Raw genomic sequence first — 70,524 nt, forward strand, 5'->3', positions numbered from 1 at the left:
TAACCGGTAATAATTCCCTCATGTGTGGGGTCTATTTGTCTCCAGAGAAATCACACGTTACATTCCACACATAACATTGTGTAGAAAAGGCGGCGCGAGGTAATTGTGCCAGTATTGAGGGCGAATAATGGCGGAAATGTCACTGACTGAGGAGAAGTCTCCATGTAGCGTCTTCACTACGGATCACGTGACCCCTGACTCCTCCCTCCTGTGACCTCATCACAGGTCCTGTGCGCACAGAGCAGCCATATATGTGGAGTTCGGCTCTGCAGGTGGAGGTATGTGGAGATTCCCCATTACTGAGCGCGGACATTAACCCCTTCTGCACTGAGACGCTTTTGGGGTTGTTGTTGCCACTTTATAAGAATCATAACGTTGTTGTTCTGTTTCCTGTAATAGATACATACGAGCCAACTATGGAGGACAGGAAGTGAGGGAGCGAATTGTTCTCCTAGTACAGGGCCCCTTTCTTGGCCCCACACAGTGTAATGCCCCCATTATGCCCTGTAAGCAGGTTCTGCCCCACACCCAGCTGCCTCGGGCACTTTACCATGAGCTGGTACCTCAGATTCTTCCCCGCACCCCTTTCCTTTGCTTGGCGCCAAATCTGTTTTGCCTTTTGGGCTCTGGCCTTTATAATATCAGTAACTGCGTTATCAAGGTCTCCTGACCAGGTGCACCCTCTAGACTCTTCCCTCCGGAAACCCTCCCTCTTCCCATTGATGTCACATGGTCCCGTCTGGACGGCAGATAGCAGTCTGTACAAATGCAGCACAGCCCTGAGGAGTCAATTTTATGACTCTCCTTTTTACACCCCTTATGTAATATACTAGATTGTAGCCCGATTCTATCGCATCGGGTATTCTAGAATATGCATGTCCCCGTAGTATATGGACAATGATGATTCCAGAATTCGCGGCAGACTGTGCCGTCGCTGATTGGTCGAGGCAACCTTTATGACATCATCGTCGCCATGGCAGCCATTAAGATATCTAAGTCGATACTGTGCCCGTCGCTGAATCAGAAACGTGGGATTTCTACGTCCTTTATGACATCATCGTCGCTGTGCCCGTCGCTGATTGGCCGAGGCCTGGCGGCCTCGACCAATCAGAGACGCGGGATTTCTACGTCGATACCGTGCCCGTCGCTGATTGGTCGAGGCCTGGCTGCCTCGATCAATCAGAGATGCGGGATTTCCAGGACAGACAGAAAGACAGACAGACAGAAAGACAGACAGACGGGAAAACCCTTAGACAATTATATATATATAGATATGATGGCGCTCACAGTATAATGTTTCCCCAGTACTGGCATCTCCCGTAAAAAAGTTATTTTCACACTACCGCCATACCCCCACACAGTATAATGTTCTCATAGTACCGCCATACCCCCACACAGTATAATGTTCTCATAGTACCGCCATACCCCCAGACAGTATAATGTTCTCATAGTACCGCCATACCCCCACACACAGTATAATGTTCTCATAGTACCGCCATAACCCCACACACAGTATAATGTTCTCATAGTACCGCCATACCCCCACACAGTATAATGTTCTCATAGTACCGCCATACCCCCACACACAGTATAATGTTCTCTTAGTACCGCTATACCCCCACACACAGTATAATGTTCTCTTAGTACCGCTATACCCCCACACACAGTATAATCTTCTCATAGTACCGCTATACCCCCACACACAGTATAATCTTCTCTTAGTACCGCCATACCCCCACACACAGTATAATCTTCTCATACTCATAGTACCGCCATACCCCCACACAGTATAATCTCATAGTACCGCCATACCCCCACACACAGTATAATGTTCTCATAGTACTGCCATACCCCCAAACACAGAAAAATGTTCTCACAGTACCGCCATACCCCCACACACAGTATAATATTCTCATAGTACCGCCATACCCCCCCACACAGTATAATGTTCTCACAGTACTGCTATACCCCCACACACAGAATAATGTTCTCACGGTACCGCCATACCTCCACACACAGTATAATATTCTCATAGTACCGCCATACCCCCACACACAGTATAATGTTCTCACAGTACCGCTTTACCCCCACACACAGTATAATATTCTCATAGTACCGACATACCCCCACACACAGTATAATGTTCCTACAGTACCGCCATACCCCCACACACAGTATAATGTTCTCATAGTACCGACATACCCCCACACACAGTATAATGTTCCTACAGTACCGTCATACCCCCACACACAGTATAATCTTCTCATAGTACCGCCATACCGCCACACACAGTATAAAGTTCCCACAATAGTGGCCTCCCACATACACACGATAATGTCCTCACAGTACTGCCATCCCCCCGCTTTCTAATGTTCCCATAGTACTGCCCCCTACATGCACAATATGGTACCATCCACCTCACTGACTACCTCCGACCACCGACAATTAATAAATACTCACTTATCCTCATTCTTGGTGCAGATTCTAATGAACCCAGGATCTATGAGATATTTACCATACGATAGTTGGATAGGCAGGAGTGTATCATCCATAACGGTAGCCCACTTGGTTGCTATGATGCCTAAGAATTGACAGGGCTCGGTGGGGTGTGGTAGTTATTACCCTCTCCTTCCCATCATCACAATTTCAGCGATATCCACTAAAGGGCAAGTGGGAACAGAGATGCTAAGTGTCAGAATTGGTGCATCTTAGAGATGTGCCTTTTCTGGAGCGGCTGAGAGCTGATGTTTTTAGACTGGAGGGGGTGCGGTATCCATGGCCCCTTCCTAGGCTATTAATATGAACCCACAACTGCCTGCATAGCCTTTGCTGGTTATTAAATATAAGGGGACCCTATGTCACTTTTTTTGGTGGGGGGGTCCCTCATTTTAATAGCCACTAAAGACTAAGTATACAGTTGTGAGCTGATATTACTAGCCAGGGAAGCTCCATGGGTATTACCCCCTTCCTAGGCTATAAACAAACTTCTGTGTGTGAATCAGACCTGAGATCAAACGTGATAGAAGATTACAGTGCGGGGAAGATGGGAAACCTTCATATAGACGGCCGGTGGTGATGGAGTCAGTGACCGACTCTGGCCAAATATGTCTCTAGAGCCGTAGTAGAAGATGAAGATGTCGTCCTCATCATGAAGTAGTTATTTCTCATGTCACGTGTAATGAATATCTTCTGCAGTATTGCTAATGCCGATTCCAGGGTCGATGAGAATTAGCGTTATGGAAGATGAGTCTATGAGAAACGTATTCAGCTGCCGACTCCGAGGAAGAAACTGCTTGTTGTCTGTGGCCTAAATATATAGGATTTATTAGTAGATGTAAAGAAGGAAACTAAATACTGCAAAATAATAAATCTCCTCATATGTTTCCCTTATTATCTCCAGTAATTGTATAATTACACAGGATTCTTATGATGTTACATCGGCTCATCTTCTCATTCAGGTCTCTACAATATCGGTGTAACAACTCTGCTGGCATCACGTCATGGCCTCACATCTCTCACACTATCTTACCCACTGCTCCAGGTCATGATATGGTTTCTGTTTCATGCCAGCTCCATGTTCTGTGTCTCTGCTCTCTGCATGCCTCATGGCTATGTGTATAGGGGGCCGGCACCTGAACTCTCTAGTTCTTATGGGAATAAGGTGCATCTGTCTAATCAGTTCCTGACCAATTATCAAGAGGCCTCCTGTATATAGTGCAGCTACACCCTGTGGTCTGGGCCTGTGCAATGTGTTAGCTCAGTTTGTTTCTTGCTTCTGAGTTTGCCAGGTCCTGCTCTGAGTTTCTCCCTCGCTGGAGGCTTTTCTCTGTGCTATTGCCTTGATCTTGTTGTCCGCCCTCCAGGAGGCAGTATATCCTGGTCCCTGTGTCTTTGTCCTTGTGTCTTGTTCCTTTGCCTTGTCTGTACTTAGTCTTATCTCTGTCTCCTTGTCTGTGGCTTCCTTCCCTGCTGTGTCTTTCCTTGTGTTCTCAGTCTGCTTACACTCCGCACTCTTGCGGCTCTGCCTGCTCTGTATCTTGGTAGCTTTACCGCTGCTCCGCACTCCTGCGGTTCTGCTCCATTCTACTCTGCTCCGCTCCCGTTGCTGCAGAAACTATCTTTCTGCAGTTCCTCTCTGCAATTCTTGCGGTTCCACTCTGCTTAGCTTCTGCAGTATCTCTTGCTGCAGCTTCTCTCCACATTCTTTGTGGCTCTGCTCAGCTTTTGTTGCTACGCTATCTCTTGCTGCTTTTCCACTCCTATCTGCAGTCTTGCACTCCTCTCCTGTGTGAACAGGTCCCTACCTGTTTCTTCATACCTCATTCCTTTCTGCTTGTTTCCTTTCCTGCACCTCCTGTGTGAACAGGTCCCTACCTGTTTCTCCATATTTCATATCTGCTCCTGCACCTCCAGTGTGAACAGGTCCCTACCTGTTCCTCCAAACTACATATCTGTACCTGCACCTCCAGTGTGAACAGGCCCCTACCTGTTCCTTCAAATACCACATCAACCAATCCTGTGTTCCTGCCAGTCCTGCGGTTCCTGCCTTCCAGTCCTGTGTTCTCTGCAGTGCCTCCCAATCCTGTGTTCCTGCCAGTCCTGCCGTTCCTGCACTGCCTTCCAGTCCTGTGTTCCTGCTGTCCTAGCCAGTCCTGTGTTCTCTGCCGTGTCTCTGCCAGCCTACTCGTCTGAGTTCCAGCCGTGCTCTTCTGCCAGTCCTGCCTAATGCCCGCACCAATCCTGGTGTTCCTGTCTCCCAAGTGGGATCAGCAACCACAGCCAGACACCACCCTGGAGTAGCACCTGGCAGCTGCCTGCTGCACAAGCCTGACCTCACCATCCGAGGCTCCAGTGAAAACCCAGGCAGCTGTCATAGTCACGCCCCTTCCAGGGTAGTCTGGTTTGTGGCACAGTGGGGCCACAAACCCCCCGAGCTCACGTCCACCAGTCAGGGCGTGAGCGTGACAATCGGATCCTCTCAGTGAAGATCTTCTACAAAAGAACATTTTCCTGATTTACCCATCAAAGATGGATATGGACAAAGACAAGATGGCGGAGAGGATATTACACCTCACCCTAGAGATCCTCTTCCGGCTTACTGGAGAGGTGAGAGGTTCTGATGATGTCACATTACATCATTCTTATCTATGGGAGTAACAGATGGACAGAACTGAAGAGGTGAGGACTCTGGAAATGTCTGTAGTGAGATTTATTAATGTGTCTCTCCATTACCAGGATTACACAGTGGTGAAGAAGACCTCTAGTGATCGCTGTCAGGACCCTGTGTCTGAGGGATGGGGAAGACCCCTGAGCCCAATAACGGGGCCTCCACCTCACCCCCTGATCCATGAGGACATCAATGACCAGAAGATCCTAGAACTCACCTACAAGATGATTGAGCTGCTGACTGGAGAGGTGACACTGCTGGGAATGCTGGGACATTATACAGTAACACTATGAAGGGATCGGGGGATGACGGTATCATTGTATGTGTCAGGTTGCTATAAGGTGTCAGGATGTCGCTGTCTATTTCTCCATGGAGGAGTGGGAGTATTTAGAAGGACACAGAGATCTGTACAAGAACGTCATAATGGAGGTTCCCCAGCCCCTCACATCTCCAGGTAATAGACAGGACTAAATACACACGGCCTATAATTATCTGTATGTAAAGAATGAATTCACTCCCTGTATGTGTTTCCTCCAGATCTATCCAGTAAGAGGACAACACCAGAGAGATGTCCCCATCCTCTTCTTCCACAGGACTGTAACCAAGAAGATCCCAATGCTCCTCAAGATCATCAGGTAGATGGAGAGAAGGTGTCAGGAGATCTCCCCTATGATGTGTAGACGCCGGTGAAGGTCTTGTGCTCAGTCTTGTTTTATCCACCAGTATTATATGTTTTATACTTGTGTAATGAGAACGGTGGAGATGGCAGGATTAGAGCTGATCATAGATGTGACTTCTCCATCTGTCGGTGACTTTTACAATATTTGTTTCAGGGTGAAGATCTGACCCATATTAATACTACAGAGACATATGTGAGGGGGGATGAGCGGTGTAAAGAGGAGATTCCCACATATGGCTTCCCAGGTGAGTAGCAACCACTAAATGCAGAGAAGTCACAGATTCTTCTCAGTCACCGGCTGTGGCTGCTTTATCGGTGGTGTAGTCCGGCCGTATTACCATGATCACCATTTTGCCTCTAGACCACAACATTCTCCTTCTATACACTGATCTGAGAGCCTTCCTGATCATCACTGCGCATGACAGGAAGCCTCTCGGGTCTTAGAGACCCGGATGTCGTCATGATGACATCAGTTCTCCATGGCAGCGATCAGGACCACGCGTTATGCCAGGGGGTCGAGAATCCAAAGGCAGAGGGACTGTCGTCCCATGTAGTGAGGGATCAGTAACCTGTCATAAGTCAATACAGATGAATATGTAATCAGAGCACCACATAAAGCCCCGCCCACAGCCCCGCCCTGAAACACGAGAATCTCATTAGCTGAAAACTACAAATTAAACATCAACCACAAGACGGATTTCATCACCAGGCATCAGTGTAATCAGTATGACGGCACCGACCTGACAGTGTCTGTAGTCTTAAAGCATAATCCTGCTGACAGGTTCCCTTTAAGACATCTCCGCTCTGCACTATTATACACAGTTCTCTTTAAATGTGTAATATTTCTTCTTGAAACTCATCTGACAGAAAATATTGGAGCTTCCGATAGTTTAGATTGTGAAGTCACCGAGCCCCGTGCTCTAATTACCCCAGAGAGGTTTCACCACTAGCTGCTCATTTATTACTGATGGAGACTGTTCAGTTTGAGCATTTCAGTAGATGTTATTGTCTATAGTCAGTTTCTGATTACAGTAGTGTCCAGAATCCTCTGATTTAACCTCTTCCAGTTTTGTGTTCTTAATCAGGCCCCATTTTTACAATCTGACGTGTGTCACTTTATGTGGTGATAACTTTGGAATTATTCACAGAGGATAATAGAAAACAAATGGATCTCACAAACTATTTTCCAACTTCTCACAATACCCTACATGTGATTGTACACTACTCTCTGGGCACATGGCAGTGTTCAGAAGGGAAGGAGCACCATTTAGCTGTTTGAATGCAGATCTAGCTGGAATAGTTTGCAGACACAATGTATTGGGAGCACTGTTCGTGGTCAACTGGCAGCTCAAAAGATCTCCACCATGAACATGCTTGGCACTATCTTCTCTGCTTTCCATATCGCAAAGATTGCCTTGCTCATCACCCTTTAAAATAAACTAAACTACATGTTGATAATCCTCAAAGCTTCAGGGAGAATGTCCTATGGACAGATGAGACAAGAATGGAACTTTTTGGCAAGGCACATCAGCTCTATGTTCACAGATGGAAAAATTAAGCATATCAAGAAAAGAACATCCCTACTGTGAAACATGGAGGAGGCTCTTTTATGTTCTGGGGCTGCTTTGCTGCATCTGGCACAGGGTGTCTAGAATCTGTGCAGGGTACAATGAAATCTCAAGACTATCAAGGGATGCTAGGGAGAAATGTGCTGCCTGATGTCAGAAAGCTTGGTCTCAGTCGCAGGTCATGGGTCTTGCAACAGGATAAGGACCCAAAACACCCAACTAAAAGCACCCAAGAATGGCTAAGAGGGAAACATTGGACTATTCTGAAGTGGCCTTCTGTGAGCCCTGACCTAAATCCTATTGAGCATCTTTAGAAAGAGCTGAAACATGCCATCTGGAAAAGGCAACCTCCAAACACGAGACAACTGGAGCAGTTTGCTCTTGAGGAGTGGCGAAAATATCAGTCGAGAGGTGCAGAAGTCTCATTGACAGTTACAGGAATCGTTTGATTGCAGTGATTGCCTCAAAAGGTTGTGCAGCTAAATATTAACCCTTTCGCTCCAGAGCCTTATTTTACCTTCGTGACCTGGCCAGTTTTTTCAATTCTGACCAGTGTCACTTTATGAGGTCATAACTCTAAAATACTTCAACAAATCCTGGTGATTCTGAGATTATTTTCTTGTGACATATTGTACTTTATGATACTGGTAAAATTTCTTTGATATAACTTGTGTTTATTTGTAAAAAAAAATGGAAATACAGTATGCCGAAAATTTTCAAAATTTTCATTTTTATGCCCTTAAATCAGAGAGTCATATCGCACAAAATAGTTAAAGGGAACCTGTCACCCCCAAAAATCGAAGGTTTGCTAAGCCCACCGGCAAGCGGGGGTTATCTCCAGCATTCTGTAATGCATTCTGTAATGCTGTAGATAAGCCTCCGATGTATCCTGAAAGATGAGAAAAAGAGGTTAGATTATACTCACCCAGGGGCGGTCCCGCTGCGGTCCGGTCCGATGGGCGTCGTGATCTGGTCCAGCGCCTCCCATCTTCTTACGATGATGTCCTCTTCTTGCCTTCAAGCTACGGCTCCGGCGCAGGCGTACTTTGTCTGCCCTGTTGAGGGCAGAGCAAAGTACTGCAGTGCGCAGCCGCCGGGAAACGTCAGAGAGGCCCGGTGACGCCCATCGGACCCGGAACGCACCGGAACGCCCCTGGGTGAGTATAATCTAACCTCTTTTTTTCATCTTTCAGGATACATCTGCGGGTTATCTACAGCATTACAGAATGCATTACAGAATGCCGTAGATAAGCCCTTGATGCCAGTGGGCTTAGCTCACCTTCGATTTTGGGGGTGACAGGTTGCCTTTAATAAATAACATTTCCCACATGTCTAATTTACATCGGCATAATTTTGGAAAAAAAAAATTTTTTGTTTGTTAGGAAGTTATAAGGGTTAAAATTGACCAGTGATTTCTCATTTTTACAACAAAATTGACACAACCATTTTATTAGGGACCACATCACATTTGAAGTGAGTTTGGGGGGTCAATATGACAGAAAATACCCCAAAAGTGATAGAATTCTAAAAACTGCACCCCTCAAGGTGCTCAAAACCACATTCAAGAAGCCTATTAACCCTTCAGGTGCTTCACAGGAATGAATGGAATGTGGAAGGAAAAAATAAATATTTACTTTTCTTTCACAAAAATTTTCCTTTAGAACTAATTTTGTTTTTACTTTCACAAGGGTAACCGGAGAAAATGGTCTATACATTTTGTTGTGCAATTTCTCCTGAATATGCCGATACCCCATATGTGAGGGAATACTACTGTTTGGATGCATGGTAGAGCTTGGAAAGGAAGCAGCGCCATATTGGAGAGCAGATTTTGATGGAATTGTTTGTGGGTGACATGTCACGTGGTCAGAGCCCCTGACCAGGGCTGCCACTAGAAATTTCGGGGCCCACGTACTGGCAAAATTTTCGGGGCCCCCTTGAAACTCCGCCCAGGCTCCACCCCAGCACCGCCTCCAGGCTCCACCCCACGAACTGTCCACAGTACCACCGCTCTCTCTTGGAAAATCTCCACTTCTCACCTATCACACATTGACAGTTCCCATCACCAGATCACACATATAGCTGGCAGCTTTTGTTTTGGCCAAAAGATTTTTTAAGCCGCCACCACAACAAGGTAGACACTTTTGGCCGGGCCCTACTCTACTGTAACCTACTAAATATTTGTTAAAATATGCAATACAATTTAGGTATATTTTTATTTATTTTTCAATTTTTAAAATGACCTATAATACTACATACAAGGAACAAATACCACAGCACTATGACCAGATGATATATTACCACCACAGTGATCGAATAATATAAAATACAAGGAACAAATACCGCTACACCATGACCAGACCACATATTACCACCAATGACTGAATAATAATAATAATAATAATAATCTTTATTTATATAGCGCCAACATATTCCGCAGCGCTTTACAGTTTAACAGTTTCAAACACAAAAGTCATAAGTAACAACGTTAACAATACAATAATTAAAGCAAAATAAGACGACCCTGCTCGTGAGAGCTTACAATCTACAATGAGGTGGGGGAGATACAAAGCACAGGTGTGTATTTACAATGATGTATTTACAATGATGGTCCAGCCATCTTCAGGGGGTGGGGAATAGATGGGGATAGTGAATGGGCTACACACACACAAACATAACTTTGATTAGTGAATGTGATAGGCCGTTCTGAACAAATGTGTTTTGAGCGAGCGCCTAAAACTATGCAAATTATGGATGGTCCTAATATCTTGGGGTAGAATACTACAATACTGATCAGTAATAAAAAAAAAAACCACAATACTATCACCATCAGTGCCATTATACACAGGAGATCTGTAATTAGTAAGCAGTGTCTGTGTACAGGTAATACAGTGATCACCGGTGACATTACACACAGGAGCTCTGTATATAATGTATAGGTAATACAGTGATCACTGGTGACATTGTACACAGTACCTCTGTATATAGTATACAGTGTATAGTGTCAGTGTATAGGTAACACTGACTCACCAGTGACGTCTCTAGGTGAAGTCCTTCATCTTTCATCCAGCACAGACCGCCATCACTTCATCCAGCCAGGACTCGTCTCTGCAGGAAATAAAACAGTTATCTCGAGTTCCGCTTGTAGAACACATTACTTAATTTTCCCAACTTCTACATTACACCACATGAAGAAGGCAACATAGTATCACTCTACACAGTAACAGGACCGCCCCCCCCATTTAAAACAGTATACTCAAAAAATAAAATAAATACATCACTGCAATAATAATATCCCTTAATTAGCCCCTATGGTAATATTCGCCATCCTAGCCCCCGTGTGTCTCATTCCAGGCTCCAGCCATATGTTCTCCCATCCTGCCCTCATGAGTATCCATTCTGCCCCATATGATCTCCCCATCCTGCCCCATCTGTCTCCATCGTATCCATCCTGCCCCATCTGTCTCCAATCTTGCCCCATCTGTCTCCATTCTGCCCCATCTGTTTCCAATCCTGCCCCATTTATGTCCAGCACTCTGCCCCATCTCTGTCCAGCACTCTGCCCCATCTCTGTCCAGCACTCTGCCCCATCTCTGTCCAGCACTCTGCCCCATCTCTGTCCAGCACTCTGCCCCATCTCTGTCCAGCACTCTGCCCCATCTCTGTCCAGCACTCTGCCCCATCTCTGTCCAGCACTCTGCCTCCCATGTGTCCAGCTTTCTGCCCCCCATGTGTCCAGCTTTCTGCCCCCCCCTGTGTCCAGCTTTCTGCCCCCCTGTGTCCAGCTTTCTGCCCCCCCCTCCTGTGTCCAGCTTTCTGCCCCCCCTGTGTCCAGCTTTCTGCCCCCCCTGTGTCCAGCTTTCTGCCCCCCCCGTGTCCAGCTTTCTGCCCCCTCTGTGTCCAGCTTTCTGCCCCCCCCTGTGTCCAGCTTTACTGCCCCCTCTGTGTCCAGCTTTACTGCCCCCTCTGTGTCCAGCCTTCTGTCCCCCCTGTGTCCAGCTTTACTGCCCCCCTGTGTCCAGCCTTCTGCCCCCCCTGTGTCCAGCTTTACTGCCCCCTCTGTGTCCAGCCTTCTGCCCCCCCTGTGTCCAGCTTTACTGCCCCCGTGTCCAGCGGCCTTCTGCCCCCCTGTGTCCAGCTTTACTGCCACCTCTGTGTCCAGCTTTACTGCCCCCTCTGTGTCCAGCCTTCTGCCCCCCTGTGTCCAGCTTTACTGCCCCCCTGTGTCCAGCCTTCTGCCCCCCCTGTGTACAGCTTTACTGCCCCCTGTGTCCAGCGGCCTTCTGCCCCCCCTGTGTCCAGCTTTACTGCCCCCTCTGTGTCCAGCTTTACTGCCCCCTCTGTGTCCAGCCTTCTGCCCCCCTGTGTCCAGCTTTACTGCCCCCTGTGTCCAGCTTTACTGCCCCCCTGTGTCCAGCGGCCTTCTGCCCCCTCTGTGTCCAGCTTTACTGCCCCCTCTGTGTCCAGCTTTACTGCCCCCCTGTGTCCAGCCTTCTGCCCCCTCTGTGTCCAGCCTTCTGCCCCCCCTGTGTCCAGCTTTACTGCCCCCCTGTGTCCAGCCTTCTGCCCCCCCCGTGTCCAGCTTTACTGTCCCCCTGTGTCCAGCGGCCTTCTGCCCCCTCTGTGTCCAGCTTTACTGCCCCCTCTGTGTCCAGCCTTCTGTCGAACCCTCCCCCCCCCCCCGGATCGCCGCTCTCAATAGAAAAAAAAAAAAGTTCTGCTTACCTGCCGCGCTCCTGATCTCTCCACGCAGCTGCACTGTGCACTCGCCGGCGACTGACAATGACGTCAGATGCCGGCGACCTGCACGCTGCGGCTGGCGGCTGTTAACTATTGACGTGCGGGCGCGGGCCCGCATGTCCATAGCGTACTGCTGTAGCGCCGGCTGCCGCTAAGGGCTCGGTTCAGCCTGCGGCTGCCGGTAGGGGCCCGGTGAGCAGGTAAGAGGGGGCCCGATGCGGGCCCCCTCTGCTCACCTGGCCCCATACGCCAGTCACGGCTGTAATGCCCTGATGGTGGCCCTGCCCCTGACATGGCTAAATAGTGGAAACCCCCAACAAGTGACCCCATTTTGCAAACTAGACCCCTTAGGGAACTTATCCAGATGTGTGGTGAGCACTTTGAAAACCCAAGTCCTTCACACAAGTTAATTAGGTAGAGTCGTGAAAATACAAAATCATATTTTTTCTACAAAAAATGATCTATTCACCCTCAATTTTTTTCCCAAAGGGTAACAGGAGAAATTGGACCCCAAAAGTTGTTGAGCAGTTTGTCCTGAGTATGCTGACATACCATATGTGGGGGTAAACCACTGTTTTGGTGCATGGCAGAGCTCGGAAGGGAAGGAGTGCCATATTGGAGAGCAGATTTTGCTGCAATTGTTTGTGGGTGACATGTCACATTGTCAGAGCCCCTGAGGTGCCAGAACAGTACAAGCCCCCAAAAGTGACTGCATTTTACACAATACATCCCTGAATGAATTCTTCTAGTGGTGCAGTGAGCATACTGACACCACAGCTGTTCCATAGAAAATTATACCATTGGACAGTGAAGAAAAAATAGTTACATTTTTACCACTAAAATGTTGTTTTAACCCCAGATTTTACATTGGAAAGTAGGTAGATAGGTAAATGGTCACTACACCCATAGATGAATTCGCAGAGGGGTGTCATTTCCCAAATGGGGTCACTTCAGGGGGGATTCTGCTGTTATGGCACTTTGGAGAGCCGCTAAGTGCCAGAACAACAGAATCCCCCTGAAGTGACCCCATTTTGGAAATAACTCCCCTCTGGTTATTCATCTATGGATATAGTGACCATTTTCACTATACGGATGATTTCCAGAAACACGTAGTGGAAGTTTTGGAGCAAACATGTCATTGTAGTGCCCAATATATTGTGCCCAGCTTGTGTCTCTGGAGACATCCCCTCACCTACCCCCGGAAATTGTTAAGCCAGCTCTACTCAGATGTGTCTGTCACTAAATAAACCAAATGCTTGAATGTCAAAACAGTTTAAAAACATGGTTCTGTGTGGAAGATTATAAATCAGTCATGGAGGCATAAGGCTGGCAATGATGATTATTGTGGGCAATAATAGCGGGTATCATGCCTCATTTCTCTCTTGGAACATACACGACATCTTCTCTGGGGGTTCTTTCTTGTTTCAGTTGCTGGAATGAGGGCAATAAAATGTCGCTCAGTGAGTCTTCAGGCATCTTCAGATTCTAATGGATTGGCGAGGACAACATTTTCAAAAACAAGATTTTCAATGAGATACCAAGAGGTTGCAGTCCAATAAGCTTTATTGCAAAATCTTCATTAAAAGCATGGACAACCGACAATAGAAAAATGGCATTAATAGCAGGGGTCCCTGACACCGGTTTATGTATTTCAGGGCCAAATATGCCCTTATTCATAACCTAGTGTTATACCAGTGAGTCAGGGCTTATATATAAAAAGCCCCATCACATGGTTCAGTTATTTCACACCCACAACATTAAAACTCTTTTCACCAGTACAAAAATACAAACTTAAACCCAACAATCTGCTGCTGTCATTATGTCACGGGGCTACCGCGACAGAGAGGTTCCAGAGAACCGCAGCGCTTTGGGCCTCGTTCACAAACAGCTCACCTGTATTCTGACCTGGCTGCTTTGTGCCAGCAGTGCAGAAGTTAACCTTGTTGCTGAGAGCTGGGTCTCTCAGCTGAAGTGGATTTTGTAATCTTATCCTCTATATAGACCCAGTCCTGACTTCAGCTATTGTCAGTGATCAGTTCTACTGCCTGGCTTGGAGGTTGAAGGAGCGTAGTGTTGGAGTTGGATGTTTATTTACAGAGATCGATGTTTGCTGTTTTAGTTGCATGTAAAACCTGTTTTTCCCTTCACCATGACAGCACTGCATGTGAGAGGTGGCATCCGCCCCCAGGAACAGGAAACCTGTAGCAGAGATAAAAGAGTGGGGCGGCCCTTCTCTCCTCGGTTTGGTTTCCTGTTCCTGCAGGTGGACGCCTGTTGCAGAGCTCCTACCTCCGGAGGGATCTCCCTCTGATGATTCCGGTCCGGAGGCCGAGGTCCGCGGGGGGGCCAGCCATACTCGGCGGCATCGCGTGCGGTGCTGTCCGGGTGAAGAGGCTGGCGTAGTCGTAGTCCCTTGCTGGACTCCCCGGCGACCGCTCTGTGCAGGAGGCTGGTCCGGGGTTTGGGGGCGTGTCCTTCACCGACGCTGGCGCCGAGGTGAAGGATGACGACTTCCGGTCGCAGGAAGGTGACGTCACACGCTGAGGGAGCCGGTGTGCTGGACACTTCTGGGCGGAAGTTGATCCAGAGGCGCGCACCCCGCTCCTGATTTAAAATACAGCAACCAAGGAGATCGCTGGTCCTTCACAGCAAGCAAACTGCCTGCTAAGATGACCGAGCCAGCGATGGATCCGGATACGCCATTGATGCCTGCGAGGATTTCCGAGGAGGCACAAGCCACTGCGGTATCCAGGGTCCTGGAGGGGTGAGTGCCTTTGTAAGGCAAAAAACCACATATACTGATACACTAATACACTACATGTTTTTTAGGGGAGGAAAGCCACATCCAAGCAAAAAAATAGGGTCTGTGCCCTATGCAAAGACTCACTCCCTAATTTATACAAGAAGAAAATCTGCCAGCCTTGTATTGACAAAACAGTTGCGGAAGAATCTTCTTCCCTATTACAGAATATCAAGTCAATAATACGAGAAGAAGTCAAATCGACAGTAAAGGAGCAGCTGAAACAACATACAGTAAAGGGAACCCCACCTCCCCCTCCCCCAACAAGTGAACAAGGGTCGGCCGTAGAATCGGGGGACGAACCAGGCATATTAACCCCCTCTGATGCCTCAGACCTAGACTCCTCGGAGTATGGCCACCCTTATTTCCAGTCAGAAGAGATTGGGAAATTACTCAAACTCGTTAGAGCAACTATGGGGGTAGAAACTCCTAAAGAGCCGCGGTCAATCCAGGACACAATGTTCAGTAACTTGGAGGGGAAGAAGCGTAAATTTTTTCCTTTCCATGAAAATATAGTAAATTTAATTTAAAGGGAGTGGAAAAAGCCCAACAAAAAATTTCCATCCCTCAGGCCTTGAAACGCTAGTACCCCATTGATGAGGAAATATGTGAAAAATGGGAAAAGGCTCCCAAACTAGACGCGGCCATCGCCAGGACCTCTAAAGGGGTAGCGTTACCATTTGAGGACATGGGAGCCTTAAAGGATCCCTTAGACAAGAAAGCAGATGCCTTTCTAAAATCAGCTTGGGAAGCGGCGACATGGTCATTTAAACCTGGCGTTGCTGCCACTTGCACGGCACGTGCTATGGTCAAGTGGTTAGAGGAGCTAAGTGACCAGGTCAAAAACAAATGCCCGAGAGAGAGACTATTAGAAGCTTTACCCTCTCTACAGGGCGCCACAAGATTCCTGGCAGACGCTTCAATTGATTCTGTCAGAGGTGCCGCACGTGCATGTGCTCTATCTAACTCAGGTCGTAGAGCATTATGGCTAAAAAATTGGACGGCTAACTTCCAATCGAAGGTCAAACTTTGTGGGTTGCCCTGTGAAGGTCAATATCTTTTTGGTAAGGCTCTGGACGAGATCCTTGAAAAGGCGTCAGACAAGAAGAAACGGTTTCCACCTCCTTCTTTTCCTAGGCGCCGTTGGGAAACCTCTCGTTTGTCCTTTCGTGGATCTGGATATAGAGGGACCCGCGGCCGATCAGATGACAGGTCTAGTCGTGGCAGACCCTGGAAAGATCGAAAAGAAAGGGGATTCCTTTTCAATAAGCCTCCCCCCAAATATGATCCAAAAAAATAAATGACGTCAAAATCCCAGTGGGCGGAAGACTCCGATGGTTTGTCCGCCACTGGGCAGAATTGCCGGCATCTCAATGGATAATCAACTTGTTGTCAGAAGGGTTAAAGCTCAAGTTCTCCAGCCTCCCACCAAATCGTGTAAAAATGACCCAAGTGTCGGGAAAAAATCAGGCCACACTAGAAAAAGTTCTCCTCCTCATACAAAAGGAAGTATTAATAAGAGTTCCTCATCAAGAGATAGGGAAAGGGTTCTACAGCACCCTGTTTCTAACACCAAAACCAGATGGCTCACAGAGAGTAATATTCAATCTGAAAGCGCTAAACCAGTATATTCAGATAGAAAGATTCAAAATGGAGACCCTGAAGACAGCGGTAAAAGTACTCGACCCAAACTGTTACATGGCAGTCATCGATCTTACAGATGCGTACTATCATGTACCAATCGCAGTCCAGCACCAACAGTACCTGAGGCTACTGGTAAATCTTGCGAACACCCCCACCCATCTACAATATCAATGTCTCCCCTTCGGGGTGGCCATAGCGCCCCGTGTGTTAGGAGTCGAGTTTCCTCTGCTGCACAGGAGGAATCTCGATCCGTGTCTGCTGCGGTCTCCCATTCTGCATCGGCCGCAGTGGGGTCTGCTCAGTGGAGGCGTCGCTCCCAGCGTCTTGCTGGGACTGATTCTGTGCAGAGGGTTACTACTGCCTTTTCTGGCTCTCCTGTTGTACCCTGCACTGATCTGCGGCGAGCAGGCTTCTCTGGGACTAAGTCCTTATTTTCACACACTGAGCATGCCCAGGGCAAGATCTCCCGTTGGAGATCAAGGGTCACATGCTCAGGTACTGCAGCACATTCCATTGGTCCTCCAGGAAGGTCCTGAAAGGGCAAAACTTCGGTAGCAGCTTCCTGTGCTGCAACTATATAAACTGCGCATGACCGCACGGCCATGCCCTAGTATTGTCTTGATAATATGTGTGTGTGTTGTGAGTGAAAGTCGCTCTTTAAAATACCCTCCCTATTGGATGACTGTTTGCGGAAGGTGTATGTTTGCTATCTAGCGCCCGACTTATCCAACAGCACGTTACACACATAACAGCGTCTAGTTGCTGTGACCGCCTGTACGGCGCCGTGCGCTTCCTCTGCGCTTTCCTTACCCAAGCCTGGGTGGTTAGTGGCGTCCATCAGTGCGGCACTGCATGCACTCTCGTGCCTTTATATACTATTTAATAGTTTCCTTACACACCCAGTTGCGGTGTTGTGCCAGCAAGTGGTCTAATCGGACTTCAATCCTGTGTTGGGGTTGTGTTCGCTGACGTCTTGCTCGCGCTCTATGTGCGGTACCGCGGTCCTGTGACTCAACAGGATCGCTTCCTTCACGCAGGGTGAAGTTAACCCGTGCATGTATACTTATAGTACCACCATATTGTCCGTCTTACTAGCAGCAGGGTTTTTACCTGCACGGTGGACCTCGGACTGCGAACGCACCTAGTTTCATATCATCTATACTTGGTGCGTTCCGCCAGTCCTTAACACCGTGTATTTACAAAAATCATCTCCGAAGTGGCGTCCTTCATCAGGAAAGAAGACATAATGCTGGTACCTTATTTGGATGATTTTTTGGTGATAGAAAACAACAAAGAAAATTGCGAGAAAACAGTTGCAAGAGTACTAGAGGTACTAACCAGGTTAGGATGGATTATAAATCTGAAAAAGTCAAGACTTGTCCCAACACAAACTCAAGAGTTCCTCGGGATCCTATTGGATTCGGTCAAACAGGAGTGTGTCCTCCCACAGAGGAAAATTCAAATTATTCAACAGAAAATACAACTGTTCCAGCTACAACAGACCATCTCACTACGGAATGCAATGTCGCTCTTAGGAACTCTAACAGCAACAATTCCAGCAACACGGTGGGCACAAAGCCATACACGGGAGTTACAATGGCAGATACTGTCCGAACAAATGAGGAATCCATACAATCTGAACCGAAAAATCTGTCTATCTCCAAAGGTTCAGAACTCACTAGAATGGTGGCTAAAAGTAAAAAATTTAAGCAACGCAGTGCCATGGTCAGTGCAGAACCCGGTAGTCCTTACTACCGATGCAAGTCCGTGGGGATGGGGAGCACATTTGGAGGATCAGGTCCTACAGGGACAATGGGAGGCCTCAATGATAGTAGCGTCCTCCAATCTAAAGGAATTGTCGGCAGTAAGACAAGCACATCTTCACATAGGAGAAGGGATTCGGGGGAGACATGTAGTGGTGTTGTCCGACAACAACACAACAATAGCCTATATCAATCATCAAGGGGGCACAAGATCCCCTTCCCTTATGGCGGAAGCCAAAGAGCTTTTCATATGGGCCGAGAACAATCTTCTGTCCTTAACCGGAACGTACTTAAAGGGATCAGAAAATCAAGTAGCCAACTTCTTAAGTCGTCACATATTGCATCAGGGAGAATGGTCCCTGAACTAGGGAATATTTGGGAAAATCTGTGCCTGTTGGGGCGTTCCAGAAATAGACTTATTTGCCACAAGAGAAAATCGAAAGGTGGCGAAGTTTTATTCTCTGAACCCGAGAGAACACCCGGAGGGAGTGGATGCGCTTCTATACAAATGGAACTTCCATCTAGCGTACGCATTTCCCCCGATACCATTAATCCCGACAGTCATCAAGAAAATTCAGGAAGTCAAGGCACGAGTTATCCTCATAGCTCCCTTTTGGCCCAAAAGGGCATGGTTCACAGGACTCAGACACATGTCTATCTCGGACCCGTGGATCCTCCCGGATGCTTCGGACCTCCTACACCAGGGACCAGTTCAACATCCCCAAGTACACGGGCTACACCTCACCACCTGGAACTTGAGAGGGGGCTTCTGTTAGCAAAGGGATTCTCAAACCCTTTAGTGACCACTTTGCTCTCTAGCAGAAAGAAGGTCACTTCAGAAAAATATCATCAAATTTGGCAGAAATTTCTGGAATTCTCAGGGCGTCCATTGTCCGAGACAAGCCAAAAAGTCCCGGTAAGAGAAATTCTAGAATTTCTCCAAAAAGGGTTAGAGAGGGGGGCTATCTACTAGCACCTTAAAGGTGCAAGTCTCTGCCCTGGGTGCTCTGTTTGATCAAAAACTTGCCGACCACCCTTGGGTCTATAGGTTCATCCGAGCCTCCTTTACATCTAGACCCTCAAAATTATTACCTAAGGTGGCTCCCTGGGATCTAAATTTAGTTTTAAATGCTCTAACCGTGTCCCCCTTTGAGCCTCTTGATTCGATTTCAATAAAGTCCTTAACCCTTAAATGGTCCTCCTGGTTGCCCTAACTTCAGCCTGTCGTACGTGCGAGCTGCAAGCTATGTCGGTAAATCCCCCTTACACTACCTTCCATGATGACAAAGTGGTTATCAAAACCGACCCGGCCTTCCTTCCAAAGGTCAACTCAAAATTTCATAGGGACCAGGAAATTATTCTACCCTCATTCTGTCCTCAACCAAATTCCCAGGGAGGACAAACCTTCCATTGTCTCGATGTCAGACATTGCCTGCTTCAATACATAGAAGCCACAAAATCTTAGCGTCAGTCATCAGCCCTTTTTGTCGCCTTCCAGGGGACAAACAGGGGAAAAAAGGCCTCAAAGGCAACTATTGCACGGTGGTTACGTTCGGCTATCTCACTTTCATATTCCTCTTCTGGTCAAGTTCCCCCACTGGGTGTTACGGCCCACTCCACGCGCGCTATTGCCACATCCTGGGCGGAAAGGGCGAACGCCTCGGTGGAACATATTTGTAAAGCGGCAGTATGGTCTTCACCCTCTACCTTTTTCCGACATTATAGACTAGACTTAGGTCTATCAGACTTGTCTTTTGGGAAAAAAGTATTATCTGCTGTTGTCCCACCCTAGGAGTCTTCTATTTCTTCATCTCACATGCAGTGCTGTCATGGTGAAGTGAAAAAATGATAATTACTTACGGGTAATTTGATTTTCCAGAATCATGACAGCACCGCGCTAATTCCCGCCCTATCTTGGTGATGGTTGTGTGATTCACAAAAAAAAAAAAAAAAGGGGATATATATAAGTAGATGTTTATATGTAGACAAAGAAATATATGTATATATAAAAACTAATAAAGAGCTATACAATGTAAATATAATACATGAGTGTATACTAACAAAGCGGTCATCTTCCATACTCTGAAACAAACTGAGGAGAGAAGGGCCGCCCCACTCTTTTATCTCTGCTACAGGTTTCCTGTTCCTGGGGGCGGATGCCATCTCTCACATGCGGTGCTGTCATGGTTCTGGAAAATCAAATTACCCGTAAGTAATTATCATTTTTCCTTCCTAGTTTATTCCTTCTCTTCCCTTCTCTGTGTTTCCTCTGTGGTTGTGTGAGCATTTGGTGAGTTTGAGACTTTTAGTTACCTTGTCTGTATACCCTGTTAGTTGTTGTATTTATACACTGGTGCAGTCCACCTCCTTTGGGGGAGAGGAGGCCCCTTATAGGGCCTGCACAGGAGACAGGGATACATTGGCGGCTCGGGCCTCCTAACCATCATAGGTACCCCGAGATAAGGGAAAGCCTGGGCCCCATTATAGTGGCAGGGACAGGAGTGGGTCCCAGTACGCCGTCCTGCCCCTTTATCGTCGCTTACGGTGTGACACATTATACACAGTCAAGAGTTCAGTGAACAATATTAATAACACAATATTCTACCTGCGCTTATTTACACTGGTGGGACGGGCGGTCTCCATCATCAGGATCCAATGGGTTTCTCGGCTAAGAAGTTTTTGTCACCAAGCTCCGCCCCTTCTGGGCTTGCTGACACTTCACATTCTGAAAAACTGGAAACCGCTCAGATCACCGCCGTGCACCTGATAAAATGTTTGGATACATTAGAGGGATGAGGTCTCTGGTCACTGATCCCTGAGGGGCTCACTGAGGCTGCCAGAGGTCTCGTGTTGTGCAGCCGATGTAGGAGAGATCACAGGAAACCATGGATGTGACACATGTACTACTGCAAGTCATAAAGTCACCAATAACCATTGTTTCAGGCCTCACTTAATAAATTGCTTGGTATTTCCTGCATATTTACATGCTTCACATTTGCCCCCACAGCTGAAGAAACGTTTAGTAGACAACCAGGACGTTCTACTAGGACCATCCATTACCAGACTAGGAAGGTGGGAGCTCTCCTTAATAAACCCCCTCCTGAAGAATACTCTCCAGAGCAGGATCGCTTCTGAGCATTGGCACTGACGTTTCCGAGATTCCCAAATGTATGAGTTATCTGAACGATAATAACTATAACCATTTTTACCCACACCCATAATAAAACTAGCATCAGTTTTTCTGGATCTATTGATCTCTGAGTGACAGGAACAGGCTCAGATTGGACCGCAGGGGAATCCCCCGGTGGACCCCTGTGCAGATCTGGACCACCAGCCCCAATGTATGGACAGTGCTTGGAATAATTCAGTTGATTCACTCTACAGAAAAAAAGCAGCACCTCATCATTTATTAACCCAACTGCCCAGTTTATTATTAAATAGAGATATAGGTACATTTAGGAACAAGGGTAGTGTAATATTTGAATATTTGTAAGCAGGTGAAAAGTGGGCCCCCCAAAATCAATGTTACTGGTGGGCCCTCGGCACTCCAGTCTGACGCTGGACAGGAATAAGGTAAAAACTACCTACTTCTTTCCGCAAGGAAACTATGGGCAACACCAATCTGAGAGCTGATTCCTGTCACCCCAGACATGTGAGGGTTAATATCCCTAGGAGAGAATTATATAGATCTAAAAGAATCCGCAGCGACCATGAATCCTACATGAAAAAGAGAGTAGACATCTGTGCACGCTGGAGGGAAAGAGGTCATCAGAATTGGGCTTTGGAAAAAATCCCCAGAACTGACCTGGTAAAATTCCATAAAAAAGATCAAAAACCCACATTTGTCACCACCTATAGCAGAGAGGACACCCAGATAAAGATGATTCTCACTAAACACTCGCCAATGCTCAGAAGCGATCCTGCTCTGGAGAGTATTCTTCAGGAGGGGGTTTATTAAGGAGAGCTCCCACCTTCCTAGTCTGGTGATGGATGGTCCTGGTAGAACGTCCAGAGGGGGGGCTGTATGGGGCGCAGCTGAAAGGAAGCCCCCACATGACTGCGTTGCCATGGGGAGCAGTGCAGTAGGTTTTTGAAATAAAAGAAAGGGGTCCCGGGATTGGTAGAGTAGGATTGGGGGGCGGAGATTTTATGCAAAGGGGAGGTGGGGGCTTGGGAAAATGCGGGAAAAGGGGATCAGTTACTATTAGACGGGTGAAGTGAGTGGACCTGCTGCCACAGCTACTCACCATGTCTACCGTGGACAGCTTGGTCGCTCAGCTTCGCAGGGAGGCTAGATCCAGGAGGGCCGGATGGCTGGAGGAGCAGCTCACCGGGCTGCTCGGCGATGGTGGGAGCCAGGACAGCGGGAGCCGGGGCAGCAGGACCAGGCAGACGAGGCCGCCCGAGAGGCTGTCCCCCAACATAACACCGCGCGGCAGGCGCAGGCCGCGGAGCCCATCCCGGGACCCTGCGGGGGCTGGGGGACGCGGCGGATCCACCTTGCCCGCCCCCCCCCTCCGGCAGGAATCCATCAGGCGGCCCTGCCGGCGCGAGGCGGCGTGGTGCTGGGAGAGCGGTGCAGGCACGGCAGGACGCCGGCGCTGCACAGGATGTCAGGGCCGCACTTCCGGTGCGGCCTAGCAGAGGGCGCGGGGGCGCCGCAGCACTGGAACCTGCAGCTTCTACCCGCCGGGGAGCATCTCCTGCGGTGGCGGCAGCACAAGCGACGGGGCGAGGGAGGAGCCCAGCAGCGGCGGCATCATACACGAGGCAGGAGCCGGGGAAGACTGCGGCGGGTGCACCTGGATCCCATCCGTCCGGTGCACCTGGCTCGGGGACCGGACGGCAGAGCAGGATGTCGGGCAGGCCAGTGGCCGTATCGCGGCAGGGAGCGGGTCGCGGTGTCCAGAGGAGACAGTCCGGCTGCAGGAAACAGAGGACCCACGGAGGCTGATAGATCCAGATCCAGCAGGAGGTCGAGGGACCGGTCGCCTTCACCAGTCTCGGTCCCCCCTGGTGACGTGGAGGCCAGGGGCGCGGGCCTGGGGCAGATGAGTGGCAGCGACGATTCCGGGAACGAACATCGCGACGAAAGGGACCAGCAGGATTCAGGAAGCACGGCTGGTGGGGACACAGCACCTGCACAGCCCCGTGAGTATATGTCCAGTCTTTTTCCAGTGCCGGGTGTTTCGGGTTTAGTTGAGCGAGGTGGGGGCAGTAGTGAGGTTCCGGGTGTTAGAGAGCTTTTGGCGGGTATGTCGCAGATTTGCGTAGATTGGATGGTGGCGGGGGTAATGCGGTTGCTGATAGTGTGGGATCGTCGCCCGCTGGGGCTTGGGTGTCAGTTGCTGGTGGTGGAGCAGGGGGTTCCAGTGAGATTGCGAGCTCTGGTAGCGGGCCGCCTTCTTCTGCGGCTGGGGTGTCGGTGTCAGTGCAAACGGAAACAGGGAAAGGTGATACCGTTAAGTTAGATGATAGGGCAAAAGGCGAGGTCTATGTGTGTTTTGAGGGCCCGCTGGGGGCCCATTTGAAGAAGGAGGTGAAGGAAAAGATTTGGAAAGACGAATACGTAGAGATTTTCTCTCTCCTTCCTTTAGAAAAATTTAATTTGGATAAAGGAAAGAAAGACGACAGCAAAAAGGAGGAGGAAGAAAAGAGGCGTTGGCGCCTTATTCCTCAGACGTTCGTTAACTGGCAGCAGGCCTTTGCCATTCTAGCGAGTGTTATAGGGGAGAAATTCCCCGAGAATTGCTCAGGCCTGTTTTGTTATTTGGATGCTATTGGAGAAGCACATCGTACCTACGGGGGCTGCGATACGATGAACAGTTCAGGCAGCGAAAAGCGGTGAGGCCCGAGATAAGGTGGGATCAAAAGGACATTGGATTGTGGTTGAAGGTGATGGCTCCGGTGCGATATGGGCAGTCCTTTCAAGGGGGTGGGAGGGTAGCAGTCAGCAGTCAGGACAAGGCGGAGGACATGGGTCACAGGGGGCAAAGGAAAAAACGGGGACATGCTGGCAGTTTAACGAGGGCCAGTGTAAGTATGGCGCCACCTGTAAATGTAAACACGTGTGCTCCCACTGTAACAGGGCCTCTCACGGGGCCGCTAAGTGTTTCAAGAAATCACGGGGTAAGCCATCAGCGGGTGGCGGTCAAGGGGGTGACTCCGGTGAGGCTTCAAAAGATGGCCCCCTATCTAAATAGATACCCGGATGGTCAAAAGGCGGAGGTTATTAGGGATGGTTTTCTTGAAGGGTTTAAGATCCCTCACCCGACGCATGTTGTCCCTTTTTCTACAAAAAACTTGAGATCGGCTAGGTTGCATTCGGAGGTTGTTTCGGCTAAGTTGGCAAAAGAAGTTGAATTGGGAAGAATGGCGGGGCCTTTTAGTTCGTTGCCCATGGCTGACGTAATTGTTTCCCCACTTGGGGTGGTGCCCAAGAAGGAGCCGAACAAGTTCCGGCTAATTCAGCACCTGTCATATCTCAAAGGATCCTCAGTTAATGATGGGATTGCGGAGGAGTTGTGCTCCGCTGTTTACATCTCGTTTGATGCGGCTGTTCAGTGGGTGCGAAAGTACGGGCCTGGGGCCTTGTTGGCAAAAACGGACATTGAGTCGGCCTTTAGGCTTTTGCCGGTGCACCCGCAGAGCATTCCTCTGTTAGGTTGTTGGTGGGAGGGTGGTTTTTACTTGGATAGGTGTTTGCCTATGGGATGTTCGATTTCTTGTGCATTGTTTGAGACTTTCAGTACCTTTTTGGAATGGGTAGTGAGAGACGTTTCGGCTGTTCCTTCGGTCATTCACTACTTGGATGACTTTTTGTTTGTTGGTCCACCGGATTCTGCGGTGTGTGGTCATCTACTTGCTACCATGGAATGGGTGGCCGGACAGTTTGGTGTTCCTTTGGCACAGGATAAAACGGAGGGCCCCTGCAAGGTCTTGAGTTTTTTAGGGATTCTCATTGATTCTGAAAAAATGGAGTGTAGGTTGCCGGATGATAAGTTGATGTTGCTTAAGCAAGAGGTGAGTAGGATCGGAAAATTATGGAAGGCATCTTTGAAGGAGTTGCAGTCGTTGCTGGGCCACCTGAATTTTGCTTGCCATATTATGCCAATGGGCAGGATATTTTGACGCAGATTGTCCAGGGCGACGGCTGGAGTCCGGTCGGCTCATCATTTTATCCGTTTGGGTAGAGAACATAAGGACGACCTTCTTGTTTGGGAACGTTTTTTGGAAGGCTATAACGGCAGGTCGCTTATTCAGCGGGAGGATCTGAATGCTTTTGACTGCGAGATCTACACAGACGCAGTGGGTGGAGTTGGTTATGGGGCCTACTGTGGAGGAAAATGGAGTGTGGGGGTGTGGCCTGAGGATTGGCGAAAGAAGGGGCTTACCAAGAATTTGGCATTGTTAGAGCTGTTCCCTATTGTGGTGTTGGTGTTTATTTGGGGCGACAATTTTCAGGACCGGCGAGTACGTTTTCATTGTGATAACTCAAGCGTGGTGTCCGTGATTAACAGCCTATCTTCTTCCTCCCCCCCAGTAATCAGGCTGGTCAGGGAATTGGTGTTGAGATGCTTGGAGTTGAATGCATGGATTTCGGCGGTGCACATGCCTGGAGTTCAAAACAATATAGCTGACGCTTTGTCTCGTTTGCAGTGGGACCGATTCCGGGAATTGGCTCCAGATTCGGAGGCGGCAGGAGCAGCATGTCCTTTGCATCTGTGGCAGGTGGTTACGGAAGGGGAGGCCGATTGATCCAAGCTTCAGTGTCAAACAGGACATGGTCAGATTATGCGGCGTCATGGGCCATGTGGGAAAGTTGGTTGTCCCAATGCGGCTCGGCTGAGTCAGATAGCGATAGGACAATGGCGTTATTGGCACTGATAGGTAAGGTGGTGTAGTGGGGTTGGTCCGTGTCTAGGCTAAACAAGTTTATAGCAGGTTTGGCTTTCGGTTTTCAGCTGCAAGGATTGAGGGACGTTACAAAGGACTTTGTGATACGGCAGGAGTTGAAGGGTTTTCGCAAGGGTAATTCGACTTTTGATAAGCGTAGGCCCATTTCTTTTGGGATGTTGCAGCGGTTAGGTGAGGCCTTGGGTGTCATTTGTTCATCTCAGTTCGAGGTTGTACTGTTTCGGTTGGCCTTTTCTTTAGCATTTTTTGGTACTTTGCGTCTGGGAGAATTGGTTTCCCCGAGCAAGGACAGGTCGGGTGGTCTTTTGGCGGAAGATGTGGTTTTTTGGGATGGGAGAATTGCTTTTTGGATAAGGCGTTCAAAGACGGATCAGCTAGGGAGGGGAAAGAAGGTAGTGTTAGGAAGGGTGGTTGGTAGCGGGATGTGTCCGCAACACTGTTTGGAAGCATATTGGAATATGTCCTCGGTCAGGTCAGGCCCTTTGTTGCAACACCAAGAAGGGGATTTCCTGTCACGTTTCCAGTTTGCAGCCATTTTGAAGAAAGGCTTGGGTTTACTGGGCGTTAACCCGGAAAATTTCAGTTCGCACTCTTTTAGGATTGGGGCTGCGTCCGAGGCCGATGGTTTGGGCCTGGGGCCGGATGTGATCAAGAAAATAGGCAGATGGAGTTCTAATCGTTACCTGTCTTATGTGCGGCATTAAGTCTGCAAGGCTGGGGGGACGAGTGTTTTTGCGTATTGTTAATTGTGGTTATGTTTTCCAGGTCGTACCCCCTTCTTGGCGTGGATTGTTGGACACTCTTTTGTTTACTGGGGTGCCCTCCGGGCTGATGCTCGGGCGAATGGTAGGCAACTGGGTTTCGGTCGGGAGGCAGTGATCATCCGTTGGATGGGTCTTCGTGGTATGTTGTGGCGTAGCTTCTTGCCGGAATTCTCCCGCGCCGCCCGTTTGGATCGCCCCCCGGACATCTTGGTGGTTCACCTGGGAGGTAACGATTTAGGGGCAAAACCAGTGAGGGAACTGATTCGGGATATCCGTTTCGACTTGTTAAGACTGTGGGTATCTTTTCCCGGTATACTGACGGTGTGGTCGGACATTGTGCCACGGAGGACGTGGCGGGAGGCCCGTTCCCATAAAGGGATTAACAGAGCCAGGGTGAAATTGAATAGGATGGTGGCGAGTTTTGTGTCCCGGAACGGGGGTATTGCCGTGAGACATTTTGAGCTAGAGGCCGGGGTCGGTAATTTCTGGAGGGATGATGGAGTGCATCTTAACGAGATCGGTATGGACTTATGGGCGCTCGGTCTACAGGAAGGAGTAGAAAGAGCTTTGGCGATGGTGGGGCACTCACGAGCCTGAGGTGGTCAGGGCTGTTCGTGTGTGGCGGGGGGTGGGGTTCTTGGAGTTGGTGATGATGCTTATAGGGTTGATCTGGCTTTTGTTACAGGCTCTGGACGGGGTGTTTTACCTCGGGAGCTTTGTGGTTGGTTTGCCCGAAATGGGTTACATGGTGCCCTCGAGCTGGTGGTTAGGCTGAGGGTAAATATGTGTTTTTGGTTAAAGTTTTGGGTAGGCTCTCTGCCTATTATGAGCCAGATTTTTTAGCTCCAAGAGCCCCCCCCCCTCGAGGTTTTTTACATTTACAATGTTTACATGTTGTTATTTATGTATTTGTTTGTAAATAAAAATTGCCGCTGTGGCCAAATTATCCAAAAAGAAATTAACGTGGTGGTGTGTTTTTCTTGGGTAGTAAACGGAAGGGTTTAAGAGGGAGCAGGGTAGTTGGGGGTTGGGGGATGCCTTACAGAAAGTATCCTTTATTGGCCATACGCGGTCAAGAGGGGGGGCTGTATGGGGCGCAGCTGAAAGGAAGCCCCCACATGACTGCGTTGCCATAGGGAGCAGTGCAGTAGGTTTTTGAAATAAAAGAAAGGGGTCCCGGGATTGGTAGAGTAGGATTGGGGGGCGGAGATTTTATGCAAAGGGAAGGTGGGGGCTTGGGAAAATGCGGGAAAAGGGGATCAGTTACTATTAGACGGGCGAAGTGAGTCCCTCCCACCCTCCCTGTTTGGTGGTATTATGAGGCAATGTATTCTTAGTTGAGGTCTGTGGATTGGCTTAATTCTTATTTTGTATATAAAAAAAAAATTATTTTTTTCTGTTCAACTCATTGAGGGTAAAGAATTTTGTATTATCGTCACAGTGGCGTTGGCGGGGGTGGGGTTCTTGGAGTTGGTGATGATGCTTATAGGGTTGATCTGGCTTTTGTTATGGGCTCTGGACGGGGTGTTTACCTCGGGAGCTTTGTGGTTGGTTTGCCCGAAATGGGTTACATGGTGCCCTCGAGCTGGTGGTTACGGCTGAGGGTAAATACGTGTTTTTGGTTAAAGTTTTGGGTAGGCTCTCTGCCTATTATGAGCCAGATTTTTTAGCTCCAAGAGCGCCCCCCTCGAGGTTTTTTACATTTACAATGTTTACATGTTGTTATTTATGTATTTGTTTGTTAATAAAAATGGCCGCTCTGGCCAAATTATCCAAAAAGAAATTAAAGTGGTGGTGTGTTTTTCTTGGGTAGTAAACGGAAGGGTTTAAGAGGGAGCAGGGTAGTGGGGGGTTGGGGGATGCCTTACGGAAAGTATCCTTTATTGGCCATACGCGGTCATGGCTGTCTACTAAAGGTTTCTTCAGCTGCGGGGGCAGATGTGAAGCATGTAAATATGCAGGAAATACCAAGCAATTTATTAAGTGAGGCCTGAAACCATGGTTATTGGTGACTTTATGACTTGCAGTAGTACATGAGTCACATACATGGTTACCTGCAGTATCTGTGATCGCTCCTATATCGGGGGCACAACACGAGACCTCCGGCAGCCTCAGTGAGCCCCTCAGGGATCAGTGACCAGAGACCTAATCCCTCTAATGTATCCAGACATTTTATCAGGTGCACGGCGGTGATCTGAGCGGTTTCCAGCTTTTCGGAATGGAAACGGTCAGCAAGCCCAGAAGGGGCGGCGCTTGGCGACAAAAACTCCTTAGCCGAGAAACCCATTGGATCCTGATGATGGAGACCGCCCGTCCCACCGGTGTAAATAAGCGCAGATAGAATATTGTGTTATTAATATTGATCACTGAACTCTTGACTGTGTATAATGACAGCAGCATATTGTTGGGTTTAAGTTTGTATTTTTGTACTGGTGAAAGAGTGTTAATGTTGTGGGTGTGAAATAACTGAACCATGTGATGGGGCGTTTTATATAAACCCTGACTCACTGGTATAACACTAGGTTATGACTAAGGGGCATATTTGGCCCTGAAATGCGTAAAGCGGTGTCTGGGACCCCTGCTATTTATGCCATTTATGCCATTTTTCTATTCTCGGTTGTCCATGCTTTTAATGAAGATTTTGCAGTAAAGCTTCTTGTAGTGCAACCTCTTGGTGCTGGATTTTTTACTACTTGTTGGATTTTCCTGGGATGGCAGCCATGCACAGAGTGGACAGGTGAGCTGAAAAAAGACTTTTTTATTTACTTAACCCTCAACTGGTGAGGTGGGGTTTGCCACAGCCCAGGGAATTTTCGTTCGGCTGCCATTCATTGAAAAATGCTGTTATGACGATACATGTCTCATTAGCTTCCATCCATTTCCTTGTCAACAGGATGTCGTCAAGGCCTCTTTTGGCCACGCATAACAGAGCTAGCTGTCGCTAAGTGCTGTCTTGGCCTTGCTGAACCCCACATCACCACTCATGTACCGTATATACTCGAGCATAAGCCGAGACCCCTAATTTTGCCACAAAAAACTGGGAAAACTTAATGAATTGAGTATAAGCCTAGGGTGGAAAATGCAGCAGCTACTGGTAAATTTAAAAAATAAAAATAGATACCAATAAAAGTAAAATTATTTGAGACATCAGTAGGTTAAGTGTTTTTGAATATCCATATTGAATCAGGAGCCCCATATAATGCTCCATAAAGTTTATGATGGGCCTCATAAGATGCTCCATACAAAATACGCCCCATAGAATGCTCCATATTAAAATATGCCCCATATAATGCTGCACAAAGGTTAATAATGGCCCCATAAGATGTTCCATACATTATGCCCCATAAAATGCTCCATAGATTATGCCCCATAAGATGCTCCAAAGATTATGCCCCATAAGAAACTCCACATCACCAGTTGCGTGACAAAAACCCCACCTCACCAGTTGAGGGTTAACAATTTCAATGACCTTTTCCTGATAATCAAGGGAAGTATCTGCATTTCCGGCTTCTTTGTATAACACAAAAGAATTATATGAGGCCACCTGAAACAAACAAATGACTAACTTTTTATACCAGGTATATGATTTTCTTGATACCTGGAATGGCTGTAGAACCTGGTCTGCAAGGTCCACACCCCCATATATTTGTTGTAGTCAATGACAGACACAGGTTTAGGAGTAGTAGATCCCTGTTGGTCTGTAGTGGCCCTTGTGGCATCTGTGTGGATCGAGCTCAGGATAAAAATATCTTTTTCACACAGCTTTCCATTGTGTAAAGCCCCTGACTGCCCCTTTCAGATCTTTTTTTTGACCAATGATTGTGGAATCCCCTGACGTTTTTTGCAAATGGTCCCACAAGGCCCCATGTTATGTTCAACCAGACTTTTAAATAGGGGTTTGCTGGTGTAGTAGTTGTCAAAATACAGATTGTAGCCTTTTTGTAAAAATGGAGTTATCAGCTCCCAAACGATTTATCCAGATGTCCCCAGATAAGTAGGACATCCTGGTGGGTTTAGTTGGCTATCTTTCCCTTAAATGCGAAAAGCTGATGTGTATCCGGTTGAACTCTCGCACATTTTATAGAGCTTTATTCCGAACCTTGCCCTCTTAGAAGGAATAAATTGCTTGAGGTGCAGTCTTCCTTTGAATTTTACAAGGAACTCATAAATGGAAATGTTTTCTGTTGGGGTGTAGAGCTTTAAGAACTTTTCTGTCAAGTTTTCGATGATGGGTCTGATTTTGAATAGTCTGTCATGTTCTGGGGCATTTCTGGGCAGGCATTGACTATTGTTGTTAAAATGCCAAAATCTTATGAGCATTTCATAACGAGTCCTAGCAAGAACGGCAGAAAACATTGGGGTGGCTTGAACAGGGCGGTTTGACCAATAGGACCTAATGGTCATTTTTTTTTAACAAGCCCCATAGCGAATGTAAGTCCTAAATATTTTTTCATTTCTAGGACATTAGTTGGTGTCCATAAATTTGACCTAGCATGATAGGATTGTTGATTCTGGCTGATGAATTGGGACACATATAAATTTGTTTGTAGGATAATATGCTCTAGCAAGTTATCTGTCATAAACAGATTAAAAAAATGAATAGGTCCAAAATTTTCCACCTCCACATTTATACCAGGAATGGCATTAACATTATGGATGACTGGAGTAGCCAAATCCGAAGCCTCCCATCTGGGAAATGCTACATCAAGAGGCAAAGCCCCTTGGACATTGGTGTGCACCAATTCACGAGCACTAGGGACAGCGCTAGTACTGGGCATTGTTCCCTGAGTTGGAGAAATTTCTCCAGAAGTGCTATTTGTCCTTCTTGTTGTACTGGTCCATGTGTGTGAGGATGGACCAGAATCACTGCTCATTTCTGATCTATCACTGTCACTGCTACTAAAGCCCTCGAAATCCACATCGCCGTCTGGCACTGCACTTTCTTCACTGTCAGAACATAAAAGTGCATAAGCCTCCTCTGCACTATAATACTGACGGCCCATTTTATTCGTTTTTATTTTTTCTGGAAATTGAAAACTCTGATGTGACGTGACCAAATTATTGGGGAGACAATTGAGAAAAGACTAATTCTTTAGCCTAAACCTAACTTTAGAACAAACCCTAACTTTAGCCTAAAAGTAACCCTAACAGTAACCCTAACTTTAGCCTAACAGTAACCTTAACTTTACCCCCAACACTAACCCTAGATATAGCACTAACCCCAACCTGCCTTATCTGTTTTTTTTACTTTATAACAAGATCGCTGACTGACTCAGCTGTTGCCAGCAGCACTTGTAACACTGTTTCTCCTCTAATCTCTCACTGACAGGAGATCTGAGGAGTAACAGCGTTTTTATGAGGCAGATCGCCCGGGGAAAGTTCATTGCTACAACCAACTGTCCTAGTCATTTGTCTCATTGGCTGGTGTGATGCTGATGTCATCAGGACCTGAACCAGTCAGGTCTCGATGAGGTCGGGGGTCACAGTAAGCTTTGTGCGCCGACCGTAGGCAAACGTTGGTGCTGCACAAAGCCCTGCTAGCGCCGATATTTATCTACTGTTGGCGATCACGAAGCGCTTGAGTTAAGGGTACCATCATTTCTGTCCAGGCCTATTTCATGAGTTGTATTTTTAATTTTTTTTAATTTTGTGTAAGCATGGTTGAAAAGCAATGTCTGACTTACATTTGTTCATTTTCATAGATTAAAATTTTTTATTCATTATTACTTTTGTCAGATTCAAGTTATTTCTGTGACCATTGTGGGTTTCTTCTGTCATTAAACGACGGGTACCAACAATTTAGACCACGTGTGCAGGAGGAATGAATATTTTGACTCCATATCCACTTTCTGGAAATTAGCACGAAGTGGATGTTGGAGAGTGAAAATTACACACCTGCCATTTTATTACCCAGATTGCTCAGATTGTGCTCCAGGAGACACACATCACAAATTAAGTGGAGTCTTCTCACTAGAATATTGGTAAATACAGGGATCCTAAATGTTGTTTGAGCACACTGCAAGACTCAGAAGTGAGAGCGGATTTTACTGGATTGGTTTATAGAAACTCTGTTACTTTTCAACAGCCTTTGAGCCACTAATAGTGTGGGAACCTATGTTTTTCCATTGACAGATTATGGACCTGACTGTGGACTTGTTTTTTGTGAGATGAGAATTCGTATTATTTTCGCCTACATAACATTGATTGGTTTCTTTTTATTCGATATTTGGGAGGCAGAATGAACAAACAGTTGAACGCCACACACTACTGGTTCATCCAACAAGGTTTTCTATTAGATTGTGAACTGTCATTGTCTTGGTAAATAAAGTTTTTTTTACATAGCTTGCCATTTTATGGACAGTTTAAGTATAAATGTTCAAAAATGTAAAACTCAAGGATATTCTATTTAAAAAAATTGTTTTTTATCTTAGCAGATGACTGTACCAGGAGATCAGAGGGACAGCCGACATCTTCAATTTTTAAATCTGATGATCTTCAGATCCTACAAGATACAACTGAAGTGAATGCCATTACTCCAGATATATCATCATCCCTTCACAGCAAAGATCTGTCATCTGATCCTATGAAACAGGTCCCATCTTCTGATTCAGTACTGACTACTAAGGAAAATCAAAGTCACAAAAAAGGCATTAAAAAACAAACTGTTCCTAAAGCAAAGAAGCCTTTTTCATGTTTAGAATGTGGAAAATGTTTTAACAAGAAATGGAATTTTGTTAGACACCAAATAACTCACACAGGGGAAAAGCCTTTTTCCTGTTCAGAATGTGGGAAATGTTTTAACCAGAAAGGGAGTCTTGTTACACACCAAATAACTCACACAGGGGAGAAGCCTTTTTCATGTTTAGAATGTGGGAAATGTTTTACATGCAAAAAGCATCTTGTTAGACACCAAATAACTCACACAGGGGAGAAGCCTTTTTCATGTTCAGAATGTGGGAAATGTTTTAAATGGAAATCAGATTTGGTTCATCACCATAGAACTCACACAGGGGAGAAGCCTTTTTCATGTTCTGAATGTGGAAATTTTTTTAAATGTAAATCAGATTTGGTTCATCACAATAGAACTCACACAGGGGAGAAGCCTTTTTCCTGTTCAGAATGTGGGAAATGTTTTAAAGGGAAATTGTTTCTTGTTAGTCACCAGAGAACTCACACAGGGGAGAAGCCTTTTTCCTGTTCAGAATGTGGGAAATGTTTTAACCAGAAAGGGAGTCTTGTTAGACACCAAAGAACTCACACAGGAGAGAGGCCTTTTCCATGTTCAGAATGTGGGAAATGTTTTACCGACCATGGGAATCGTGATGAACACCAAAGATCTCACAACACAGGAGAGAAGCCTTTTTCATGTTCAGAATGTGGGAAATGTTTTAACAACAAATTACATTTTGTTAGACACCAAAGAACTCACACAGGAGAGAAGCCTTTTTTGTGTTCAGAATGTGGGAAATATTTTGCCTACAAAGGGAGTCTTGTTAGTCACCAGAGAACTCACACAGGGGAGAAGCCTTTTTCATGTTCAGAATGTGGGAAATGTTTTAACAACAAATTAAATTTTGTTAGGCACCAAATAACTCACACAGGGGAGAAGCGTTTTTCATGTTCAGAATGTGGGAAATATTTTGCCTACAAAGGGAGTCTTGTTGGTCACCAGAGAACTCATACAGGCGAGAAACCTTTTTCATGTTCAGAATGTGGGAAATGTTTTAAATGGAAAGTGCTTCTTGTTAGACATCAGAGCAGTCACACAGGGGAGAAGCCTTTTACATTTTCTTAATGTGAGAAATACTTTACTTGGAAATCAACTGTTAATAAACATCAGAGACGTCACATAGTGGAGAAGCCTTTTTATGTTCATAATGTTGGAATAGTTTTAACCAAAATTGGGTCTTCTCAAATGGGTTGTCTCTTGTCATTCCTCATGTTTGCTGACAAAAAAAAAGGATGCAACTGAATTTTATTCATTCAAAATGTAAAACTATACCCATAATTCACCCCCTGAAGGTTATTCAGTAGGTGACTAATAGAAAAAACATGTACCCTACAGTTCAGTATAGGGTCATTCCATATCAAGTGATCCAAATATGAATATTTTTTTTACCTCACGTCTTTAGATTTTTTTTTTATTTTTTGTTTTTATGAAGTACACCTTTAGTTTATTACAAATGAAAAGTTTTGAATTTTTTTCTTCATCGGTTAATTTTTTACAGATTTTTAACGTTTCAAAAAAGCACGGATTTTGGCCTGGTATAGCTTTACATTTTTTATCATATCTCGGGCTAGAATTAAGATAAAGAGGTGGAAGAAGCATCATTTTTCTCAGAACGGTACCGGCTTTAATTTCATATGTAACAAGACTATGTTTCTTTATATTTTGTTTTGGAGAAATCAAATTCAAAAACTTGATGCGCAATTGTGAAAAAAACATATGTTTTAAAATTGTGAAAAAATGCATGTGTGTTACTTGTGTTCTTGTTTATATTTGTACAGGGATTCAACTTGGGACCTCTCAGATTCTTTTTTTTTTTTTAAAGCCTTGAATCATCTGATTTTAGGTTTGTGAGTTTCTTCCTTTTTTCTTTTCAAATTACAAATTATTGCACTCAACATTTATAGGCAACAATAAAGAAACACAAAAAAACAAATACCGAAGTGCCAGAATAAATACATCTTATTCATCATAACACAACTTGTTCAGTGCATTCAGGTTGAAAATGCTGAGCAAGAAAAAAGAAACAAGGTGATCATAGCCTCAAGTGTGGTTTTCTAAATACAGTCTGATCCCAATTATATGTTAAAAACCAGATTAAAAGAACCAATATTTTTACGACCTATTTATACATGGAACAATGTTTTTTCTATTATATCACTAAACCTGTCATTCATGAAGTGTTTATGAATAGTACAGTAGTTAAATCCTTGTTCTATAAAATATGAACTAATCAAACAATTAACCCCTTCATGACCCAGCCTATTTTGACCTTAAAGACCTTGCCGTTTTTTGCAATTCTGACCAGTGTCCCTTTATGAGGTAATAACTCAGGAACGCTTCAACGGATCCTAGCGGTTCTGAGACTGTTTTTTCGTGACATATTGGGCTTCATGTTAGTGGTAAATTTAGGTCAATAAATTCTGCGTTTATTTGTGATAAAAACGGAAATTTGGCGAAAATTTTGAAAATTTCGCAATTTTCACATATTGAATTTTTATTCTGTTAAACCAGAGAGATATGTGACACAAAATAGTTAATAAATAACATTTCCCACATGTTTACTTTACATCAGCACAATTTTGGAAACAAAATTTTTTTTTGTTAGGAAGTTATAAGGGTTAAAATTTGACCAGCGATTTGTCATTTTTACAACGAAATTTACAAAACCATTTTTTTTAGGGACCACCTCACATTTGAAGTCAGTTTGAGGGGTCTATATGGCTGAAAATACCCAAAAGTGACACCATTCTAAAAACTGCACCCCTCAAGGTACTCAAAACCACATTCAAGAAGTTTATTAACCCTTCAGGTGCTTCACAGCAGCAGAAGCAACATGGAAGGAAAAAATGAACATTTAACTTTTTAGTCACAAAAATTATCTTTTAGCAACAATTTTTTTATTTTCCCAATGGTAAAAGGAGAAACTGAACCACGAAAGTTGTTGTCCAATTTGTCCTGAGTACGCTGATACCTCATATGTGGGGGTAAACCACTGTTTGGGCGCACGGCAGGGCTTGGAAGGGAAGGAGCGCCATTTGACTTTTTGAATCAAAAATTGGCTCCACTCTTTAGCGGACACCATGTCACGTTTGGAGAGCCCCCGTGTGCCTAAAAATTGGAGCTCCCCCACAAGTGACCCCATTTTGGAAACTAGATGCCCCAAGGAACTTATCTAGATGCATAGTGAGCACTTTGAACCCCCAGGTGCTTCACAAATTAATCCGTAAAAATGAAAAAGTACTTTTTTTTTCACAAAAAAATTCTTTTAGCCTCAATTTTTTCATTTTCACATGGGCAACAGGATAAAATGGATCCTAAAATGTGTTGGGCAATTTCTCCTGAGTACACCAATACCTCACATGTGGGGGTAAACCACTGTTTGGGCACATGGTAAGGCTCGGAAGGGAAGGAGCGCCATTTGACTTTTTGAATGAAAAATTATTTCCATTGTTAGCGGACACCATGTCGCGTTTGGAGAGCTCCTGTGTGCCTAAACATTGGCGCTCCCCCACAAGTGACCCCATTTTGGAAACTAGACCCCCCAAGGAACTTATTTAGATGCCTAGTGAGCACTTTAAACCCTCAGGTGCTTCACAAATTGATCTGTAAAAATGAAAAAGTACTTTTTTTTCACAAAAAAATTCTTTTCGCCTCAATTTTTTCATTTTCACATGGGCAGTAGGGTAAAATGGATCATAAAATTTGTTGGGCAATTTCTCCCGAGTACGTCGATACCTCATATGTGGGGGTAAACCACTGTTTGGGCACTCGGCAGGGCTCGGAAGGGAAGGCGCGCCATTTGACTTTTTGAATGGAAAATTAGCTCCAATTGTTAGCGGACACCATGTCGCGTTTGGAGAGCCCCTGTGTGCCTAAACATTGGAGCTCCCCCACAAGTGACCCCATTTTGGAAACTAGACCCCCCAAGGAACTTATCTAGATGCATATTGAGCACTTTAAACCCCCAGGTGCTTCACAGAAGTTTATAACGCAGAGCCATGAAAATAAAAAATAATTTCTCTTTCCTCAAAAATGATTTTTTAGCCTGGAATTTCCTATTTTGCCAAGGATAATAGGAGAAATTGGACCCCAAATATTGTTGTCCTGTTTGTCCTGAGTACGCAGATACCCAATATGTGGGGGTAAACCACTGTTTGGGCGCACGGCAGGGCTCGGAAGGGATGGCACGCCATTTGGCTTTTTAAATGGAAAATTAGCTCCAATCATTAGCGGACACCATGTCACGTTTGGAGAGCCCCTGTGTGCCTAAACATTGGAGATCCCCCAGAAATGAAACCATTTTGGAAACTAGACCCCCAAAGGAACTAATCTAGATGTGTGGTGAGGACTTTGAACCCCCAAGTGCTTCACAGAAGTTTATAACGCAGAGCCATGAAAAAAAAAAAAAAATTATTTTCTCAAAAATGATCTTTTAGCCTGCAATTTTTCATTTTCCCAAGGGTAACAGGAGAAATTTGACCCCAAAAGTTGTTGTCCAGTTTCTCCTGAGTACGATGATACCCCATATGTGGGGGTAAATCACTGTTTGGGCACATGCCGGGGCTCGGAAGTGAAGTAGTGACGTTTTGAAATGCAGACTTTGATGGAATGCTCTGTGGGCGTCACGTTGCGGTTGCAGAGCCCCTGATGTGGCTTAACAGTAGAAACCCCCCACAAGTGACCCCATTTTGGAAACTAGACCCCCAAAGGAACTTATCTAGATGTGTGGTGAGCACTTTGAACCACCAAGTGCTTCATAGAAGTTTATAATGCAGAGCCGTGAAAATAATAAATACGTTTTCTTTCCTCAAAAATAATTATTTAGCCCAGAATTTTTTATTTTCCCAAGGGTAACAGGAGAAATTTGACCCCAAAAGTTGTTGTCCAGTTTCTCCTGAGTACGCTGATACCCCATATGTGGGGGTAAACCACTGTTTGGGCACATGCCGAGGCTCGGAAGTGAAGTAGTGACGTTTTGAAATGCAGACTTTGATGGAATGCTCTGTGGGCGTCACGTTGCGTTTGCAGAGCCCCTGATGTGGCTTACCAGTAGAAACCCCCCACAAGTGACCGCATTTTGGAAACTAGACCCCGAAAGGAACTTATCTAGATGTGTGGTGAGCACTTTGAACCCCCAAGCGCTTCATAGAAGTTTATAATGCAGAGCCGTGAAAATAATAAATACGTTTTCTTTCCTCAAAAATAATTATTTAGCCCAGAATTTTTTAATTTTCCCAAGGGTAACAGGAGAAATTTGACCCCAATATTTGTTGTCCAGTCTCTCCTGAGTACGGTGATACCCCATATGTGGGGGTAAACTACTGTTTGGGCACATGCCGGGGCTTGGAATTGAAGTAGTGACGTTTTGAAATGCAGACTTTGATGGAATGCTCTGCGGGCATCACGTTGCGTTTGCAGAGCCCCTGATGTGCCTAAACAGTAGAAACCCCCCACAAGTGACCCCATTTTTGAAACTAGACCCCGAAAGGAACTTATCTAGATGTGTGGTGAGCACTTTGAACCCCCAAGTGCTTCATAGAAGTTTATAATGCAGAGCCGTGAAAATAATAAATACGTTTTCTTTCCTCAAAAATAATTATTTAGCCCAGAATTTTTTATTTTCCCAAGGGTTACAGGAGAAATTGGACCCCAAAAGTTGTTGTCCAGTTTCTCCTGAGTACGCTGATACCCCATGAGTGGGGGTAAACCACTGTTTGGGCACACGTCGGGGCTCAGAAGGGAAGTAGTGACTTTTGAAATGCAGACTTTGATGGAATGGTCTGCGGGTGTCACGTTGCGTTTGCAGAGCCCCTGGTGTGCCTAAACAGTAGAAACCCCCACAAGTGACCCCATTTTAGAAATTAGACCCCCCAAGGAACTTATCTAGATATGTGGTGAGCACTTTGAACCCCCAAGTGCTTCACAGACGTTTACAACGCAGAGCCGTGAAAATAAAAAATCATTTTTCTTTCCTCAAAAATTATGTTTTAGCAAGCATTTTTTTTTGATTCACAAGGGTAACAGGAGAAATTGGACCCCAGTAATTGTTGCACAGTTTGTCCTGAGTATGCTGGTACCCCATATGTGGGGGTAAACCACTGTTTGGGCACACGTCAGGGCTCGGAAGTGAGGGAGCACCATTTGACTTTTTGAATACGAGATTGGCTGGAATCAATGGTGGCGCCATGTTGCGTTTGGAGACCCCTGATGTGCCTAAACAGTGGTAACCCCTCAATTCTACCTCCAACACTAACCCCAACACACCCCTAACCCTAATCCCAACTGTAGCCATAACCCTAAACACAACCCTAACCGCAACACACCCCTAACCACAACCCTAACCCCAACACACCCCTAACCATAACCACAACCCTAATTCCAACCCTAACCCTAAGGCTACGTGCCCATGTTGCGGATTCGTGTGAGATATTTTCGCACCATTTTTGAAAAATCCGCGGGTAAAAGGCACTGCGTTTTACCTGCGGATTTTCCGCGGATTTCCAGTGTTTTTTGTGCGGATTTCACCTGCGGATTCCTATTGAGGAACAGGTGTAAAACGCTGCGGAATCCGCACAAAGAATTGACATGCTGCGGAAAATACAACGCAGCGTTTCCGCGCGGTATTTTCCGCACCATGGGCACAGCGGATTTGGTTTTTCATATGTTTACATGGTACTGTAAACCTGATTGAACACTGCTGCGGATCCGCAGCCAAATCCGCACCGTGTGCACATAGCCTAATTCTAAAGGTATGTGCACACGCTGCGGAAAACGCTGCGGATCCGCAGCAGTTTCCCATGAGTTTACAGTTCAATGTAAACCTACGGGAAACAAAAATCGCTGTGCCCATGCTGCGGAAAAACTGCACGGAAACGCAGCGGTTTACATTCCGCAGCATGTCACTTCTTTGTGCGGATTCCGCAGCGGTTGTACAACTGCTCAAATAGAAAATCGCAGTTGTAAAACCGCAGTGAAATGCGCAGAAAAACCGCGGTAAATCCGCCATAAATCCGCAGCGGTTTAGCACTGCGGATTTATCAAATCCGCAGCGGAAAAATCTGCAGAGGACCAGAATACGTGTGCACATACCGAAACCCTAACCCTACCCCTAACCCTAACCCTACCCCTAGCCCTAACCCTAACCCTAACCCTAACCCTACCCCTACCCCTAGCCCTAACCCTAACCCTACCCCTAACCCTACCCCTAACCCTAACCCTATTCTAACATTAGTGGAAAAAAAAAATTTCTTTATTTTTTTATTGTCCCTACCTATGGGGGTGACAAAGGGGGGGGGTCATTTATTATTTTTTTTATTTTGATCACTGAGATATAATCTATCTCAGTGATCAAAATGCACTTTGGAACGAATCTGCCGGCCGGCAGATTTGGCGGGCGCACTGCGCATGCGCCCGCCATTTTGGAAGATGGCGGCGCCCAGGGAGAAGACGGATGGGACCCCGGCTGGATCGGTAAGTATGATGGGGTGGGGGGGGAACACGGGGGGGGTGATCGGAGCACGGGGGGGGGGAATCGGAGCGCGGGAGGGGTGGAACGGAGCACGGGGGGCGTGGAACGGAGCACGGGGGGGCTGGAATGGAGCACGGGGGGGTGGAACGGAGCACCGGGGGGGGGTGGATCGGAGTGCAGGGGGGGTGATTGGAGCACGGGGGGGTGATTGGAGCACGGGGGGAGCGGACAAGAGCACGGGGGGGAGCGGAGCACTGGACGGAGGGGAGCCGGAGCAGTGTAGCGGCCAGATCGGAGGGCTGGGGGGGCGATCGGTGGGGTGGGGTGGGGGCACACTAGTATTTCCAGCCATGGCCGATGATATTTCAGCATCGGCCATGGCTGGATTGTAATATTTCACCCGTTATAATGGGTGAAATATTACAAATCGCTCTGATTGGCAGTTTCACTTTCAACAGCCAATCAGAGCGATCGTAGCCACGAGGGGGTGAAGCCACCCCCCCTGGGCTAAACTACCACTCCCCCTGTCCCTGCAGATCGGGTGAAATGGGAGTTAACCCTTTCACCCGATCTGCAGGGACGCGATCTTTCCATGACGCCGCATAGGCGTCATGGGTCGGAATGGCACCGACTTTCATGACGCCTACGTGGCGTCATGGGTCGGGAAGGGGTTAATAGTAGGTTTTTACACTGGCCTGTTATCATCAATGTGTCCTTTCTAGCGGGTGAAATGTAATCTTGTCCATAAGCTCTTACTAGCAATGGCCGTTTCCTTTTGTGTCAGAGTATGCACGGCCGGTCATGGTGTTTGGCTCCACCTGAGTTATATCGGATTTTTGTTAACTTTTACAATGTCTGATTTTCTTGGATACACAAAGGACGGCACTGGACCAGAAGGTGCAAAAAGCCACTTCTACTTCTTCATTTTCACAATCTTTGGAGAGTCCAGTAGCCGCCAGCGCCGATCATATTCACAGGTCACATCACCAGTTGTGTCATCCATTGCCGATCTACCACGTCATGGACTTCACTGTCTTTATTTCCACTACATGGGATGACAGTCCGGTATTGCTGAGTCCCTGTGATGGGTTCTGCTTCCTGTAACCGAGGTTTTCACAAACTCTCCTCCTCTTCATAGTCCTGGTTTGTACAATACATGAACTGAATGCTAAGTATATTTTTCTCCCTCCATTTGAGGAGTTTCCTGGGTGTTAAGAGTTGGTGTGAATACAGCCTGTGGAGGCTCGAGCTGCCGGCCGGTCATCTGCTCAGCAGTCACTGTCTACCCCTGGTCATTCTCAGCCCTAACAAAGCTTTCTCCTCTGCCCCCTCCTGCTTCTAAGCTGTAACATAATAAAATAATACAGTAATATCTAACAATCATGGATTATTTATTAAATCTAGACCCCACACTGTTAGACCACAGGCTGAACAGATCTGAATGCGAGATTTTCGAACACTGTAATAGTTTTATTTTTTAAAATATGATCCCATCACGATCCTATATTGAATTTTGGTACAGATGTGGATAGGAGCATGGCAGGCACATGTGCAGTTTTTGACATTTTGAAATTAAACGTTTTTTTTTCAGAAATGCGTTTTAAAATTTTGCCTTTCCGTTTACATGGGAAAAATATTAACAATACTCTTGTGACATATCTGGTGAAAGCCTGTACAGTTCTGAGAAGAATGGTGTTTATTTTATTTCTCTATCTTTTTCTAGCCTAAGTTATGAGGAGAAATGTAAAGGCAGGCAACACCGAAATTCGCACTTTTTCCGAACTTTGAAAATCAATTAAAAAAAAAAATCTAGAATTTTTTTTCTTCACATTTTGCATAACAAAATCTCAAAAGAATTAAAAATATAGAGGTAAAAATCATTGGTTCACTTGACATGGAATGACCCTATATAGGGTGAGGTGACGTATGCACCTTCACTCTCCAAGCCTCTCATTTCTACTGGTTTCATCGTCCTCACCAAAGGCGACTCATCAGGAAACTATTTAATATTGACCTATATTCAAACAATACTAGACAGAAAAAAAACTAAAGTCATGTATCATGCTACCCGAAACAGTCAGAAAACCAGCCACATATTGGCAGATCCCAGACCTCAAACTATATACTTCATAAATTTATACGCCACCCCAGTGTCAGGAATAGATAGTATGTGAAAATACAGTATAATTCTTGTGTTTTTCTCCTATAGAAACTGCCCTAGTTTTGTATTGTAACAGCTGTTAATTAGTAGTGCAAACAAATTGTCCTAGACCCCGCTCAGGGTAGGTTAGTATAATGGTTGTCTTTTTTTAATGTTTTCTGATGGGGCCAATCATACCAGAATAGGGATGGTGCCCTGCATACTAGGATAGAAATGAGGGGGCCATGTGTATCAGGATATGGATGAGGAATCCATGCATACCAGGCTAGGGATGAGGGGACCATATATGTTGGGGCTGGCGGAACTCACCGAGTATAGGAAGGAAACAACAAGGTGCGTTCGCAGCCCAGGGTCCACCGTGCAGAGATATCTGCTGCAAAGTAATTGGCGGCACTATATGGCGGTATAAGCGAACTCTGTTACTTTACAGAATCGCAAAGATATGAAAATGCTGTGCTGTTGGAATAAGTTTAAATGCAACAACTCCATTCCTGTTGTAGTCTGCATTGAATGTCTATGAGTGTTCATTTGTCAGCTATGCTGTGATTGTTAAAGTTTGTACAAAAAGGTCAGAGGACTCTCACTGATTGCATCATTCTGCTGCTGTTTCCTTCACAGAGAGACATGTGTTACATGGACTAGATTATATCGGTAGTTACTGTCAAAGCTTTCTTATTTTGTTCCAGTTCAAGCTGCATATATTAAACACAGTTTGCCTTACGTTGGATTCTGCTGCTTATATGAAGTAACACGCGCTGCTGTGGTAATACTCCGGCTAACAGGTTATGGGCCCAGCCACCGGAAAGTAAATGGTAAAAAGCCCAGTCACCGGAATAAGCAGCGAGCCAAGCGCAGACAGCACAGAGGAACCCCCGGAATACAAGGACACCGGAACGCAAAGGTACCGCAGTGTACAGAGCACCGGACAGCGCAGCTTAAAGGGCCAGTAACAAAAAAAAAAAAAAGGTACAAGAGACAAGAATGTCTACAGAAAGGAATGCAGTGAAGTACACAGTGCCAAGTCTCACAAATCACAATTACAGCTCCTGGAAATTCAAGGTAAAGATGTTACTTATAAGAGAGGGTACATGGAAATGTATTGAACAGCCTGTGCCTGACCCAGTACCGGGTGATTGGCTAGAGACTGATCAGAAAGCACAAAGCACTATTTCCCTCAGCATAGATGATAACCAGATTGTACATGTATGCAAATGTGATACTGCAAAGAAAATGTGGGAAGAATTACAGAAAGTGCATGAAAGGTCAAATCTCAGCAATAAGCTATATCTTATGAGAAAGCTGTATCAGTCTAAATTAAGTGATGGCCAGCATATGCAGGACTATATCAGAAACACCCTAGAGATTGTGGAGCGCCTAAGGGGTATTGGTGAAGAAATTAAAGATTTTCATGTTGCTGCATTACTATTAAGTGGTCTTCCAGAAAGTTATGACACGCTTGTGACTGCATTAGATGCCAGACCAGATGATGAACTCACACTAGAATATGTGAAAGGGAAACTTGCAGATGAATACAAGAGAAAGTCAGAGACTATTAGCAATAATATATGCAAAGCAGAAGCAGCATTAAAGACACAGTACTTTTCTAAAGCTCAGAGTCATTTAAAGGAAACTCGTGAATGTTTTGTCTGTAAAAAGCCTGGTCACCTTAAAGCAGACTGCAGAGTGTGGAAAGCAAGAATGAATCAGTTTAAAAAGCAGGACAGTCATCAAAAGGTTAAAACAGCTGTAAAGAAGGAAGATGCATGTATTGCGACTGCATTTGGGGTCAGCACAAGCCCATATGCAAACCATGTTTGGTGTATTGACTCTGGAGCGACTGCTCACATGACACGTGATAAAGATTTCTTCATTAATCTAGATGAAAGCAAGTCTGAAAAGGTAATTTTAGCTAATGGTCACTATATGACATCAGAAGGAATAGGAGATGGTTATCTCCATTGTCAAGTTCAATCCTCAGCACAAGTCAGAAAAATCCCAGTTAAAGACGTGCTGTATGTTCCCAAACTTGAAAGTAACCTTTTATCTGTAAAGAAGCTTGCACAACAGGGAAATATAGTTACATTTAAGGATGACAGATGCATCATTTCAAAGAAGGGTCATACCCTTGCCGAAGGAAAAATCAAAGATGAACTTTATCAGCTGAAATGCAATGAAACTGTTTACAGTGCTAGACAAGATTTTCATAAGGACTGTATTCATGTGTGGCACAGACGCCTAGGCCACAGAGATCCAGAAGCAGTAAAGAAACTAGCTCAACTTGCAAATGGTATTGCAATCAACCAGTGTAATCAAACAATGAAGTGCACAAGTTGCCTAAAAGGGAAAATGTCCAGAAAATCGTTTCCTAAAGTAAGCACTACTAAATCTGCACAGATACTGGATTTGATACATACAGATGTGTGTGGTCCAATGAGTGTTCTTACTCCCAGCAAGAAGAGATATTTTCTCACATTCATTGATGATTATTCCAGATATACTGTTACTTACCTACTTCAAAGTAAAGATGAAGTTCCACAGAAACTTGAAGAATATCTTGCTGCAGTTCTTAACAAATTTGGAAGAATACCAAAGGTACTGCGAGCAGATAATGGAACTGAATATACAAGTGGTAAAGTGCAAACCATCCTGAAAAAGAATGGAATCGTGTTCCAGACAACCGTTCCATACAACCCAGAGCAGAATGGCACAGCAGAGAGAAAGAACCGAACTCTTTGTGAAAGTGGAAGAAGTATGCTATTTGATGGAAACCTACCTACAACATATTGGGGAGAAGCCATCATGACTGCTACCTATCTTCAAAATCGACTGCCAAGTAAAGCTACAAGTAAAACTCCATATGAGCTATGGAACTGTGAGAAGCCCAACCTGAAGCATCTCAGGATATTCGGAAGCAAAACTTTTGTGCATGTTCCCAAAGAAAAACGTTCTAAGTGGGAATCTCATGCAAAGGAAGGAGTTCTTGTGGGGTACAGTGAAACTCAGAAAGGATACAGAATCCTGCACCCACAGACCAACACAGTAACAATCAGCAGAGATGTAGTGATTGATGAAAACTCAGTATCGCTCAAATTTCATGAGGTTACGCAAATAATTCAACCTAAGGAACAAGAATTTCAGTCAGTGATTCCAGACATTGAAGAGAATCTCAAAGAAAATACTGAAGTCTGGATATGCTCTGAAAGTACTGAAAAAGAAACAGAAGAACCAAGCCAACCTCAGGAGATCAGAAGATCAGGAAGATCAAATAAAGGAATTCCAGCTAAACGCCTTTCTTATATGGTCAGATCAATTCCAGAAGAAGAGCCACAGTCATGGCAGGAAATGCAAAAACTGCCTATTCATAAGAAGCAAAAATGGATAAAAGCTGCTGATGAAGAAATGGAATCCCTTCATAAGCTCAAAACATGGGAGCTCACAGAGCTACCTCAAGGCAAGAAAGCAATTGGATGTAAGTGGGTCTTTAAGAACAAATATGACTCCGAAGGTAATGTTCACCGTTTTAAAGCAAGATTGGTCGCAAAAGGATATTCACAAAAATATGGTGAAGATTATGATGCTACTTTTGCTCCAGTTGCCAAGCAAACTACATTCAGAACTTTATTATCCATAGCTGCTGTTCAGCAGATGAAAGTAAGACATTTTGACATCAAAACAGCCTTTCTACATGGAGACATTGAAGAAGAGCTGTACATGACTCAACCAGAAGGCTATGTTAAAAGGGGTAAAGAGAACCTTGTTTGCAGAATGCAAAAATCTCTCTACGGCCTTAAGCAATCAGCAAGAGCATGGAACACTAAGATGAACAAAGTGTTAATCGACGAAGGATTTAAAAGGTCTCAAGCGGATCCATGTTTGTATACAAAAGGTGTATCACAAGATTGGATGTATGTTATTCTATATGTGGATGATGTAATAATAGCGCATCAAGAAGAGAGAGAAATTTCAAAACTAGGTCAAATTCTGAACAAGCATTTCGAGACCAAGGACCTTGGAGATGTGACATACTATTTGGGAATCCAAATCCAGAGAGAGGAAGATGGAAGTTTTCTTCTTAATCAAAATTCTAAAATCTCCACAGTTCTAAACCAGTTTGGAATGTCAGAAGCCAAAGGCATATCAACTCCAATGGATCCATCTTACCTAAAATTGGAAGGAGAAGAAGATCTGCTACCCACAAATGACAGTTACAGACAAGCAGTGGGGGCACTTCTATACATAGCAACCACAACCCGTCCAGATATCTCAGCCACAGTGGGAATTCTCTGCCGACGTGTAAGCAAGCCACGCCAAAGAGATTGGAATGCAATTAAGAGACTTCTTCAGTATCTTAAGGCAACCCAAGAGTTAAGTCTAAAGATTTCTGCATCAGGAGATCTAATTCTCAGAGGATATGTAGATGCAGATTGGGCTGGAGACTCAAGTGATCGAAGATCAACAAGTGGTTACTTGTTCAAGTTAGGACACACTTCAATCTCATGGTCCAGTAGAAAACAAGTGTCAGTTGCATTGTCTTCTACAGAAGCAGAATATACATCAGCTGCTCATGCAAGTCAAGAGTTAATTTGGTTGAAGCAACTTTTGGAAGAATTCGGCAAACCACTAGCTGAACCAACTGTTATCTATGAGGACAACCAAGGATGTATCAAGCTCGCCAGCAGTGAAAGGATAAGTGCAAGAACAAAGCACATTGATGTTAAACATCATCACTTGCGTGACTTAGTAGAGCGTGAAGTTCTAAAGTTTGTTTACTGTGAATCTGACAAGATGTTAGCAGATGTTTTGACAAAGCCATTGTCAAGAGCCAAGTTTGAAGAATTCAGAACTGCAATGGGACTAACAGGATAAGCAGTTGTTGAGTGGGGGTGTTGGAATAAGTTTAAATGCAACAACTCCATTCCTGTTGTAGTCTGCATTGAATGTCTATGAGTGTTCATTTGTCAGCTATGCTGTGATTGTTAAAGTTTGTACAAAAAGGTCAGAGGACTCTCACTGATTGCATCATTCTGCTGCTGTTTCCTTCACAGAGAGACATGTGTTACATGGACTAGATTATATCGGTAGTTACTGTCAAAGCTTTCTTATTTTGTTCCAGTTCAAGCTGCATATATTAAACACAGTTTGCCTTACGTTGGATTCTGCTGCTTATATGAAGTAACACGCGCTGCTGTGGTAATACTCCGGCTAACATGTGCCCTGTTAACGTCACAGATGATCACAGCTACCTAACTGAGCAAAGCAAAGAGTGGTCATGCAATCAGCATAGCACACAAGCAACTCCTCACCAGAGGTGCCTGTATTCTAGGGGCTTATTTCAGCCAACCCTGACCACATGCTGACATGACCACCAAGTAGCAAAGCTCATAACATAGGTTGATACTAGCGCATGGCCGTGCGGCCATGCAAACCTTTTATAGCTACAGCAGACAAGGAACTTCCTAGTGGTCCAATAGGAGCTGCTACAGGGCCTGAGCAGGGAGACCCCCGACCTCCAATGAGAGGTTCTCCCATGTGCATGCTCAGTGTGTGCAAAGCAGGACTCGCCGCTGACCAGTGCTGACTATAAAAGCAGAGCCTGGGAAGGCAGCAGTAACCCTTTGCACAATATTAGGCTGAGCGAGAAGCTGGGACCGACGTCTCCGCTGAGCAGGCTCCACTGCAGCTGATTCAGAATGGGAGACCGTAGCAAACATGGCTTGAGATTCCCCCTATGTAACGGCGGGAACTTGACTCCTAACAATATATACCAGGATAGGGGATATTAAGTACAGAATTGACCACATGTTTTGCTTCTATTTTTTTGGTCTAATTTCCTCCTCTAAAACCTAGGTGCATCTTATAGTCCCAAAAATACAGTATATATATCTTTTTTTATTTTTTTCTCAGTGAACTCATTCCTCATGTTTGGCCTCATTAAAATAAAAACACTCATACTCCTCTGGCGTGCCAGCTCCACTTCAGCGGTGTCGAGACTCGCTGTCCCGGAGCTTATGTGAGGTTGTTACATCATACGAGCCCTGCACCCGATCAGCGGCAGCTTCACTGTTCCTTCCTTCGGACATATTGAACATGAACAGGAAGCCAGGGCCGTGGCTGCTCTCTGACTGCTTCATGATGCTTAATTTGTCCGAAGGTGGGGACAGTGACGTCAGCGCTGATTGGGCAAGTCACGTGCTCACATGACGCAAAAACCTCAAAAGAAACCCAAGAACACAAGCGCCAACACCAGTGAAACGGTGCCACCATGGGATGTTTTCTATGAGGATTTTTTTTCTCTATCGCCTCATTGGGGGACACAGGATCCATGGGTGTATGCTGCTGCCACTAGGAGGCTGACACTATGCACAAAAAAGTTAGCTCCTCCTCTGCAGTGTACACCCCACTGACTGGCATTATGAACTTCCGTTTAGCTTAGTGTCAGTAGGAGGTGGACACAGATCTTTTATTAGACCCATATCTACCTCAATGTGAGTTTTATCTTCCAGGTTTTCCTGAGGGATACAGTGTGAATAGTCGCAACTGTAATCCCACAATATGGACTATGAGTACGGCGTATACTGCCACCCCATATCCTCATAGATCCGACAGCAGGACCAAGACCTCTAGCACACAAGTGTGCTCAGAAGCCCGGTCCTAGCTCCGTCCCCCACCCACTTGCCCACCAGAGCCTGTCGGTTGGAGGAGACGAGGACATCCATCACCAGCTCCATGGACGTCTGACACCTTTCTCGGTTTAAAGTTGGTAACGGACGGAGTGGAAGTTTTGAGGTATTTCCCCCACCAGTCCCAGATAGGAAATCAAAGGGCGCAGTTTTAAAAAAAAAAAAGATCCCTCTGGGCTTTTTTATTTACTAAAGGCTGCAGTTTTACCAGGATACCTTTACCTGGTCATTGCTCCTATTGTTGGGTCCCACGGGGCAGGGATCATTGCTGCAATGCAGTGGTCTTGCTGGCAGCCTCGCTTCCCCTTCTTGTTCTGGGGGGCTGCTCTGTCATTCTGGTCCGGCGCGGCGACTTTTTCAGCAGCCGTGCTGCCTTATATTCTGGTGGCCGCTCTGTCTCCTGCTTCCTTCTACCGACGGGCATGTTCCTCTGTTTTCTGGCGCGGCGGCCTCTACAGGCAGCCACGCTGCTTCCTTCCTACGGCGGGCACGTTCCTGTTTTCCGGCGCGGTGGCCTTGCCAGCAGCCACCCTGCTTCCTTCCTGCCGGCTGCACTGCTCGTTCAGCGCAGAGGCCCTCTCCGGCGCTCGCCGGCCTCTAAATTAGGCCCCGACTTCTTCCCAGGTCTACTTCTGTTCGTGACTCCGCCCTCTTTCCCCCTTTCTCTCGGGCAGGCTTTCTCCCACCGTCTTTGAGCCCGCCCACCGGCGCCATCTTTGAGCTCCTGAACAGGGGATTCAGCTCCACCCACCACTCCCTTGCCACGGCAATACTTTTTCGGCGCCATGAACACTCCGCCCACCACCAAGTAGCGCGTCTTACTGGCATCCTCCTGCGTCCCTTCAGGCCCGCACCATGCTCCGTCACGAGTGTGCCCCAGTAGCCTTCCCTGACTGCGTTCCTGAGGATCATCAACCAAGCCGTGCAGCCTTCCTTCTGGACACCGATTAGTCTGCCGTGAGTAGCTCTGCAATTGCAGACTAACACTCTCCTCTGCCCTTCTGTCCCCTAACTTTCTGGCATTCGTCAGGGACCCGTTCGTCATGTCTAATTCTAAGGGAGGTCGCTCTCGCCCTCCCACTTCTTCCTCTACTTCCTCTGCCTTAGTCAACACTTTGCGTGTTCGTCTTGTAACTGCAAACTTCCCTCAGGTCAGTCCTCTCCCCTCTGTCAGGCCTGCAGCAAACCCATTATGCCCACCGCCCAGGATCCTCCGGCTGTTCTGCCTGAGAGTGGCGTCCCCACCCCAGGCTGGGCCTCTTCTCTGTCACATTCGGTAGCGGATCTCACACGGGTGTCACAGACCTTTGTGTCCGTGCTCGATTGGCTGCCCCTGCAGACTTCCACAGCAGCCAGAGTGTCGCAGGAAGCTCCGTCCGAGACTTCCAATATAGGCCGCAAAAGATCCAGACAGGAACGCCGGTCTGAGTCCTCTTCCCGTTTCATCTCACCCCACGGTCCTTCTCTGAGGTCGGATTCCCCCCAGTCCTCCTCCCCTGAGTCAGGCGAGGCGTTCTCAGATGTGCCTTCGGAGGATATATCGGAGCTGGACCCCAACCAAATCTCTAGCATCAGAGATATGGTTCAGAACCTCATTGGAGCGATAAATCAGACCTGTGGCATCAAAGACTCCTCTATGGAACCCGCAGATCAGGCGGTTTCGTTTAGACTGTCTAAACCACCTTCCAAGTTTTTCGCTCATCACCCTAAATTCGAGGAGATCCTGACCAGAAAAAGATAGAATCCGACCAGACGCTTTCAGAGAGGAAAGCACCTTGGCATTTTATATCCTTTTTCTGCGGAGCTCACCGCTAATTGGACTGCCTCTCCTTCTGTGGATCCTCCAGTTTCAAGGCAGTCCACCAAGACGGTCCTTCCGCTATCCGGCGGAGCATCTCTGAAAGACTCTAACGATAGTCATAGAATCCTTTGCGAAGTCAGCCTTTTTAGCGGCTGCGTCTGCTCTTTGCCCGGCCTTTGCTTCCACTTGGGTTTCAAAATCCATATTCAAATGGGCCAAACAATTCCGTCGGGGCATCCTGGACGGGGCCCCACCTGGACAGCTCGCGGAGCTTGCCAACCAGATTTCTCATGCGGGTGAATACTTTGTCTCCGCTTCCCTGGATGCTGCGTCTTGTGCGGCTCAGGCATCCAGCAATGCTGTTGCCATCCGTCGGACCATTTGGCTCAAGGCCTGGCAGGCGGATTTGTCTTCTAAAAAGTCCCTTACCAGCCTGCCTTTTCAGGGTTCACGTCTCTTTGGTTCCAAGCTGTACCAAATCATTAAGGACGCCACTGGGGACACAAGTTCCCTTCTTCCCCAGTCTAAACCTCGATACCCTCCTCCTAGGTGGCAATTTCAGTCCTTTCGGCCCTTTCGGCGTTTCACGGCGTCAGATTCCTTTTCCCAGGAGGCCCAGGCACGTCAAGAGAAGAAGGTATCCTTTAGACCTACTCCTTCCTGGCGTTCACGCTACTCCCAAGGTAGATCCTCCAGGTCTAGGACCGGAACGTCCACCCCAGCATGACTCTCGACAAGAGCCCAGCCCACTTCCCAGGCTGGGTGGCCATTTCCTCTTCTTCAGAGACGTCTGGATCTCCTCAGTAGAGGACATATGGGTCAGGAAAGTTGTATCCTCGGGATACAAAATAGAGTTTGTTTCACGGCCCCGGGATCATTTTTTTGAATCCCGATCTCCAAGAGACCCCGCTCTAGTTCCCGGTTTCTTTGCAGCCATCGCGTCTCTCCTCAAATCCGGGGTAATCGTTCCTGTCCCAGAAAAAGAACGGTTCACAGGGCTCTATTCGAACCTTTTTGTAGTACCGAAAAAGGATGGCAAGGTTCGTCCCATTCTGGATCTCAAATTGCTGAACAAGAGGGTTCGCCTGAGACACTTCAGCATGAAATCCCTTCGTTCAGTAATTGCTTCCATGGAGGCTCAGGAGTTTCTGTGCTCCATAGACATCCAGAACGCCTACCTCCATGTCCCAATATTCCCGGGACATCACCGATTCCTGCGTTTTGCAGTACTTCAGGAGCATTTTCAGTTCGTTGCCCTGCCGTTCGGTCTCGCAACCGCTCCCAGGGTTTTCACGAAGATCATGGCAGCGCTGATAGCCATCTTGAGGGTCAGGGGCCTGATACTTTTTCCGTACCTCGACGACATCCTCATCAAGGCTCCGTCTTTTTCTCAGGCTCACGAAAGTCTGTCCATCGTCCTCGACACTCTAGCCCATTTCAGGTGGCTGGTCAACAGGTAGAAATCATGTCTCATTCCTTCTCAGCGCCGAGTTTTTCTGGGCATGCTCTTCGACACTCGTCAGACCAAAGTCTTCCTTCCCAAAGACAAGAGATCCATCCTTGTCGGCTGCATTTGACACAGTGGACCATTCACTATTATTACAGACCCTTTCATCCCTTGGCATCACAGACTTGGCCCTATCCTGGATCTCATCATACCTAACAGACCGGACATTCAGCATCTCGCACTCACACACCACCTCCTCACCTCACCCCCTATCTGTCAGAGTCCCACAAGGTTCAGTCCTTGGGCCCCTGCTCTTCTCCATTTACACCTTTGGCCTGGGACAGCTCATAGAATCTTATGGCTTTCAGTATCACCTCTATGCTGATGACACACAGATCTACATCTCTGGACCAGATATCACCTCCCTACTAACCAGAATCTCTCAATGTCTGTCCACTATTTCATCCTTCTTCTCCGCTAGATTTCTGAAACTTAACATGGACAAAACAGAATTCATCATCTTTCCCCCATCTCACGCGACCCCCCCAACGAACCTATCCATTACAGTAAATGGCTGCCCACTCTCCCCAGTCCCACAAAGCTCGCTGCCTCGGGGTAATCCTTGTTGCTGATCTCTCCTTCAAACCACATATCCAAGCCCTTTCCACTTCCTGCCGACTTCAACTCAAAAATATTTCACAAATCCGTACATTCCTCAACCAAGAATCTGCAAAAACCCTAGTCCATGCCCTCATCATTTCTCGCCTTGACTACTGCAATCTCCTGCTCTGTGGCCTCCCCTCTAATACTCTCGCACCCCTCCAATCTATTCTAAACTCTGCTGCCCGACTAATCCACCTGTCCCCCCGCTATTCCCCGGCCTCTCCCCTCTGTCAATCACTTCACTGGCTCCCCATTGCCCAGAGACTCCACTACAAAACCCTAACCATGACATACAAAGCCATCCACAACCTGTCTCCTCCATACATCTGTGACCTCGTCTCCCGGTACTTACCTACACGCAACCTCCGATCCTCACAAGATCTCCTTCTCTACTCCCCTCTTATCTCCTCTTCCCACAATCGTATACAAGATTTCTGTCGCGTATCACCCCTACTCTGGAACCCTCTACCACAACACATCAGACTCTCGCCTACCATAGAAACCCTCAAAAAGAACCCCGAGACCCACCTCTTCCGGCAAGCCTACAACCTGCAGTAACCACCGATCGACCAAACCGCTGCATGACCAGCTCTACCCTTGCCTACTGTATTCTCACCCATCCCTTGTAGATTGTGAGCCTTCGCGGGCAGGGTCCTCTCTCCTCCTGTACCAGTTATAACTTGTATTGTTCAAGATTATTGAACTTGTTTTTATTATGTATACCCCTCCTCACATGTAATGCGCCATGGAACAAATGGCACTATAACAATAAATAATAATAATAATAATAATAATCCTTCAGCGGGAAGTTTGCTTACTCCAGGGTCCTCGGCTTCCCTCCTTCTGATCAGCCATGAAGGTTCTGGGGCGGATGGTTGCAACATTGGAAGCGATTCCCTTCACCCAATTTCACTCACAACCTCTTCAGCAGGCCATTCTGTCACAGTGGGACAGGTATGTCTTCTTCCTGGATCGTCCGGTTCGGCTTTCTCCCCGGGTCAAATGGTCCCTCAACTGGTGGCTGACGTCACCTCTCATCTCCCAGGGCAGGTCCTTCCAGTTCACTGGCAGGTGGTAATGACGGATGCCAGCCTGCCCAGCTGGGGTGCGGTGTTTCGTCATCTGACTGTTCAGGGTCGTTGGTCGGCACAGGAGTCCTCTCTGCCAATCAATGTCCTCGAGATTTGGGCCATCTTTCTATCCCTTCTTCACTGGGAAAGGATTCTCAGGGGTTTGCCAATTTGAATCCAGATGGACAATGCCACAGCAGTGGCATATGTCAACCATCAGGGGGGACTCGGAGTTCTCTGGCCTCGGCCAAGGTATCCAAGATCCTCCTTTGGGCAGAGGCAACGGTCCTGGTGATATCAGCAGTGCATATCCCCGGCGTGGACAATTGGGCCGCCGACTTCCTCAGCCGCGAGGGTCTTGCGGCAGGGGAATGGTCCTTGCATCAGGAGGTCTTCCATCAGATTTGTCTTCGATGGGGGGCTCCGGACGTGGACCTCACGGCGTCCCGAATCAACAGGAAGGTCCCACGGTTTGTCTCCAGGTCTCGCGATCCTCTCGCAGTGGGCATCGACGCTCTGGCCATTCCTTGGTCGCAGTTCGTGCTCCCCTGTCTGTTTTTACCCCTGCCCTTGCTTTCCAAGCTGTTGAAAAAGATCAAGGGGGAAGGGGTGCAGGTCATTCTGGTGGCCTCGGATTGGCCCAGGAGATCTTGGTTTGCAGAGATCGTCAATCTTCTCGCGGACACCCCCTGGCGGCTTCCAGACAGACCCGATCTGCTGTCTCAGGGTCCGATCTGCCATCCGAATTCTCGGTTGCTCAGTTTAACGGCGTGGCTGTTAAGACCGCAGTTATAAGAGCACCCGGCCTTTTGGATCGGGTGATTCACACTATGATCCAGGCTAGGAAGCCTTTGTTTTCCTGGATCTCCTATTGTAGAAACCACGTTTCACCTATGTCCTTTTCCCTTCCTTCCATTTTGACCTTCCTTCAGACAGGACTGGATTCGGGCCTCGCTCTTAGTACACTAAAGGGCCAGATTTTTGCGCTCTCCATCCTTTTTCAGAAGACGCTATCTTCTCGGCCACAGGTCAAGACCTTCCTTCAGGGTGTAGCCCATGCTCTCCCTCCGTACAGGGCTCCTGTGGATTCATGGGATTTGAGTCTTGTGCTGGAGGTTCTGAGGGGGTTCCCCCTTTGAGCCTCTCAGTGAGGTTTCCCTGCCAGTTCTATCCTGGAAGGTAATATGCCAAAACATGATATCCATCCACAGACAGCTGTTTCGGGGTATTTGCAACAGATACAACAGAGGCAACAGATGAACCAATTTTTGTAGATGGCTCCAGATTCTATTCAGATGGGCACGATTATTCAGGATATGCCATGTTTTATCCCAAAAGGGGATCGGTTGTAAAACACAAATTACCGTGTCATTTTTTCAGCTCAAAGGGCAGAGCTAGAAGCCGTAAAAATGGTACTACAGCTGAACGAAGCTGATGATCAATGTCCCATTGTAATCTACAGTGATAGCTCCTATGTTGTTAGATCACTGACATATTATTTGCCAGTTTGGGGAAAAGAGGCTATGTAGATTCTTCCAATAAGACTCTTGTACATAGTGACACACTGAAAACAATTTTTGCTATTGTCAAAGTCCCTGCCCATAAAAAATCTGATGATGAGTTATCTGTTGGAAATGCCACTGCAGACAGGTTAGCCAAAGCGGCAGCCCTAACAGGAGAAGAAGTGTTTCAACCTGAAACTTTTGAGATTTTAGCAGCTCAAAGAACAGACACGCATATCCCTACTTTTGCGGAAGAACAAGAAAAAGACAAATCTCTTGTTGCTTCCCGGGTTGATCCAAAACCTCCCTTTGTTTGTGAAAACCGGGTTTTGTGTCATGACTTAAACGGGGAGGATACTGTCTTCTATGGGGGAAAGCTGGGTGGATACTGTTTTGTATGGGGGAAAGCTGGGTGGATACTGTTTTGTATGGGGGAAAGCTGGGTGGATACTGTTTTGTATGGAGGAAAGCTGAGTGGATACCAATCTGTATTTATTATTATTATTATTATACATTTTTATAGCGCCATTTATTCCATGGCGCTTTACATGTGAATACGGGGCAAATATAGACAAATACATTAAACATGAGCAGATAACAAGGCACACGAGTACATAAGGAGGGAGGACCCTGCCCGCGAGGGCTCACAGTCTGCAGGGGGTGGGTGAGGATACACTAGGAGAGGGAAAAGCTGGCTGTGCGGCTGTATGGGGGAAAGCTGGGTGGAAAATGTTTTGTATGGGGAAAGCTGCGTGAATAGTGACTTGTATGAGGGAGAGTGGGGTAGATACTGATTTGTATGGGGAAAGCTGGATGGATACTGATTTGTATGGGGAAAGCTGGGTGGATACTGTTTTGTATGGAGGAAAGCTGAGTGGATATCAATTTGTGGGGGGAAGCTGAGTGGATGCTGATGTGTATGGGGGAATTCTGGGTATATACTATTTTCTATGAGGGAAAGCTGGGTGGAAACTCTTTTGTATGGGGGAAAGCTGGGTGGATACTGTTTTGTATTGAGGAAAGCTGAGTGGATACCAATCTGTATGGGGGAAAGCTGGGTGGAAAATGTTTTGTATGGGGGAAAGCTGAGTGGATACCAATTTGTATGGGGGAAAGCTGAGTGGATACCAATTTGTATGGGGGAAAGTTGGTTGGATACCAATTTGTATGAGGGAAAGCTGGGTGGATACTGATTTGTATGGAGGAAAGCTGAGTAATCACTGTTTTGTATGGAGGAAAGCTGGGTGGATACTGACTTGTATGGGGGAAAGCTGGGTGGATACTGACTTGTATGGGGGAAAGCTGGGTGGAGTGCAGACTTAGATGGATTGGTCTGCAGGCGTCACGTTGCATTTGCAGATCCCCTGATGCACCTAAACAGTAGAAATCCCACACAAGTGACCCGATATTGGAAACTAGACCCCCCAAGGAACTCATCTAGATGTGTTCTGAAAACTTTGAACCCCCAAGTGTTTCACTACAGTTTATAACGCAGTCGTGAAAATAAAAATTAATTTATTTCCCACAAAAATGTTTTTTTTAGCCCCCTAAATTTTTATTTCCCCAAAGGTAACAAGAGAAATTGGACACCAATAGTTGTTGTCCAATTTGTCCTGAGTACGCTGACACCCCATATGTTGGGGTAAACCCCTGTTTTTGCGCACGGGAGAGCTCGGAACGGAAGGAGCACTGTTTTACTTTTTCAACGCAGAATTGGCTGGAATTGAGATCGGACGCCATGTCGCGTTTGGAGAGCCCTGATGTGCCTAAACAGTGGAAACCCTCAATTCTAACTGAAACCCTACCCCAAACACAACCCTAATCTTAATTCCAACCATAACCCTAACCACACCCCTATCCCTGACACACCCCTAACCCTAATCCCAACCGTAAATGTAATCCAAACCCTAACTCTAACTTTAGCCCCAACCCTAACTTTAGCCCCAACTCTAACTTTAGCCCCAACCCTAACTTTAGCCCCAACCCTAACTGTAGCCCTAACCCTAGCCCCAACACTAACCCTAGCCCCACCCCTAACCCCAACCCTAGCCCCACCCCTAACCCTAGCCCTAACCCTAGCCCTAACTCTAATGGAAAAATGGAAATAAATACATTTTTTTTAATTTTTTTATGTTTCCCTAACTAAGGGGGTGATGAAGGGGGGTTTGATTTACTTTCATAGCGGGTTTTTTTAGCGGATTTTTATGATTGACAGCTGTCACACACTAAAAGACGCTTTTTATTGCAAAAAATATTTTTTGCGTTACCACATTTTGAGACCTATAATTTTTCCATATTTTGGTCCACAGAGTCATGTGAGGTCTTGTTTTTTGCGGGACGAGTTGATGGTACCATTTTTGGGCATGTGGCATTTTTGGATCGCTTTTTATTCTGATTTTTGTGAGGCAGAATGACCGAAAACCAGCTATTCATGAATTTCTTTTTGGGGGGCATTTATACCATTCCACGTTTGGTAAAATTGATAAAGCAGTTTTATTCTTTCGGTCAGTACGATTACAGCGATACCTCATTTATATCATTTTTTATGTTTTGGCGCTTTTATACGATAAAAACTATTTTATAGAAAAAATAATTTTTTTTGCATCGCTTTATTCTGAGGACTATAACTTTTTTTAATTTTTCGCTGATGATACTGTATGGTGGCTCTTATTTTGCGGGACAAGATGACGTTTTCAGCGGTACCATGGTTATTTATATCCGTCTTTTTGATTGCGTGTTATTCCACTTTTTGTTCGGCAGTATGATAATAAAGCTTTTTTTTGCCTCTTTTTTTTTTTTTTTTTTAACGGTGTTCACTGAAGGGGTTAACTAGTGGCACAGTTTTATAGGTCGGGTCGTTACTGACGCGGCGATACTAAATATGTGTACTTTTATAGTTTTTTTTTTTAGATAAACAAATGTATTTATGGGAACAATATTTTTTTTTTCTTTATTTAGGATTTTTTTTTTTTTTTGTACACATTTAGATATTTTTTTTTAATTACTTTTTTACTTTGTCCCAGGGGTATATACCTATTAGGAATATACTCACCCTCGGATGTGCCCTAGTTCTAACCCGCAGCCTTCCTTCCTAAGAATCAGCGCTTGAAGGACCTTTCGATGACGTCGCGGCTTGTGATTGGTCGCGTGACGCCCATGTGACCGCTCACGCGACCAATCACAAGCCGCGACGTCATCGAAAGGTCCTTCAGGCGCTCATTCTTAGGAAGGAACGCTCCCGATTACAACCAGGGCGCGTCCGAGGGTGAGTATAGCAATATTTTTTATTTTTATTCTTTATTTTACACTTAAATCTGAATTCCGATACCGATTCCCGATATCTTAAACATATCGGGAATCGGTATTGGAATTCCGATTCCAGATCTGAAGATCGCCGACCTCATGGCCGACCCCACACAGGGGTCGGGTCGGGTTTCATGAAACCCGACTTTGCCAAAAGTCGGCGACTTCTGAATCTGGCCGACCCGTTTCACTCAACCCTACCGCTGACATCACTGAGTATGCACAGACTCACACCCTGACCTGAAGAACTCGGCAGCGTGGGAAAAAGTTCAGAAACTTTCCCACACTAATGAGTTCATGTCCGATCAGGTGGGGAGGCTGGGAAGGCAGCTTTTCATTTATTCCTCCGTGGTTTACAATCGAGCCGGTAGCATAAGCGCCACTCCCGGTTGTAAACTACTCAACTCCTTGAGATGGATTGCAGCGGACTTGACTGTACGGCGGGCAGGTATATTGTTGGTTTGTTATTATTTCATTTTTTACAGGAGATTGAGGGCCTTGCTTGGATTACCAATAACAATAAAATGGTCAAACAGTGTTTAGTGTTTTATTTCATTAAAATACTTTATTCTGCCTGTGTGTATTTATTTAACCCTTTACAAACTTTAGGATTAGTAATAATAATCTTTATTTTTATATAGCGCTAACATATTCCGCAGCGCTTTACAGGTTGCACACATTACCATCACTGTTCCTGATGGGGCTCACAATCTAAAATCCCTAACAGTATGTCTTTGGAATGTGGGAGGAAACCGGAGTACCCGGAGGAAACCCACGCAAACACGGAGAGAACATACAAACTCTTTGCAGATGTTGTCCTTGGTGAGGTTTGAACCCAGGACTCCAGCGCTGCAAGGCTGCTGTGCTAACCACTGCGCCACCGTGCTGCCCTAATGGAGAGGTGTCTTATTGACACCTCTCCATTACTAAGCCAGCTCAATGTCACCTTACAATACAAAGGTGACATTAACCCTTTATTACCCCATATGCCAACTCTACAGGGCAGTGGAAAGAGAGGCTAAGTGCGGGAATTACTGTATCTTACAGAAGCGTCATTTCTGGGGTGGCTGAGTTCTGGTGTTTGTAGAAGGGGGGCAATAACCATGATCCCTTCCTAGGCTATGAATCTCAGCCCGCAGCTGTTTGCATTGCCTTTTCTGGCTATTAATTAAAGGGGGACCCCACATCATTTTTTTAATCCCTCTATTTTAATAGCCAGTGAAGGCTAAATATACAGCTGCGGGCTGAGATTCATAACCTGGGAAGATCCATGGTTATTAAGCCCCTTCATGACCCTGGGCACTTTGTTTTTTTCGTTTTCGTTTTTCGCTCCCCTCCTTCCCAGAGCCATAACTTTTTTATTTTTCCATAAATATAGCCATGTGAGGGCTTGTTTTGTGCGGAACGAGTTGTACTTTTGAAAGACACCATTGGTTTCAGCATGTCGTGTACTAGAAAACAGGAAAAAAAATTCCAAGTGCGGTGAAATTGCAAAATAAGCAATCCAACACTGTTTGTTTGGCTTTTTTGCTAGGTTCACTAAATGCTAAAACTGAGCTGCCATTATGATTCTCCAGGTCATTACGAGGTCATAGACACCAAACATGTCTAGGTTATCCTTTATCTAAGTGGTGGAAAAAAAACAAACATTGCTAAAAAGAACCCCCACAATTTTCTGATACCCATAGCGTCTCCATTTTTCGTGATCTGGGGTATTTTTTGCACGTTGAGCTAACGTTTTTAATGATGCCACTTTTGTGCAGATACATTCTATTGATCGCCCGTTATTGCATTTTAATGCAACGTCGCAGCATCCAAAAAAGGTAATTCTGGCGTTTCAAATTTTTTTCGCTACGCCATTTAGCAATCAGGTTGATCCTTTTTTTATTGCTAGATTGGGTGATTCTGAACGCGGCGATATCAAATATGTGTAGGTTTGATTTTTTTTGTTTTATTTTGAATGGTACAAAAGGGGGATGATTTAAACTTATATTTTTTCTATTTTTTAAAACTTTTTTTTTATCTTTTGCAATGCTTTAATAGCCTCCGTGGGAGGCTAGAAGCTGGCACAACTCGATCGGCTCTGCTACATAGGAGGGATGTATAACATAGTAACATAGTAACATAGTTAGTGAGGCTGAAAAAAGACATTTGTCCATCCAGTTCAGCCTATATTCCATCATAATAAATCCCCAGATCTATGTCCTTCTACAGAACCTAATAATTGTATGATACAATATTGTTCTGCTCCAGGAAGACATCCAGGCCTCTCTTGAACCCCTCGACTGAGTTCGCCATCACCACCTCCTCAGACAAGCAATTCCAGATTCTCACTGCCCTAACAGTAAAGAATCCTCTTCTATGTTGGTGGAAAAACCTTCTCTCCTCCAGACGCAAAGAATGCCCCCTTGTGCCCGTCACCTTCCTTGGTATAAACAGATCCTCAGCGAGATATTTGTATTGTCCCCTTATATACTTATACATGGTTATTAGATTGCCCCTATGTAGCAGAATTACAGGCTTGCTATGAGCGCCAACCACAGGGTGGCGCTCACAGCAAGCCGGCATCAACAACCATAGAGGTCTTCAACAGACCTCTTGTTGTCATGCCGAAGCATCACTGACTCCCGATCACGTGACTGGGGTCGGCGATGCGCTCATTTCCGGCCGATGGCTGGAAGCGGCAGTTAAACATTTCAATGGCAGTCTTCTTCAGAAGGGGTGCATACTGCCATCAAAATGCTCGTCAAGGGGTACGCTCGACGGAATGAACTCTGGGTATTTATATTTATCTGTGGTTTTTACTTTTGCTCGTATAATTAGTTTCCTTGATCTTTGATGTGCATGACACTGTCCCTGATTGCCCTTAGGGGATTATGCACTTTATACTTTATTACACGTTTTTTGTTTTTTTTTCTCCTGAGGCCAATCAGGGAGAGAGGAACTCCCAGATACATGTGCGTGATGTATTAAGTATTTTTTATCTGTCTTGAGACTTTTTTGGCTATGAGCACTATGCACTTTACTCCGTATTTACCTATATGCAATATTGAACTGTGCCTCAAGCAGATGATATTAAATTCTTTATCTTGGATATAATACACGTGGTATATTTATACCCAGGATACTGTCATCATATGTTCCGTCCAATGTAGGTTTCTTTCCATCCTGTTTTTTCAGTTTGCTCTTATCTCCCTAAAACATTTTCAAATTAGTATTTTCAATAAAGACATTATTGACTCTTTACGCTGTGTTGGGGGACTTTTGTTGCTAGTTTACAGATTTGGTGGTTGATCACGGTCCTCCGTACTTTTGTGGCTATTCCGTTTAGTCCCGTCCTAGGTTCAAACATCGGTCCCCCAGTCGCTGGCTTTCCCTCTCTGGTGCAGAAAATTGCGCAGGAGCCCACGCCATTTTTTCCCCTGAAAATAATCTTTTATTAACCCCTTCCCGACCTGTGACACAGCATATGCGTCATGAAAGTCGGTGCCCATCCGACCTGTGACGCATATGCTGTGTCACAGAATGATCGCGTCCCTGCAGGCCGGGTGAAAGGGTTAACTCCAATTTCACCCGACCTACAGGGACAGGGGGAGTGGTACTTTAGCCCAGGGGGGGTAGCTTCGCCCTCCCGTGGCTACGATCGCTCTGATTGGCTGTTGAAAGTGAAACAGCAGAGCAAGGCAAACAGGATCATGGGGTGCATTAAAAGAGGTCTGGATACACATGATGAGAGCATTATACTGCCTCTGTACAAATCCCTAGTTAGACCGCACATGGAGTACTGTGTCCAGTTTTGGGCACCGGTGCTCAGGAAGGATATAATAGAACTAGAGAGAGTACAAAGGAGGGCAACAAAATTAATAAAGGGGATGGGAGAACTACAATACCCAGATAGATTAGCAAAATTAGGATTATTTAGTCTCGAAAAGAGACGACTGAGGGGCGATCTAATAACCATGTATAAGTATATAAGGGGACAATACAAATATCTCGCTGAGGATCTGTTTATACCAAGGAAGGTGACGGGCACAAGGGGGCATTCTTAGCGTTTGGAGGAGAGAAGGTTTTTCCACCAACATAGAAGAGGATTCTTTACTGTTAGGGCAGTGAGAATCTGGAATTTCTTGCCTGAGGAGGTGGTGATGGCGACCTCAGTCGAGGGGTTCAAGAGAGGCCTGGATGTCTTCCTGGAGCAGAACAATATTATATCATACAATTATTAGGTTCTGTAGAAGGACGTAGATCTGGGGATTTATTATGATGGAATATAGGCTGAACTGGATGGACAAATGTCTTTTTTCGGCCTTACTAACTATGTTACTATGTAATATTTCACCATTGAAAATTAGTGAAATATTACAATCCAGCCATGGCCGATGCTGCAATAGCATCGGCCATGGCTGGAGACCCCGATCTGGCCCCCCCACCGACTGACGACGGCGATCTGCAGCCGCCGTCAGTGTTCCCTACCCCTCCGTCCTGTCCTAAGCGCCTTCCTCTCCCCTCCACCACTCCCACGTCCTCCCCTTCGCCCCCCCCATACTTACTTAGTCCCGGTGTCCCTCCCAGTGTCCGAGGTCTTCTCGCATGGGCGCCGCCATCTTGGAAAATGGCGGGCGCATGCGCAGTGCGCCTGCCGAATCTACCGGCCGGCAGATTGGTTCCCTGTACATTTTGATCGCTGTGATAGCTTCTATCACAGCGATCAAAATAAAAAAAAAGTAAATAAACCCCCCCCCCCTTTATCCCCCCCATAGGTAGGGAATATAATAAAATGCAGAAAATATATTTATTTTTGTTTTTCCGTTAGGGTTGCACTTAGGGCTAGGGTTGCACTTAGGGCAGGGGTTGCACTTAGGGCAGGGGTTGCACTTAGGGCAGGGGTTGCACTTAGGGCAGGGGTTGCACTTAGGGCAGGGGTTGCACTTAGGGATAGGGTTGCACTTAGGGATAGGGTTGCACTTAGGGATGGGGTTGCACTTAGGGATGGGGTTGCACTTAGGGATGGGGTTGCACTTAGGGATGGGGTTGCACTTAGGGATTGGGTTGCACTTAGGGATAGGGTTGCACTTAGGGATAGGGTTGCACTTAGGGATAGGGTTGCACTTAGGGATAGGGTTGCACTTAGGGATAGGGTTGCACTTAGGGATAGGGTTGCACTTAGGGATAGGGTTGCACTTAGGGATAGGGTTGCACTTAGGGATTGGGTTGCACTTAGGGATTGGGTTGCACTTAGGGATTGGGTTGCACTTAGGGATAGGGTTGCACTTAGGGATGGGGTTGCACTTAGGGATGGGGTTGCACTTAGGGATTGGGTTGCACTTAGGGCTAGGCTTGCACTTAGGGCTAGGCTTGCACTTAGGGCTAGGGTTGCACTTAGGGCTAGGGTTGCACTTAGGGCTAGGGTTGCACTTAGGGCTAGGGTTGCACTTAGGGCTAGGGTTGCACTTAGGGCTAGGTTTGCACTTAGGGCTAGGGTTGCACTTAGGGTTAGGATTGCACTTAGAGATAGGGTTGCAGTTAGGGTTGCACTTAGGGCTAGGGTTGCACTTAGGGCTAGGGTTAGAATTAGGGTTAGAATTAGGGCTAGAATTAGGGTTAGAATTAGGCTATGTGCACACGGTGCGGATTTGACTGTGGATCCGCAGCGGATTGGTCGCTGCGGATTCATAGGAGTTTTCCATCACGTTTACAGTACCAAGTAAACCTATGGAAAACCAAATCCGCTGTGCCCATGGTGCGGAAAGTACAGCGCGGAAACGCTGCGTTCTATTTTCCGCAGCATGTCAATTCTTTGTGCGGATTCCGCAGCGTTTTACACCTGCTCCATAATAGGAATCCGCAGGTGAAATCCACACAAAAAACACTGGAAATCCGCGGTAAATCCGCAGGTAAAGCGCAGTGCGTTTTACCTGCAAATTTTTCAAAAACGGTGCACAAAAATTTCCACACAAATCTGCAACGTGGGCACATTGCCTTAGGGTTGGGGTTGGAATTAGAGTTAGGGTTGGAATTAGGGTTAAGACTGGGGTTAGGGTTGGGATTAGGGGTGTGTTGCGGTTAATGTTGGAGTTAGAATTGAGGGGTTTCTACTGTTTAAGCACATCAGGGGGTCTCCAAACGCGACATGGTGCCACCATTGATTCCAGCCAATCTTGCGTTGAAAAAGTCAAATGGTGCTCTCTCCCTTCCGAGCCCCGACAAGTGCCCAAACAGTGGTTTACCCCCACATATGGGGTATCAGCGTACTCAGGAGAAACTGGACAACAACTCTTGGGGTCAAATTTCTCCTGTTATCCTTGGGAAAATTAAAAAATTCTGGGCTAAAAATTATTTTTGAGGAAAGAAAACGTATTTATTATTTTCATGGCTCTGCGTTATAAACTTCTGTGAAGCACTTGGGGGTTCACAGTGCTCACCACACATCTAGATTAGTTCCTTTGGGGGTCTAGTTTCCAAAATGGGGTCACTTGTGGGCGGTTTCTACTGTTTAGCCACATCAGGGGCTCTGCAAACGCAACGTGACGCCCGCAGAGCATTGAAAGTCTGCATTTCAAAACATCACTACTTCCCTTCCAAACCTCGACGTGTGCCCAAACAGTGGTTTACCCCCACATATTGGGTATCAGCGTACTCAGGACACACTGGACAACAACATTTGTGGTCCAATTTCTCCTGTTACCCTTAGGAAAATAGGAAATTCCGGGCTAAAAAATCATTTTTGAGGAAAGAAAAATTATTTTTTATTTTCATGGCTCTGCGTTATAAACATCTGTGAAGCACCTGGGGGTTTAAAGTGCTCAATATGCATCTAGATAAGTTCCTTGGGGGGGGTCTAGTTTCCAAAATGGGGTCACTTGTGGGGGAGCTCCAATGTTTAGGCACACAGGGGCTCTCCAAACGCGACATGGTGTCCGCTAACGATGGAGATAATTTTTCATTCAAAAAGTCAAATGGCGCTCCTTCCCTTCCAAGCCTTACCATGTGCCCAAACAGTGGTTTACCCCCACATGTGAGGTATCAGTGTACTCGGGAGAAATTTCCCAACAAATTTTAGGATCCATTTTATCCTGTTGCCCATGTGAAAATGAAACAATTGAGGCTAAAAAAAATTTTTGTGAAAAAAAAGTACTTTTTCATTTTTATGGATCAATTTGTGAAGCACCTGGGGGTTTAAATTGCTCACAATGCATCTAGATAAGTTCCCTGCGGCATCTAGTTTCCAAAATGGGGTCACTTGTGGCGGAGCTCCAATGTTTAGGCACACGGGGGCTCTCCAAACGCGACATGGTGTCCGCTAAAGAGTGGAGCCAATTTTTCATTGAAAAAGTCAAATGGCGCTCTCTCCCTTCCGAGCCCTGCCGTGCGCCCAAACAGTGGTTTACCCCCACAAATGAGATATCATCGTACTCAGGACAAATTGTACAACAACTTTCGTGGTTCAGTTTCTCCTTTTACCATTGGGAAAATAAAAAAAATTGTTGCTAAAAGATCATTTTTGTGACTAAAACGTTAAATGTTAATTTTTTCCTTCCATGTTGCTTCTGCTGCTGTGAAGCACCTGAAGGGTTAATAAACTTCTTGAATGTGGTTTTGAGCACCTTGAGGGGTGCAGTTTTTAGAATGGTGTCACTTTTGGGTATTTTCAGCCATATAGACCCCTCAAACTGACTTCAAATGTGAAGTGGTCCCTAAAAAAATGGTTTTGTAAATTTTGTTGTAAAAATGAGAAATCGCTGGTCAAAATTTAACCCTTATAACTTCCTAGCAAAAAAAAATTTGTTTCCAAAATTGTGCTGATGTAAAGTAGACATGTTGGAAATGTTATTTATTAACTGTTTTGTGTCACATAACTCTCTGGTTTAACAGAATAAAAATTCAAAATGTGAAAATTGCGAAATTTTTGCAAAATTTCCGTTTTTATCACAAATAAACTCATCATTTATTGACCTAAATTTACCACTAACATGAAGCCCAATATGTCACGAAAAAACAATCTCAGAACCGCTAGGATCCGTTGAAGCGTTCCTGAGTTATTACCTCATAAAGGGACACTGGTCAGAATTGCAAAAACGGCCAGGTCATTAAGGTCAAAATAGGCTGGGTCATGAAGGGGTTAAATACATACCGCTCCCCTAACTTGCACACACTCTATATTAATGCTATTAGTCACTGACATCTATATATCTACCTGTTCTGCATGGATCTACTGTGTGTAAACCATGTCTTCTATCCTGTCGGCTTCTGCGCTGATTGTACAGAAGCCGACAAATTAATTAATGGCTATTCTGCTATCTGACTATGAAATATACAGTATATATATATATATATATATATATATATATATATATATATATATATATATATATATATATATATATATACAGTGCCTACAAGTAGTATTCAACCCCCCGCAGATTTAGCAGGTTTAATAAGATGCAAATAAGTTAGAGCCTTCAAACTTCAAACAAGAGCAGGATTTATTAACGGATGCATAAATCTTACAAACCAAAAAATTATGTTGCTCATATAAATTTTTATAAATTTTAAACATAAAAGTGTGGGTCAATTATTATTCAACCCCTAGGTTTAATATTTTGTGGAATAACCTTTGTTTGCAATTACAGCTAATAATCGTCTTTTATAAGACCTGATCAGGCCGGCACAGGTCTCTGGAGTTATCTTGGCCCACTCCTCCATGCAGATCTTCTCCAAGTTATCTAGGTTCTTTGGGTGTCTCATGTGGACTTTAATCTTGAGCTCCTTCCACAAGTTTTCAATTGGGTTAAGGTCAGGAGACTGACTAGGCCACTGCAACACCTTGATTTTTTGCCTCTTGAACCGGGCCTTGGTTTTCTTGGCTGTGTGCTTTGGGTCGTTGTCTTGTTGGAAGATGAAATGACGACACATCTTAAGATCCTTGAGGGAGGAGCGGAGGTTCTTGGCCAAAATCTCCAGGTAGGCCGTGCTATCCATCTTCCCATGGATGCGGACCAGATGGCCAGGCCCCTTGGCTGAGAAACAGCCCCACAGCATGATGCTGCCACCACCATGCTTGACTGTAGGGATGGTATTCTTGGGGTCGTATGCAGTGCCATCCAGTCTCCAAACGTCGCGTGTGTGGTTGGCACCAAAGATCTCGATCTTGGTCTCATCAGACCAGAAAACCTTGAACCAGTCAGTCTCAGAGTCCTCCAAGTGATCATGAGCAAACTAGACGAGCCTTGACATGATGCTTTGAAAGTAAAGGTACCTTACGGGCTCGTCTGGAACGGAGACCATTGCGGGGGAGTACGTTACTTATGGTATTGACTGAAACCAATGTCCCCACTGCCATGAGATCTTCCCGGAGCTTCTTCCTTGTTGTCCTTGGGTTAGCCTTGACTCTTCGGACAAGCCTGGCCTCGGCACGGGAGGAAACTTTCAAAGGCTGTCCAGGCCGTGGAAGGCTAACAGTAGTTCCATAAGCCTTCCACTTCCGGATGATGCTCCCAACAGTGGAGACAGGTAGGCCCAACTCCTTGGAAAGGGTTTTGTACCCCTTGCCAGCCTTGTGACCCTCCACGATCTTGTCTCTGATGGCCTTGGAATGCTCCTTTGTCTTTCCCATGTTGACCATGTATGAGTGCTGTTCACAAGTTTGGGGAGGGTCTTAAATAGTCAGAAAAGGCTGGAAAAAGAGATAATTAATCCAAACATGAAGCTCATTGTTCTTTGTGCCTGAACTACTTCTTAATACTTAGGGGAACCAAACAGAATTCTGGTGGGTTGAGGGGTTGAATAATAAATGACCCTCTGAAAAAACTTTTCTCAATTTAAAAAAAAAAATAAACAAAGAAATAACATTCTTTTTGCTGCAGTGCATTTCACACTTCCAGGCTGATCTACGGTCCAAATGTCACAATGCCAAGTTAGTTCCAAATGTGTAAACCTGCTAAATCTGCAGGGGGTTGAATACTACTTGTAGGCACTGTATATATATATATATATATATATATATATATATATATATATATAGATACTGCTCAAAAAAATAAAGGGAACACTTAAACAACAGAATATAACTGCAAGTAAATCAATCTTCTGTGAAATCAAACTCTCCACTTAGGAAGCAACACTGTTTGACAATCAATTTCACATGCTGTTGTGCAAATGGAATAGACAACAAATGGAAATTATTTGCAATTATCAAGACATACTCAATAAAGGAGTGGTTCTGCAGGTGGGGACCACATCTCAATACCAATGCTTTTAGGCTGATGTTTTGGCCACTTTTGAATGTTGGTTGTGCTTTCACCCTCGTGGTAGCATGAGACTGACTCTACAACCCACACAAGTGGCTCAGGTAGGGCAGCTCATCCAGGATGGCACATCAATGCGAGCTGTGGCTAGAAGGTTTGCTGTGTCTGTCAGCGTAGTGTCCAGAGGCTGGAGGCACTACCAGGAGACAGGCCAGTACAGCAAGAGACGTGAAGGCTGTAGGAGGGCAACAACCCAGCAGCAGGACCGCTACCTCATCCTTTGTGCAAGGAGGAACAGGAGGAGCACTGCCAGAGCCCTGCAAAATGACCTCCAGCAGGCCACAGTTTTTTTGTGTCTAGTCTCGCTTGAATATAGGTCAATGTTAAATAGTCTCCTGATGAGTTGCCTTTGGTGA

The 70,524-nt window shown here is 45.9% G+C and overlaps 1 protein-coding gene across 3 annotated transcripts; it reads left to right on the top strand.

Moving 5' to 3' along the window:
* The first annotated feature begins 221 nt into the window (after window positions 1-221).
* On the top strand, window positions 222-35,857 carry LOC138662842 (oocyte zinc finger protein XlCOF22-like). Of its 3 annotated transcripts, XM_069748818.1 has the most exons (8): window positions 230-278; window positions 3,459-5,106; window positions 5,236-5,415; window positions 5,498-5,621; window positions 5,705-5,802; window positions 6,001-6,091; window positions 29,678-29,776; window positions 33,471-35,857. In XM_069748818.1, the coding sequence occupies exons 2-8, from the start codon at window positions 5,029-5,031 to the stop codon at window positions 34,832-34,834; spliced, it is 2,034 nt and encodes a 677-aa protein (XP_069604919.1). In that variant the 5' UTR covers window positions 230-278; window positions 3,459-5,028; the 3' UTR covers window positions 34,835-35,857. The 3 variants fall into 3 exon arrangements, with proteins under 3 accessions (XP_069604920.1, XP_069604921.1, XP_069604919.1); XM_069748819.1 differs by lacking the exon at window positions 29,678-29,776 and having other exon boundaries at window positions 222-278; window positions 33,471-35,856; XM_069748820.1 differs by lacking the exons at window positions 3,459-5,106; window positions 29,678-29,776 and having other exon boundaries at window positions 228-278; window positions 33,471-35,855.
* The last annotated feature ends 34,667 nt before the right edge of the window (window positions 35,858-70,524 follow it).

This window comes from Ranitomeya imitator, chromosome 2 (assembly GCF_032444005.1).
Source record: "Ranitomeya imitator isolate aRanImi1 chromosome 2, aRanImi1.pri, whole genome shotgun sequence".
NCBI lineage: Eukaryota > Metazoa > Chordata > Amphibia > Anura > Dendrobatidae > Ranitomeya > Ranitomeya imitator.

Excerpts from the sequence above, each read along its gene's own strand:
- LOC138662842 (XM_069748818.1), top strand. The coding sequence starts at position 5,029 with ATGGATATGGACAAAGACAAGATGGCGGAGAGGATATTACACCTCACC. Across the intron at positions 5,803-6,000 it reads ATGCTCCTCAAGATCATCAG|GGTGAAGATCTGACCCATAT; the intron begins GTAGATGGAGAG and ends TATTTGTTTCAG. Across the intron at positions 6,092-29,677 it reads TCCCACATATGGCTTCCCAG|ATTTTGCAGTAAAGCTTCTT; the intron begins GTGAGTAGCAAC and ends CTTTTAATGAAG.